Raw genomic sequence first — 72,089 nt, 5'->3', positions numbered from 1 at the left:
AGATTCCAAATGACTGAGGCCTGTTCTCCTAGGACACAATTAGATAGCTATTGCAGATGAAAAGATGCGTACATATCGATATAAAAATATCCGATAGGCATCTAAAATACCAAGCTGCTGTTTCAGAATGGAGACATAGCAACGTGTGGGCATTAGAACCTTAAAACAGCAGCAGGTAACCGTCAACACACAGAGGACTCCTACCACTGGAATTCTTAAGAAGTGGTCCCTATCAGCATGTGGTAATAAGTTTAATTTTTAAAAATTGACCAACCTTACCCTCAACCAATTGAACCGGATGCTCTAAGTGAGTGGCTTGGAGACAAGCATTTTGGAAAAGTTTTCAGTGTGATTTTGAAGTGCACCATTATTAAAAACCATTGGGCTCCTAGAACCGAAACCGATATTCTCTATGAGCCGGTAAGAAGTAGCACACCAACAAAGACCCCCTGACGAAACAATCTCACACTCTCACTTGGGTACCATTATTATAGTTTAAAAAATCTTTACCATGTGAAACAGTTTCAAGTTGCTGAGCTATTCCTGCTGTTGACAGTGGACAGGAAAAGCCAGGAAACTGATAGGAACAGTATTTTCTCACCCTGGACAACTTGCTAATGAGGTTTATCTCGGTCCTTACACTCGGAGAGAGTACTTAGTGTCCAGAAGACTCGTGAATGGGATCCATGCAGCAATCCACATGCAAAATACAACTGCAGGAAACTGGCATTTTTCCACACCTTCAAATGTATTTGCTTTCGAAAGTCATGTGAACTCAACCCAAAGTTTCTGCTTTTCTGTCCCACATGGCTGCATATTTGATTGATGTGGAAATCTGCTTGGAGGTATTGTGTATTCTACCTATTCCCTTGCTTTCACAACTCATAGTCGGATATATTTGGCCACTATCATTTTGGGTAAGGTATGTTAAAGTTCACCTTCTCACACCAATTTAAAATTCTCTGCCATACCTTAGTAAATTGCTACTAGGACTTATTGTTAAGTCTCTCATTGGTTTTTCTGGTCTACTTCAATTCTTTTCAATTTATTGATCTTTTCAGAACATTTTATGGTCTTTTGAAAATCACTTCAAATGTATTCACATCCAGAAAGTTGTCATTTTTTCAAGGGGTTGTTCATAATAAATATTGCCATATTCAAAACAGCCTATCAAATGGAAGAAACATAGATACAATTCAATGGAAACATAATTTTCCAAATCTCATCGGTGCTTAAAAAAATGAGACCCTTGTAATTCTTCTACCAAGTGTTCCTTCTCCTTTCCCCCTCTGCCTACTTTCCCCATAACAAGCCTTTCCCAAGTCTTGTCTTTTGAATCATAAGTGAAACCGTCAATATGCTTTCTATGATTAAACTCATGAATTCCCTAATTTAGCCTAAATACTCAAATTATTCCTCTCTCAATGAGTTAGTAGAGTCACAATATTTATAAGAATATCATAATTATGAATATACATAAATATATATTCAAATTCATGTAATAATTGTATATCTTCTGTCTAATGCCTTATCTCCAAAATTAGATTCTAAGTCATTGGACATCATTACCAAGTTTTCAATTGTACTATTATACAGGAAATGTGAATGGCAAATTCAATAACAGATTAAAGGAATCATGTGAATGTTTAATATAAAGAGTAAAAATAAATAAAAGTAATAGTGAATTTGAAAAAATGCCGAACACTTCAATTTCAGATTTTCCTCAACTTGCTACTAGAAAGCTTTGCAAGTGAGATAATTTTCAATGATCAGACACCTGAAAAATATTTTTCTTAGGTTCTTTTTTTACTAGTCAATTAAGGTTGAATGTCTGCACTGCATACCATGCTTTTGGATCTCAAACCAGTCCAATTCTCTCTATAAATGAGGTAAAATGTAGGAAAGGTAATAATGTTCCTTTGTTCCTTTTTGGTCATAGCCTACTTAGAATAATACAGGAGTGTCCAGTACCCAGGAAATAAGCAGAGATTCTAAATACCATGAAAAGCTTTCTCTATAATTCATTTTGCTTTTTCATGGGGATGAGTACTATGTTATATTCAGATAAGATTGAATTGCTGGACAGGATTGAAGTAATTATTGTAACTGAGGAAATGATCAAAAATTTAAGACAGTTTCTTTGTGTATTAGGTTTTTATTTTGGGGCCACTGCACAACTTCCAAGTTAAGGTGAATGTCAAGATGACATCAAAATAGTCCAAGATTTCACTAACCCATTTATTCCATGTTTGGGATTATCAATTATGTCACCTGAGGGCCTACAGAGGAAGAACTGAAGGAAAAGGCTGGAGGAAGTAGTGGGTGACCCAAGCTAAATGACTGACAGGGAGTTAGTTCATAATTCTACCACAGATGTGCCTTGGTTGTTACAGTCTCTCTTTAATTTTCCCTCTTACTAGCTTTGTGCTTTTATTTATCACTTGAGAAAATTTTAATTACCTATGTGGAATTTGTTGCTACTTGAAATGTATATTACTTTTTGTATAAGAGTAAGTTGATCGCACAAAAGCACTCTTCCTGGTAAGAAGTAAAATTTCACAAAGAAGTATTCCTGTATTTAACTTACTTTTTCAAAAGCCTCTGAAAATAAAAAATATTGTAAAATTTTACAATATAAATGATGTGTAAAGCACAGAAGCCCCAAAATGTTTTGAGTTACATTACACCAAAGAAAATAAATGCAAAGAAGTACTATGTTCATGGATTAAAACAAAAGAGTCAATTATATTAGCTTTGAAAAGATGTAGATTATACCAGCTTTATATGCAGATTCAGTGCAATCTCAATCATCTCCTTCTTTGTAAACTTTTCAAGATAACTCTAAAATTTATATATAAATCAAAGAGCTAATAATAGCCAAGGCACTCCTGATGGTGATAAGAGGGAGGAGACACACAGATATATTCACCATCAGGACTTACTATAAAGCTAGGATAGGTAAGGCAGTTTGGCATTTACTAATTGTCATAGGGACCAGTGGAAAAGTGTTAGGAGGTTCAGAGAAGATCTATATCTTTATGGACACTTGATTTATATAAAAGTGGAATTGTAGAGTAGTGAGGAGTAGACAGTTATTTCAATAAATTGTGTTGGTTCAATTACATCTCTTCAATTATATGAAAATATGAAATGAACTATGACTCCTACTTCACTTCATATATAACAGTTATTTCCAAATGCATGTGGACCTGTACTTGAAAGTCACAACAGGATATTAGGGGAATATTTTTATGGTCTTGAAGAGTAGGGAAATAGTTGTTTGAAATAGTTGTTAAATGGTAGGAACTAACTATAAACAAAAGATTGTTAAACATTAAGTTAGAAACTTTTGTTTATCTGAAGATAGCATCAAGGGAATTAAAGGCAGGCTACAGAATGGGAGCATATATCCATAACAAAAAAAAAAGATAATATATCAGTACAAAAATGACATACAATCCAAAAGAAAAAACAGCAAGTGAGTTGAACGAAACTTCATACAGAGCAAAGGAATAATAAATGTATAAAATGTGCTTATTAGCCATATTAGCAATCAGGAAATTGCAATTTTAAATCACAATAGAATGTCACTCTACACCCATCAGAGTTAACAAATACAAGAATACGCACGATACCTAGTGTCGGAGAGGATGTGAAACACCTGGAACTCATAGACTTCTGGGGGCATTGTACATCGACTTTTAAAAACTCATCTTCTCAAGATGAACAAATGCATATCCAATGCTCCCATATATGCTTAAGTGAAATACATCCATATGTGCCCAAAGGACAAGCACAAGAATATTCATGAGAGATGCGTACAAGGATGTTCAGATTTATTTGCAATAAACAAAAGTTGGAGAAAACCCAAATGTCCATCTGTACTAAAATTGATAAATGGTATATTCACAGAATATTTCTTTGTATTTCAAAGTACACTGCAAGGAAAATAACTAAAATATAGCTATATACAATAATGTCGATCGATCACAGAAACATAATGTGGAGCAGAGACGTCAGACACAAAAAATGAGCAGGATTCCACTTATATAAACTTCAAAAGCAAGTGAAACTAGAGTTTAGAAGTCAAGGAGATGTCTACCTTAGAGAAGAGGAAGGGGGCAGTGAGAGATTATTATCAAAACCAGTTTCTAGAGTCCTGGCAATATCCTATCTTTTGACTAACATGGTAGACACATGAGAATTCACTGTGTGATAATTCATTAAAATATATGTTTATTACCATCTTTTACACTGTGTTATAATCCAATACAAATGTAACAGGTTGGGAAAATATATAAGGTAAATACAAACCAAAGAAAACTAGTATAGTGTTCTTATCATCGGACAAAACCCATCTTGAGTCAAACAGAATAGCAAGAGAGAGAGGAGGTATGTGTTTTTGTACATGTTACATTTGAAATATTTATCATACCTTCAAGTAGAAATGTTGAGGAGGCAGCCAGATGTCAGAGTTTGAAATTTATGGCAGAAACTAGTGCAGGGACTAGTTCTGATCTAGGGTGAGGGGCATTAGCACATGGAAAGTGTTCATGGCCACGGGGCCAGGCGACACCATGAGACGCACAACCTTCCGTGTCCAAAGACCACACCAACATCAGGCAAACCTCCCAAAATCTCTACAGGAGCGAGCTTTGGCACTGAAACGGACACTTTTTAAACAGCAAGGTTGTGATTGTCAGGCTCCCAAAGGCTGTTCTTCTCAGAGTCATAGGTCAATCATCTGAAGAGCGGTTTTAGATGTTGGATGTCAATTGCTTCTGTGAACATTGTATTTGCCAGGAAAATCTGTCAGGCAGATATGATAGTGTGACAGCTCTAAGCATTGTCTTATGTATCAAAGAAAAGGTGGGGTATGGGACAAACGGCAGTGTCCTATCTATTAGAAAATATAGAAAAGAGTAAGAAAACAAGGAATAAAACTTTAATGCCTGTAGGATTTAATTTCCTTTGCACAATAAAAGCACAGTCAATAATATTCAATTATTCAAAGGCGAGTGAGTAGTACAGAGATGGGCTCTAACCAAGCACATACCTCATTCTAGCAGGTAGACAGTGGTAGCTATTGAAAATAATCTTGATTAACGGGGGTTTCCTCTAGCTTCTTACCTGGTAAAAGTGAGTCTGTTCAACAAAAGACCATGATGCTGCTTGATATTTGCATGAACAAAAAAATACGGAGGAATGAAGAGCGTCTGAAAAGTTATTCCTACAATTTTAGATAGGGATGTGTAATCTTACCTAACAGAATATTCAGCTAATATATGTCCTAGTAATAATATAGACGTTAATTACTTCACTTTAAATAAGTCTGAAGGAGGCAATTATGAGGCTGGTAAGACAATCTCCTGCTTTGCTCTCATTGGATTTTCCTCACGGGCTTGTGCCAGAGCCACATAACAGATGTCCCAACTCCAGCCACATCACTGATCTGAGCACAGAGCAGGCCAGAGAGTAGGAATTTCCTTCCATCAGAGATGAAAACTTTCCTTGACAGCCCAAAAATTTCCATTTACCTTCCTTTGGTCCTAAAGCTGTCACTGGGCAGCCTAAATTGGTGGAGAGGCTAGAATGTGGGCATCAACAAAGGGATGGCCAAGGCCCGCTTGTCCCAATTAACACTCCATCCATCATGCCGGGCACACTGCTGTCCCCAAGGAGACAGGGGCCTGCGAGCAAGGATGAAAGAGCGAGTGGTAAGTGGGGAAGCAGCGCCAGTGTCCGTGGCACCCGGCTGTCTCCCCCTTTCCCCTGCGCCTCGCAGGAGCTGGCCCAGCGCTCAGCCTGATCCCCTGGACACGCCGGGGCGCCAAAGAGAAAACTGCGTGCAGAATCTTTCTCTTTCTTAACTGATTCTCACTACTTTTTTTTTCTGGGGGGATACATTTGCATAAAAAGATACTACAGTGGGTTGAATGGTGGCCCCCAAATATGTCCACATTCTAATTCCGAGAAACTGTAAATGCGTCCTTGTTAGTGAAAAAGAGTGTTGGTTGATGTAATTAGGATCTTGAGATGAGGTCATCCTGGATTATGTACGTAGACGCTGTATCTAATGACAATTGCTTTAGAAGAGACAGAGGGGGGATCTGACAGGAGAGGAGGCAATGGGATCCCACAGGCCTAGGGACTCCTGGGGACACTGGAAGCCGGACGGGCTAAGGGAGGGAAAGAGATCTCCCCCGAGCCTTCAGAAAGCACGTGTGGCCGACACTGTGAGCCCGGCCTCCCGGCCTCCAGAACTGGAGGGGACCAGGATGCAGTTTTGTTGTTTAAGCAACCAAGCCAGCCTTTTCCTCCCTCCTTCCTTTCCTCTTGAGCTTTATTGAAGAGCTGGTATTAAACTAAACAATCTGTTCTTAAAAGTCTGGAAGAACTTGTCAGTAAATATTTTGGTCCAGGTGATTTTATATAGGAGGTGGTTTTGCTGTCTCATGCATTTAGTTCATTGTTAAGGTCTTCATGCTTTTTTCTTGATTTGGTTTTGATAAGGTATATATTCTGAGACTTGACTCATTTCATTTAAGCTTTCGTATTGGTTAGCACAAGACTGTTTCTCTTTTTTGTTTTTGCTTTTTCCATATTTTTCTGTAATAGCTTTATTGAGATGTAAGTCACATACCATACAACATACCCGTTTAAAGTATACAATTCAATGGCTGTTAGTGTATTCACAGAATTGTGCAGACATCACCACTATCTAACGTAGATATACTGCAATGTGGACGAACCCTGGAAACATTGTACTAAGTAAAAGAAGCCAGTCACGTATGTATGGTTCCATTTACGTGTGTTGTCCGGAACGGACAGGCAAATCCATAGAGGCAGACGGTGCATTAGAGTCTGCTTAGGGCTGGGAAGACTGGGGGAAAACAGGGAGTGACTGCTATGGGTACGGGTTTCTTTTTAGAGTGATCAAAGTGACTTTTTTATTAATTAAATACGTGTTGTGTAATTGTTTCCTCATCATGTATAAAAGTCATTATGATTTTTTCCATTTGTGTGGCGGAGAGGGCCCATAATGGTTTCCATTACCTCATGCAAACCCAGCCATCCACTAACATATATGTTATCACTTCCATTCCCAGGGAAAATCTGGGCTATTATGTCTGTCATAGTATCGAAGACATCCACACAGCTACTTTTCTACTATTATTTTACTTAACTGAATCAGAAAAATGATTTTGTTTGATATTCTACATTTCCGAACTAGCAATGTAATTTTACCAGTACATTTCTTACACCCACATTTTAATATGTAAAAAAAAAATCTATATACCTAAATTTTAATATTATGACATTATGCACTTTGTGATGATGGATCTATTTTCTTAGAATGAGTTGAGATAGGAAAGTCTTCGGTTTGCTCATAAGTAGGGACTCAAATGCATATGAATGTGGGGACAAAATAGTTAATGTTCCCGCATTAACCTGGTCAGGACGCATCCTTTCTAAAGTAAGGTGGCCAGTACTTCATTCCAACTCATTGGTGCTATGGAAATGTGTTCCCATATTGGTAATTTTCTAATTACTTTTTTAAAGATAGACTGGATTTCTGATTATGTTTGGAAAGTCCCACTATTTGCGCACATTTAAAGCTCATTTCATGATTTGAAAACATTATGTTGAGCAAAGAAAACTGCGATTGTAAGTGAGACTATAGACTTACATGACTTATTTATAATTTCAAATTTTTAAACTTTGGGGATCCTTACAAGTCATCTGTGTAACTATGCATTTCACATACGGCATACCTAAGGTTAAGATAGGTTTTAAAAATTTTAAGTCATGCCACCATTTGAAGAAAAATATTATTTCTAGTACCTTTGAATGCTGACACCTACTCCAGTCGGTCCTATTTCCAAGTTTCAGGATCCGTCTCAGCAGAGCAAGTGCAATTAGACATAACTGCTTAAAAACCCCAATCACCACAATGTTCTTAAAACCTTTGTCTGTACCATATATAATGCTATTTAACTTAAATCTAGTACAATAGCCAAAGTGTGTACAGATCTGCATGCTGCAAGAGTATTGGTTTATAACAAATATAAAAAGTTTAGAACCTAAATTTATAGAGCCAATAATCCTGGGATACCATGTGTTACTAACCTCCAAGTCAGGGGTGAATGACCTTCATTACTAAAGACCCTTGGGGACAACAGATATGTCTAGAGTAGCCACTTAGTTTCACTTCATGAACCTGACCAAGTCTTCAGATAAACAAGATTTCTGTTAAATTTACTTAAATCCTCCATTAGAATCTGACATATACACAATGTCACCCTCTTTGTGTGACAATATGATCTATATAATGACAATTTGGGATTTATAAGATTTATAAGAACTCATACGACTTAATAGCAAAAATACATTTTTCGTATTGGCAGAGGGAGCTGATACCATTTTTCCAAAGAAGACGTACGAATGGCCAGCAGGTGCAGGAAAGGATGCTCATCCCTAATTAGCCGGGAAAAGCAAATCAAAACCGCAGTGAGGTATGACCTCACACCTGTCAGGGTGGCTGCCATCAGAAGGGCAAGAGATGCCAAATTTTGGCAAGAGCGTGGAGGAAAGAGAACCCTTGTGCACTGTTGATGAGAATGGAAATCGGTGCAACCCTGTGGAAGCAGGATGGAAGCCCCTCAACAAATTAAAAATAGAACTTCCACATGCTCCAGCACTCCCGCTTCGGGTAGATATCCAAAGGAAACGAAAACGGGACATCAAAGAGATGTCTGCACCCTCATGGTCACTGCGGTGTTATTCACGAGGCCCAGATACCGAAACAACCGAGTGCCCATCCACGGGTGAGTGGATAAAGAAAGGTGTGACGCGTACGTCAAATGGGTGGATGAATAAGGAAAACGTGATATATAAATAACGGTATAAATATATTTATATAAACATATTTTAGTATAAAGTAATAAAATAAAAAAATAAGGACATAATTATGATATATACACACACTCAAACAGATCAGCCAGGAGAAAGGAGGAAACCCTGCCATTTGCAACAACACGAATGGACCTCGATAGCACTATGGTAAGTGAAAGAAGCCGCATAAAGAAAGACAGACACTGCATGGTATCAATTATACGGAGAATCTTTAAAATAAAAAAGCAAGTCAAACTCATAGAAACAAAGTAGAAAAGAGGTTGCCAGGAGTGAGGTGCGGGGGAAAATACGAAAAGGTTGGTAAAAGGTCACAGACTTTCAGCTATAAGGTGAGTAAGGTGTAAAGATCTAATGTCAAACTAGATGACTAGAGTTATGAACAATGTATTTATTATATAACTGCAATTTTCTGAGAGTAGAACGGAAATGTTATTACGAAAAAAATGTGCGTGTGTGTGTATGTGTGATTAAATATGTAAGGTGATAGATGTGTTAAATTTGGATTTAAATATGTATATCAAATCATCACAATGTATACTTCAAGTGTTAGTTACAGTTGTGAAAAATCCTTGATAAATGGTATACCAGCTCTTTTGTGTAACAGTACCATGGGATGGGTACTACTATTTTCCTATTTTACAGACAAGAAAACTGAGGCTCAGTGAGATTAATTCATCAATTGTCCCAATAATATGTAACAGAGGTGGGGTTGAACCTTGCCCAATTTCAGAACCCATACTTTTTTTTTTTTTTTTTAGTACTGTTACCTCTGGTTACAGAGCACAATGCATATGGCATTTAAGATGGTATTTAAATGCTAAATGACACTGATGATAAATGATAAGCCACATCAAAGAGGGAAAGTGTTAGTCAATGAAGCTTCCATAGAAGAGGGAGTCTTTTTCGTGCAGAGCAAAACTAGATTGATGTATTTGGTTTAATAACGTGGGGGGGAGTCATAAATCAGGGCGTGTGGCGTGCGTCAGGTTGTATTCTGCAGAAGTGGCCTTGGCAACACTGCCAGTTTGGGGTTTGCCATGCTCTCCCAGGGCCCTGACGCTCCCGATCAAGAGGCGAATCCCATTTCCCCTCTCCTCGAAGCGCACTGCACCTCTGTGGCTGCTTTCACAAATAAAGTAAAAAGGGGAGTAAAGCTGTTAGAAGCTTTTCCTTAGCACGTGTGATATACGGCGTGCGAGAGTCCTCCAGAGAAACAGGACCAACAGGATGTATGGATCTATAGAAAGATTGATGGTCAGGAACCAGCCAACGCGATCGCAGGGGCTGGCAGGCTACGCGTGCGGCGAGCCAGCGGGCCGGAGCCAGGAGCGAGTGCGCGCTGCCGACTCGAGTCCAAAGGCGGCGGGGATGCAGAGCCCCTTCCTCCTCGGGGGCTGCATTGTCCTCTGAAGGCCTTCAACTGATTGGGCGAGGCCCAGGCACGTTATGAAGGGTCATCTGCTTTACTCAAAGTCGGCTGAATGAAATGTCCATCACAGCTAAGAGCTCCCTGCACCTCAACATCTACGCTCCTGTTCCACCGAACAACTGGGCACCACCGCCTAGCAAGTCAGCACATAAAATTAACCACACAAATGGTGAGTCCATAGCGTCATGCCAACAAATTTCTACAGCGAAATTCAGGATTTGTGGCAATTAGAGAGTCTGGCTGAATCCAAACTGCCATTTTTACTTTGCTTACTGGAGCTTGAAGTGTTTCATTTGCATCCATTTTCAGAAACTGACGTACGTATGCCCACCTAACAGCGTACGTAAGTGCCCTGTACTTAAAAGATTGTCAAAACCATATATTTTGCAAACGAAAATTTGATTTAACAGAATCCCAAGGAAATAAGGCCATCGACCCTCCTACCCTAAGACTCCCCTGGAAAATGCTCAAATAATATTAGATCATTGCGTTTTAGTTTAATTATGAATATGGTTTGTCTTTAAATGTTAGAAAGAATAAATGATTAAAAAGAGAGCTTTGAAAGAACTACTGAAGCCTTGCAACGGTCCTTGGGGGATGACGCATCTGCGATGAGTGACTCAGTGGACAGACCTGATTTCACCATGTGCTAGCTGTGTAGTCTTGGACAAGTCATTTCACCTCTCTGAGAGTAACAGTTCTCATTTGTAGAAGGAAGTGATTCAAGCCCCTGGTGGCTCCTAGCGTTCCTCAGTTTACGGCAGGATAACTTCAATCCCTGCCTCGGTCTTCACAAGGTGTTTTTTTCTCTGTCTCTCTGTGCCTCAGACCTCTCTCTCCTTTCTCTTATAAGCCCAGCAGTCGCTGGATTTAGCATCCTATAGGTAGGATGATCTCAATCTGAAATTCTTAATTATATCTGCAAAGACCCTATTTCTAAATAAGTACCAAAGGTTAAAACTTGGACATATCATCCTGGGGGCAAGGTTCACTCCAGTACATGGGGATAAGCCAAGGGAATTCTAGAATTAAATGTTGGGTACAGGGACGAGGAGCCTGCAAAGGAGATTGAGGTGTTGCTTTCAGAGAAGAGGAACGCCAGGGAGCGGGGTGCTGTGGAGGCCAAGGCCAGCAGGTACATCGAGAAGGACAATGCAGTCAGGCCGAGTGGAACATCGCTTTGTTATGAGTGGTAATTAAGAAAATTCATGCAAAACACACAGCATAGTGCCTTTTAAGTACTCAAGTATTGTTGTTTTTGCTGTTGGTGAATAGAAACACCCTAATTTTCTAGAAATGCATTTAAACCCAGCATTGAAAATTATTCTAGTGGAACTGTCCTTCTATTTGGTTACGTGATGAATGTTTAAAGAAACTTAAAAAAAATGGTTACACTGAATAATGTATTTTTTATCATCCTTATGGAAAAAATAGAGAACTTAATTGAAAGTCCATTTTAGGATACTCCCAATTAATATTTTAGAGTTCTTAAATTTACTCTGTCTTTTTTCAAATGGATCAAACAATGCCCCATGTGTTCATCGAAAATGACTGGAGCAACAAATAGAATCTGGATTACAAAGAATAATTTAAGGAATTACAAGTTTAAATTGTTTTCAGACTGACTGACGAATCTCAGAGGGAGGGGCGCAGGAAGAGATTAACCAAAGGACTTACATGCATATATGCATAACTCGTGGATACAGACAATAGCGCAGTGGGCCTGGGGGGGGGGGGGGAGTGAGGGGTGGAGGGGGTCAGAGGGGGTAAAAAGGGGACATGTAATATTTTGGACAATAAAGATACATTTAAAATTCTTTTTCAGAAAATATTTCTATTATATATGAAATATATATATTTTAATATACACATATATATTGAAATATATGTATTTCAAGGGTTTTGTCTTCTATTGGGCTGATTTCAAATCTTAATTCTGTCAGTAGAGTTTGGAACTCATCCTATGTTGCTGAAATTCTTAGGAATGTCTTCAGAGCTTATGGAAACATGATATCAGAATATTACACAAAATTTTTACTAAATATCTTAAAATAGACTAGAAATCCCTTGAATTAACTATATTTTCCATACGTTAAGCCTGATATTAGGATGCACTCATATATCAGCTTGCCATTGGAGTGACTTGTGGAATTTAAGCAAAGCCAATGAAAGGGGTTTCCAAATGCGAACCCTAGAATGAGTAGGATCGATTATTACCTGGCAAACCCTTTCAGTAGTAAACTCTACTATTTTAAAATGACTTGAGGATGTATAAGAAGGAACTCTGCTCTTTAAGAGAAAAAAAAAAGAATCTTTTAATAGGACAATGTGGTTGCATGGGAAAGTAGTTCTTATACTTTTACTTATTCAGCAAATCTATATTTATGGTCTACAGGTAGTGGTCTCCATACTTTTTGAGTCATGCATCCTAATAGTATTTTATGTGTGTGCACAAATGCCAATCATTTTATCTATTTATTTAAAATCATATAGAGAAATGTCCAAACTATATTTTTTTAAAAAGAAGAGATAAAAATTTAATAAAATATTAATTCTCCTGAGCCACATTCACCTCACTTATGGAAACATACTTTAGGGCACTAGAGGAGTGGTTAAGACTGAGGGCTCTAGAGCCACGTTGCTTGAGTTGAGGCTCCATCAGTGAGTTGGTGCATCTCAGATTGATTTAGGATCATCAAAGCTTGCTGAGCAATCTGCTTCTGCAAACACACTCAACACCTACATCTCCTTACACCAGGGGCATCAATAGGGGTAGTTATTTCACTAGAAGGTATTTCTAGATTAGAACAGGGTCCCTCCATAACAGGTAGAAATGCATACCCTGTTTGTTTGAGATTTACTCAGTCTCAATGCCCCACATTCACTTTCCAAACCTGTCCCCAGGCAGACCAAGATGCTTGGTCAGAAATCTCGTAATGAAAAGAATGAATAAATTACTAATGTATTGCACCTAGAATATTTACAATTCCTCCAGAGAGGTCTTTTAAACAAATTCAGGTTTTTAACTTCATAGTTATTAAATGTAAAGTCACGTTTAAGAAAATGAGAAATTGAGAAGGTAAATGAAATTCTCACTATGTATGAAATTCTTGCTATGAAATTCTCGACATGTATGCCTTTAGACCAACAGTATCAACATGGAAGGGGAGCTTGACAGAAATGCAGGACCTTAGGCCCCACTCCAGACTTCATGGATCAGCATCTACATTTTAACAACATCCCCTGGGTCTTCCTAAGCCCATCAGATTTTGGAAAGACCTGATCTAGATGAGCAGATGACCATCCCCATTGATTTCTACACTTGTGTCAATTCTGGTGAGGCATCAGAATCACCTGTGGAGCTTTTTTCAGCTTTTATATCTGGTCTCATTTAAGGGTACTCAGGCTTTGGAAGGTCATCTTGGTGTTTCTGATTTATAATAGAAACTGAGGTCTCTAATTTAGAATAAATAGATGATTATTTTCTTTTAACCCAGCCACCTTCTAGACCCCTCCACCACACTCAGCTACTATTCTGGTCTATTTCAATGACTGGAGCCAGTGGTTTTCACACTGCAGTGTGTCTAAGCATTGCCCTGAAGGTGTGCTACAGTACAGAGTACTAAGCTCCACCTCTAGAGCTGCCAGTTCATGGGACTGAATTTGCATTTCTAGTAAGTTCTCAGGTGATACTAATACTTCTGGCCCAGGGGACCACAATCTGAGAAACCCTGATGTGGTGACCTGGCTCTGAAATTCAAGGATCTGGGTTTGAATGGTAGCACTCCCATCAATGAGCTCTGTGGCCTTGGTGAGCAGATTCCCTTCTCCCACTTTTGTTCCTGCATTTGTAACATGGGGTAATTCCAGTATGCACTTTCTATGTGTAAATGAGATAGTTTACGTAAACTATGACTGTCCTTTGATAATGCTTGTAGAGGGTTTTGTTTTTTTTTCCCACTCTTATCGTCTAAAATCAAAGAATACTGAACAGTTAATGTTATATATTTAGTGTTGAATAAGCTTATGTCACTAGACCTATGACCTGTGCTTTTAAAAGATTCGAAGATCAATTAGAGAGGACAGACACTATAACTTCCTTTATTTTTGGCAGTGTCAAAGCTCATTGGCTTATTAGAGGCCCTGAGAAGTCCTGCAGTATAGAAACCTATTTAACTTAATATTTTCCAAAAGTTAAATCCTTGGAAATTAATGTTATTTAGCATGTGCTTAAAAACAAAAAAAAACCAACACAAAATGCTTCCTTAGACAGTTAACTTTCTTTTAAAATAAGATGCTGTATTTTTTGTACATTGATTTATCAACTCTAGAAAATACTCCCACAAACTAATCAGTATTTCACAGTAAAGGCAGTGAACTATCTGCTAAGCAATCTCATGAGAATGGATGAAAGAATGTCACACAATTGAAGGCGGGTTAAGAACAATGGACAGAAGACAATGTTCTATTTGTGTACACAAGACTAAGTGAAAAATGCTCTAAGCAGGTCTCTTGTAAAGTCCAGATAATGGTGCTATAACTCATTGTCTGAAGTTTGATAAACCACAGGAATGGTTCCTGAGACCTTAAGCCTAGAATATATTACAAATGCATCTCAAATTGATTGTAAAGGCTAATTTTTATTAGATTTCAAGGAATCAAAGTGCATACAAGGGCCTTAGAGACAACCTGTAATTTATGAATTTATTAATAACTCCAGTCTACCATCTTGCTTATTTATTAGCTAAACGGACTCAGATCAATAATTTTAAACTCATCTATAGGTTGATGATTCACTGATTTATAAACTAGCCTTAATCTGTTCTTTGTACTCAATTCATATATCTAGCCACTGATTTGATATCTCTATTAGGAATTCCAACAAGATCTTAAATTAAAGTCATCCAAACTGGAAATCTTCATTCACCTGACCCCTGCACCCTCCCATGCTCCCAAAATTCATTTTTTAATATTTCTTTTATTGATTTCAGAGAGAGAAAGGGAGAGGGAGAGAGAGATAGAAACATCAATGATGAGAGAGTCATTGATCGGCTTCCTCCTGTGCACCCTCCACTGGGGATCGAACCCACAACCCAGACATGTGCCCTGACCGGGAATTGAACCTCGATCTCCTGGACCGTAGGTTGATGCTCAACCACTGAGCCACGCAATCGGGCCCCAAATTCATTTTTTACAGTCCTTTCTAACTTAATAAATGGCAAGTGCATTCCACCACCTCCTTGTGCCAAAAACCCTGGCATCCTCTTGACTCCTCCTTCTCATATCGCCCATTCGATGCATCGCCAAGCCTGTCAGATCGCTCTTTTAAACATTCCCAGAATCAAGCTTCATCTATCCCCTCTCATCGTTACCCCCTAGTAGACGCCACCACCACCTACTGTCTGAGTTCATTTATTTCCTTACTAATCTCCCTGCTTTCCACCCTGGGAACAGAACAGAATAGTCTGGCAGAGCAGCCAGAATAATCCTTTTAAAAGGCAAATCCAATCACAAATTTCCATGCTTAAAATTTTTAAGTGGTTTAAAACCCTTCTACCTCACTCTGAGTAAAAGGCAGAACACTTGTTATAACCTAATAGGTATTGCCCATTCTGAGCCCCCTCCGCCTCTCACTTCATACCCTAACGGTCCGCTTTTTCACCACTCACTGTGCCCTCTGCAATCTCTACACTTTCTGAAACATGTCCAAGAATAAGTCTCACCTTAGTGCCTTTGCATATGTTGTTCCAGTGCCTGAAACACTTTTCCCAGATATATCTCCATGCTCGCTCCCTTGCTTTGCTTTAGCCCCTGCTCTTCCTGGGTTGTCAGACAGGGCTTCCATGATTACGCTTCGTGAGCTAAACCCACGTTCTATGGTCCATTCTTCACCCTCATAGCAGTTAACACCGTCTGATATATAAATTTAATTTGTTAATTATCTATTTCCCCAGTAGAATACAATTTCCACACTACTCGATTTACTCACTACTCGATTCCCAGATCTTAGCACACTGCAGGCACCGATAAATATTAGTTGAATGAATGAATGACCCACTCCATCCACGCCTCTGGCGCAAACTCTCACATATACCTGTTTTCACCAAATCATCATCTGCCCACATGAGAGATATCACCGTGATTTAATCATAACTCTAAGCTTAGTGCCCCCACCGAATCACCACTGGAGATGTCATGCGTTTGAAACTCTTCCGATTCTTATTACCTATTACCCAAAATGTTCCTTTTTGGAGCTAAAAGTTGATAATGCCTTCTTTTCTCATATTTTATGTGGTCATGTGATGAGCACAATGAGGCTAAAATATTTCTTGAAATGAAGCTTCCATTTCAGGGCACTTTTTACATCTCATGTTTTTCTTTGTTATTTTTTCGTCATTTTAATTCCTTGTGGAACCCTCGGCCTTGTGCTCCCTTTTGGGACTGAGTCACACACACTGGTTAGAACAGCCCAAAACAACAAAACCTCAAAGGGTGACAATATTGCATGTTTCTAAAATAAAATTTTTTTAAAAAGATACTTTATATGTATTGCAAAAACGTGAACGAAAGTACTGACTTTAGCTCTCTCTCCCTAACTAGAGGCCTCTGGAAAGGTGGTTGGTTTAAAATCTTGCTCTGTGATTCAAGAGGAGGGGACTATGGGAGCTGAGGCTAAAAATATCCACGTCCTGTTTTATTCTGACATTTCCACCGGCAGCCCCAGGCCCCTTCTGGGAAAACCCGCAGCAAACAGGAGGACAGCGGCCCCGTCCCTTGGTCTTCACCTGCAGGGACCCGCTGATGGTCGCCAGCACTGGAAAGATGTGAAGAGCGCGACCCCTCTGCTCTGTAAGCACGTCAATGAACAGGGAAAAGCCTCCATGAGGACTCCGTGGTTTGGAAACCTAACTGTCAAATTCTGGTGGAGGCCCAGTATTGATCACCTCTTTACAGCTCTGGCATTGACATTTCTGCCATTAAGCAGTTTGCCCATGAAGTTAATATTGGGAGAACTGAATGCCAGAGGTCAAGGCCTTATAAGAGAGGGCCCTTTTGTCTTCTTCACATCCCAGCTTCAGCAAAATGCAGCCTCTCCAGTATTCACGTCTGTGACTATTAAAAGGGCACATATGGTTCAGGTCCTACCCCTGAGGCCTTGGAAAGAACCCTGAAAACTAAGACACAAGACCAAATATCTTTTTTTCCCCCTCTTCTGTTAATTGATGCTTCCTAAATCACTAGAGTGCTCAGTGATTTCCTTCTTATTTGTATAATGTGAGAGATTAAGTCTGCATCCTACCTCTCAAAGATATTCCTAGGATTGAGCAAAGTGAGTGTTGCCAAAGTGAGAGGTTAAAATAAGCATTTCAGCTGTGACCTTGGCATGAAGACACATTCATGCCCACGTCTTATATTCACCAGCTCAAAATAGATAGCAGAAGAAGTCACCATCTACCACCCCTACTTAGGGAAAGATCAAAAAAGCCTGGCTGGTGTGGCTCAGTGGTTGAGCATCAACCTCTGATCCAGGAGACTGAGGTTCGATTCCCTGTCAGAACACATGCCCAGGGTGCGGGCTCGATCCCCAGTTGGGGGCATGCAGGAGGCAGCCAATCAATGACTCTCTCTCACCATTGATGTTTCTCTCTCTCTCTCCCTCTCCCTTCCTCTCTCTGAAATCAATAAAGACATATTTAAATAATAATAATAATAGAGATAAAAAGAGCACAATCCTCCAACTTTGTAGCAGTTTTGGTGGTAAGAAAGCACAAAGTGAAAAACAAAATGTTCTTTAGACTATCTTCCTAGAGCCTCAGATCTTAGTAAGAAGTGACTTTAGCAAGTCATTAGAATATCCCCATTTATATTTGAAGCAACCAAAACCCAGAAGAGTTAAGTATCCCCCCAAAATGATGATGGGATTTCCTAAGTGGTAGAAATGGAACACGTCCTACTCCTGATGCGAGATAACTGCCTTCCCCTTTATCATCCAGTTTCTGTGTAACGTATCCCGTAAGGCCTGAGGCTTTAAACTTAATGCCCCCTCCCTTTTGCTACCTTCATCTGCAGGCAAATATGAGATGAAACCATTGGAAATAAAAGGGTCAACTATGATAAGCTTTGGCCAGGAGTCACCCAAGTCTCAAGGTTATAAATCTCATGTTTAAATGTGCATCTCTTATATCTTTATTTTGCTAGTTATAATCAAATGAGTTTTTAAGCCCTAAACTCAGACAAAAATTCATCGAGAATCAAGTTATATTAGTGAAACCCCCAAAACCCAAAGTCAAAAAACAAGAAGCAAGGGTGCTCTCTGGAGAAGGTAGGAACCAAGAGGAAAGAGGCTCAAGGAGAGCCCTCTGACGTGCTGACCACTGTCTATTTGTTAATGAAGTCACTTTTTACATGGTGTGTTAACTTTGGGAAAAATACTGTGAGTTATGGACTTGACTTTGTACATGTTACACATAAATGAAAAATAAAAATTTATGTCACATTCTCTGCTTAAAATGTATGGTTTGAGAAGTGAAAGTACAGAGAATGTATTTTCCTTCAAACTAGTGTGTTCTTTCATGTAAGAAAGACTCATAGAAGTGAATCTATTTAAATTTCGCAGACTGCATTTTTAGGGTCTTTTAACTTTGGGGAGGAAGCTATTTTAAATATACTTAAAAGAGTAGAATATTCATCTCCAAATGATCTACCTTGGATAAGGCAAAGATAAAGCATCAGAGGCGTTTTCTCCGTAGACAACACCTGAAGCAGCATTTTCTCTCCCACTTTAGCAGAGTTAGGAAACTTTCAGGTTGCCCTAAGCAGGGGTGGGGAACATCGGGCCCTCGAAATCATTTGGTCTGGCCCTGCCAAGGCAACCACAGGCAGGACTCAAAATTCAATAAATCTAGGAGCTTTTCTCATTGCTGATTTTTAAGCTGATCATTTTGTATGGCCCAAGAATGATGTTATAAATATCCAAATGGCCCTTGGCAGAAAAAAGGTTCCCCATCCCTTCGGCCTAAAGGGATAAATTCGCTGGCTGCTAGCAAGGGTGGGTTTTGTGTGCTATTGGGTGAAGAGTGCCATGTCTTGGACAAGTAGGAGACAACTGAACGTCCTTTAGATAGTAATGATGTCTGTCATAGTCGGCCTACCCCAAACAGATGGCAAGAAATGTCACAGAGTTGAAAGGTTCCATCGCCCGCCCTTCATCCCTAAGCCATCCGGCCCTCACCCCTTCTTCTTTGACAAATATGATGTTTCATGCTTTACTGGTGCAACACAGTACCTGCGGTCCCTTTATTTAAATCTGAAGCGACCCAGTTGAGCAAGTGCCGAGAAGTTCCTTTAGATACATTATGCTATGGGATTAACTTTAGAAACTTTTTTCTTCCTTTTTATCCCATATCAATAGGCAGCTCATGGAAGGAAATGGGAGTGCCGTGGGAAAAAAAAAAATACTGCTAAAACCAGAGGACGTTTATGAGTAATTCTCAAGTCTAGAGATCATTTAGTTTTCTTGAATATATGAATATTTTATAAACTGGTAATATCAGGGTTTTCTGCCCTTAAATATCTGTCCAAAATGTTTTATGTCATCTGTTGGCAAATGATTTTAACATTCACTTTTCACCTGATATATCTTCCTGCTCGTACAATTCATTTCAGGGGCATAACTTGTTTTCTTTGCAAAGATTTCATTTCCTCCCATCTCGGAATTTGATGAAATCTATTTCTTAGCTCCCCGTCTCCCAGTGAAAGCTGACAAGCATCGGACCAAATGTAGCTGTCCCATATGAAGTAATTCATTCCTGTCAAAGATCAGACATTATTTTTTTCTTGACATAAGATGACTGATATTCTGTGATATCCCAGAGGTGCAACTTAACCACTTAAGGACTGAGACTCATTTTAAGAAATGCATTTCATTCGGAGGACTCGCTTTAGATTTGGTGGGTTAGAAGACGGGCGGAATCAGGGAGAGGGAAAGCAATAGGAGTTAAAAAGTAATAATTTAAAATTATACCCTCTTAGGCCAAAAGCAGTTATAGGGCAATTCTGCTCTCCAAAGGGGTTTCAATTATTTGTCCATTCCATAATGCGTCTGCGACACGGCTGTTCTCAGTGCGCACCCGGCATCTCCAGTGACAAGAGAGCAGACCTCATTCGAGCCCGATGTTCTAGTGACGTCAGCAATTAGTCCTCTTGAACAATATTCTGGAGTCGACGGAAGGCATGCTTTATTATCACAGCTGAATTTCCAAGGGAGGGAACCCAGACAAGGCCAGGAACCCTACAAGTCGGACCATGAGCTCCCCCAAAACCCCCATTTTATAGCTTTGTAGCAACCTTTATTATTTTAAAGGAAATGGGATTCCTTAAAGCTACAAGCTGCTTCTTCTCACCTACAGGGCCCACGTTAGGAGATGACAGGGAAGTCTGTCCATCCACATTCCTACATTGACAGCTCGATTAGATTCTGTTTTATAGGATGGATTTTACTTAAAAAAAAAAAAAAAAAAGTCCTAGTGTCAAAAGAAAATAAATAAGTAGGTATCTGGGAAAAATATTAAACATTTAAAATCTAGTTGTAGAAACCACTCCACTACACTATGATCTCGGGTAGAGCGGTAGAGCCAGCCGTCCAATAACACTGACTCTTCTCTCCATCGCTGTGAACAAGCTGTGTTGCATCGCTTATTGCTCTAGGGTCAGGTTCTTCATGTTCCAAATATGAACGGTAAGTACAGTATCTTCTTTAATTTCTGGGAGGATGATTTTTCAAATCAAAGTGGACTATCGGTGTAGGAGATTGCTTTGGAAAATTAACAGGTGCTAGACAGTAGTAAATGCTCTAGAAGTGAGATCTCAGGCAGTTTCTTACTGTCTGTGTAGCCATAAAATCCAGCATAAATGGTGGAGAAAAAATGGGATTATTTTAGAATTAGAATGGTATTATTATTATTATTATTTTGCTACTAGGTAGAGCATGGTTTGAAGGCACAAAGTGATTTCCTAATGACTTTTTAAAATTATGAGTAGGTCATGTAAGGGAACTAAGGAGAGAGAATCAAATTGAGGGCTTACTATAGTCAGACACTTCATTAGGCACTCGCAAATATTATCTCATTTAATACTAAAAAAAAAAATAAATCTAAGTACAGACAAGAAAAGCAAGGTATGATAACTGAGGTCCTTTTGGGACATAGCAGAAAGGAATTAAATGCTGGTACCTCAGTTTCAGCCCCAGGCTGATTTCGAATCCCCTAAATAGACAGTGTCTACAGCACATTCCCTTCCACGCTCTGTAACTGCACAGTGCGCTGCTAACGGGAGTTCATCACAAGGGAAAGCCAGACCCGACCGGCAGGCTCCAGCTTGGTTTCTAGGGACTGCTTGGTCACGGCTTCCCCGTTAGTTCAACAGCACCCCCTGCAGGCAGCCTCCCAGAGCACTTCTCCCGCTCCCCAGCTACCTTCTGCCATGGGCTGTGCACCAGCTCTGACCTGGGGCAACTCTGCAAACTTCTCCATCAACCAGTGGGCTGCAATCGCCCTCTCTCCAGTGACTGAATCCTCAGCTTGGAGAAGATCCACTCCCCCAAAATTCTGTTCCTTGACTACTCTCCCTCAGCCCTAGGGTTTTCTTTAGGGTACTCCTTGACCCTAAATAATGTTTATCTTAAAACCACCCTTGTCAAGTTTTTAAAAAAAAATCTAGACCATTTGTCAACAGCTGGAAAATGCAGAAGCAGGACCCCATTCATTTATTCAATAATTCCCTCATTCATTCAACAAAGAGCTTTTGGCCAGGTCCTCCACAACTGCTCTAGGAGAGAGCAGTGAGCAGGGTAAAAAGATTCTGTGATTTCGTAGCTTATATCATATCAAACAAGAAAGAATGTCAGGGTATCACGTTAATTAGCTTAGCACATATGAGAGGTGATACACTTCAAATAAATTATTACTATTACAGGCACATTCTAAGAGGCCGTTTCTACTTTTATTTGGCTGAAAGTTATGCAGGCAATATTCCAAAACAGCTTGTATGACACTGAAATTAAACACAGCTCAACTATTATCACCAGGATAGAGAGCTTCATGTTTTTCAAAATCTCTTTTCTAATAAAAACTGATTTACAGTATTTCTTTGTCCTGGATCAATTTTATTATTATTATTTTTTCCAATTAGTTTACATTCAATGTTATTTTGTCTTAGTTTCAGGTGTACAGCGTAGTGGCTAGACAGCATACACTTTCCTAGGTGTTCCCAGGCCCCGTATTTCGAGTAGCCATCTGGCACCATCCAGAGCTATTACAATATTATTGAGTATATTTCCTGTGCTGCACTTGACATACCCGTGACGATCCTGTAACCACCGATCTGTACTTCTCAGTCCCTTCACCTTTTCCACCCAGTCCCTGATTCATCCTAGCTCAATTTTAAATACTAGTTAAGTACTTATCAAATTAATTATCTCCATGTCTTTGAGAAATAATGATTTCACTAGATATAAAACTCAATTAGCAAATGTGTCTACACAAAACTTTTTAACTCCACTACATATTTCTGAAAAAAATGAAGCGGCAACACTTCCCTGTGCATCCCAGGTTTGGCCTAACTCACATGAAACAAGAGAACACAAGATCCTTGGAATAATATATCGGTCTTGGTAAAAGTCAGCCTCTTCTTAGCTTTCTGGGTTCCTGCATAATGCGATGAGAATCCAAACGTCAAATCTAGTTAGTTATCCTTACCTCTTCACCCCGTTAACTAATTCCCTGCCATTTAAATTGAACTCAGCTCGGTGCTTTCCCTGCGCATGCATGACTTGACATTTATACTCATTAAATTTCAAATTCCACCCCTGAACCCTTCAGAAAAAGACTTTCTGCAAAACTAGATTTTTTTTTTTTTTTTGGTATTGTTGTAGTCACTCTATTAGATTTTATTTCCAACTGTAAACTTGACAACACCTATTTAAATAATATATTAATCCTAGATACTACAAATATTAATCATCTTAACCTCAGAGTTAAGGGTTTTACTGCGGGGGACTATTTTTTTGTTCGTTTGTTTTATACCCAGAGAAAAATACAATACAAATAAAATTGCAACAAATTGCTCATATTTTAGAAGTTTATAATATTACATAGAATTCAAATTTATAAATGACAAGGAAGCAAAAATGAGAAAGTCCTTGCTCTCTAGATTCAGTTAATTTTCATAGTAATGGCCAACATGATTTATGTCCTACGAATCTGTGATGTGCTTCAGCTAATGAACTCTACTGTACAATGATTTTGAAAACGTATCACTGAAGCTTTTGTGTATTAGTCACTAAATGCTGCGGTTACAATACATTTTTCTCTACGTGACATTTAGCAATGTTTAATTTTCAAATTTTAATAAAAAAATCATTGAAATGCGATTTATACTTTCTTTTTTCAGAGCAGCTATTGGCCAGGAAAAAGATTCACAATCCAAGAAAATGTAAGTTGATACTTTTTGGTGATTTATGAGACGGGAGATTATGTTATCCGGGAGTTTTAAAGCTGTTTCCCAATAAATTTAAAATTAATCTTAACCCTGTCCAGGTAATTGAGATCTTACCCTTAATATCCTCCCCCCCACACACACTCTCACATTCACACTCACACACACAGACACACTCACACACACTCACACACACACACACACACACACACACACACACTTACATTGAATCAGCTGGCTAGTTGAAGAAAAGTTTCATTTCTTTCCCCTAATAAAGAAGGCCATTGTACAAATTTTATTTTCGGTTGAACATTTTTTATGCAAGTTTCTGGTCCTATCACACACATTTAAAATACTTTCGTGCCAGACGAAATATTGCATGCTGCTGGTGCTATACTTCCCATCAATTCCCTTTGAATACATTATATACACCAGCTGAATTTTATTTTACAATGCTCTTAATACTGGAGCAGGTTATTGGCCCTTGGAGGTTTTCTGTGGAGCCATGGTTTACTAACAATTAGCTTTAAAAATCTGCCACATGTAGAAACATTCACGCTTAGTTTACACACCCTGCCCTGGAGACAGAGGTGGTGCCCCCGAGATAACTCCACGGGCTCACATCTCCCGCCCTGAGGCTGGAAGCAGTTCTGGGGCCCTCCCGGGAGAGGAAGGCCCCCGCCCTTCCTGAGGACAGCTGTGCACACGCCGAGGACGCGGCTCTGCTCTGCTCCTTCCCACAGGCCCACCAGGGGCTGACAAAGGCCTTCAAAGGGCTGTATTCGCAGCAGGACGGAGCAGCTCGGGTCATTTAAAGTTTTTCCTTGAACTGTCTTTGGGAGCCGTATTTTGGCCCAAGCAGATGGAATTCCTTTCCAACAGTATTATCTGAAAATACTGATGAAGCACAGAAACAATGACAAGTCAAAAACCAAGACAGGCTTCAAGCACCCCCTCGGCCATTAAAAGCGCCTGTGACGCTGTGTGGCTCTTTCACTAGAGATAAACTCCTTCACCAGGACCACTCTCCACAGCTTTTAAAGTTTACAGTAAATACGGCCACTATTCAATCTGCTTATTTTCTCCAAATATGAAGGAGAAAGAGTTTGCCTCTTTAAAACACAATTAAAGAGCTTGTTCTTATTAAAATATATGCTAAATTAATAAGTTCCGTACGTTAGATGTTAAATTGATAGTCAAGTGCAGAGCCTTTATAATTTCAAACATCACTGTTTAATTTAGCCGTAATCCAACACTTGGCATCTTACTTTCTTTATAGAAACAAATAGCATAGTTACGATGTTTTATGTTTGCACCTTGACTGGGAAAGCGGAGCACCTGTCCAGACCCCAGCAAGACGCGGGTGACGACACAAGAGAGGCAGAGCTGCGCGGTGGGGAAGGTGTGAGACGTGAACACTTCGTTTGCCACGTGCTTCTGGGCTTCCACTCACTGGTTGTACGACGTGAGGCCAGTCTCTTGATGTTTCTGTTTAAAATTAGTCAAAGGCAGCGACAGCAGGGAATGCACTTTGCTAAATGCTCAGTTGTAACGTTAAGGAGAGTGCTTTGTATGAGAAAGGCTGTGGGGGGCTCCGGGAGGACGTGGGGCCTGTGTCAAGCAGCGCCTGCTTTTGAAGATCTGACTTGTTGGGCTCTGTGAAGCAGCCGCCGTGTCCAGGGAAGTCATGTCTACGTATCTGAAGTAGGCCCTCTTGCCAAGATTTGAGGAACCATCTTGTAAAATTTCAACTGAAGAATGCCAGGGTGTTTACACCTATACAATTCCAGTGGTCCGAGTTGAACACGGGGATATGAAAAGCAATTTTATGAGCCGGCATCGATTCCCGAGCTAATTCTTGCTCCCCAGGACCCGGAGCTGGAGAGGAAGGCGGGGGATAGATTTTCACGCATCTTGAATTCTGTCCTAGGGCTTTACAATTATTTCATTCCGAAGATAATAGAAACCTCTTCTTTCCCCAATGCGGACTCAATCAGACGTAACTTGAAAAATGGAAATATTTTACCCATGAAGAGGGTGGCTTGAAGAGGGTTTGGAGAGCGGTCCTAAGGAGTGGTGAGGTTCATATGACATTGAGAGCCCGAAATAAGGCAGTCGGCAAACATCAAGAGGAAACTTCAGAGAAGACACGCTCTCCATGATGGCTCCCAACGGTCGCTGTCTTCGGATATTCGTGCTCTTGTGTGATCTTGTCCCCTCCAGTAGGCTGATCTTATTGACTCCCTTCTACAAATAGAATGGGTGCATGCCATCGGATGATACTTCCAAGGTTAGATTATGAAAAGAGTAAGAATCCTGTCTCAAGGGCCCTCTCTTGGACTCTTGCTCTGAGGAAAGGAGTTACCATGCTGTGAGGAAGCCCTGTGGAGAGCCCCCATGGGAAAGGAACAATATCCCCCAGTAGTCACCTAGGAGAGCTTTAAAGTAGATTGTCCTACCCCTAGCTGAACCTCAAGATGAGACCACAATCCCAGCTGACACGGCAGATTAACTGCAATCTTATAAGAGACCCTGAGCAAAAGCATCGAGCTGTGACATGCAGTGTCCTTTACCCACAGAAACTGAGAGATAATACATGGTTGTTTTAAGCCACAGTGTTTGGCGGTAATTTGTTATGCAGCTATTGGTAACAAATACGGAGAGAGATTTAAGAATAAAAACATAAAGATGATAGGAGCTAATATTTCTTAATTTCTACTCTGTTGCATTCATCATACTAAAGGAAATACAAAGAACAGATGAAAATTCTTGGCATTATATGAACAAAATTGCTATAAATAAAGTATAAACCAATGATGAAACAAGACTCAAGGGAAGGAGAGATAAGATCATCTGATTTTGACACCAATTCCTGTGTGTGTGTGTGTGTGTGTGTGTGTGTGTGTGTGTGTGTGTGTATTTCCCCACACCAAGAAATGTTGTGACACTGGCTGGGTGTCCTACAATCTGGCTCAAGGCTGACACTACATGAAGATAGCATCGGACCCTACAGAGTAAGGGTTTATTCCTGCAAGAACCCTTTCCCCTCGACTTCAGATGTTAATCACAAGTCCAGCTTGTCACCCGTGGTTCTGACTCACCAGTTATAGAGCAGAGGTTCCAATGAACCATTGGTGGGTTTGATCAACTGGCTGGAATGGATCACGGAACTCAGAGAAATATTTTACTTATGAAATGACTGATTTATTATAAATGGATTTAACTCAAGAAATACATAGAATAAGGGATGGGGAAGGGTGTGGCGCTCCCATGCTCTCTGAACATGCCACTCTGATTCTCCATCGACCTGGAAGCTCTCCAAACACTGTCCTTTAGGTTCTTATATAGGCTTCATTACGTAGGCGTGATTGCTTAAATCATGAGCCATTGGCAACTGGTTCAACCTCCTGCCCATCTGCCCTCCTTGGAGGTCAGGAAGAGGGGACTATAAGTTCTAACCCTCCAGTCACTGATCTGGTTCCCCTAACAACTAGCATCTATCCTCGGGTGCATCCCAAAGGTGACCTCATTAGCATAAACTCAGGTGTGGTTGAAAGGAGTTCATTGTGAGTATTAAGACACCTTTATGGCTTGTATCATTTAGGACATTCCAAGGATTCTAGAGCTCTGTGCTAGAAATGGAGACAAAAACCAAATATATATTTCAGTTTTCTAATTTTCACCCAAGGATATGTCTACTGGTTTGGTTTTTTTTTTTAGAGAGAGGTGAAGGCAGGGAGAGAGAGAAAGAAACATCAACGTGAGAAAGAAAAATTGATCCACTGCCTCCTGCACAAGCCCCAGCTGGGAATCAGACCTGCGGCCTAGGCATGTGCCGTGACTTAGGGATCAAACCTACAGCCTTGTGGTATACAGGACAATGTTCCAGCCAACTGAGCCACACTGGCCAGGGCCAAACATATATTTATTATAAATATACTATCACAGAAGGATTGAATATATTATTTAAAAAGAAGCAAATAGAGTACATAAACACAAAAAGAAAAAAATGAATTGAGTCTAATGGTTTATAATAAATTAATTTAAAAGCTAATTGAACAATGTGACCTTATTTTATCATTGGAAAAAAATTTGAAGTGCATAATGCGTAATACATGTACTTGTAAAAATACTTTTATAACCTAAAAAAACTGAAAATCTCATGGAAATTATTTGAAGGCATTAAAAAATTAAATGCTGTTTAATAAATAGGTAGACTTGTTACTAGTAGGGAGAGGTCCTTATTCCAACCTGTTGCTAGTGGGCGTGGAATTCTTACAATATCCTGAGAAAAAGAATATTCTGAGACTAAAGCAGGAGAATTAGTGATTTTTATTTCTGTGGAATTACATCCCTGAGTTTCCAGGTCCCATTTCCCTTTGGCCCGCCAAGGAAGAAGTGTAGTTGGGGCTTCAGTAGGGATAAAATTGCAGCCAGTGTCCAGAGTTTCTGTTCCATGTCTGCTCAGTCCAATATAGCATCATGCCAGCTAAATTTGTGTTCCCCGCTTCAGTCCATCAGTCCACTGCATGTGGGGTCCACAGGGCCACATGACGATGGAGGAAACACAGGCAAACACAAGGAAGCAGGAATGAGGGAGCCCCAAGAGCCGAGAGCCAAAAGAGAGCCAAGAGAGTGAATTCCTTTGTTTAGGGGATTATGTATTCCCAAATTTTCTTGGGCTTGCAGTGGCCACACCCATTCTGGCCAATGACCTCTGTCCCCAGGTTTGATTGGTAAGTACCATCCCTAGGTCACTACAACTTCACTGCACCTGCATCTACCTCCCCTTTGTCCAGCCCCTGCCCCAATGACCTGCAGGGAATGGGCCGGTGGTTCCCTGGGGAGGGTGAAATTGCAGCTTCCTGGTGAAGCTCCCCAGATGGCCATGCTCATAATGTCTGGGCTCCCTTTTGCTCCTTTCCTATTATAAATAACTAGCTAATTAAAACGGTATCAGAATGTTATAAATTATTTGCTTTATGCCTTTACAACATTTTCCTATTTCTTGTAGCTTGAACTTTATTACCTTGTGTTGAAAAAATAGATGTGTTAGCAGCGGATATTTTATTATTTTATGAGCCAAGAGAGCAAAGAGGAGTCAACATTTATTGATGACTGACTATACACCAAGCACAGCCTTAGCTGGTGTAGGTATCAACTCATTTATTTTTCACTTCAGTGAGCCATGAGTCTGGTGTATTATCCCCATTACAAAGATTAGAAAACCAAAATCGCAGATTTTAAATAACAGTCCTGAAGTGTTATAATTACTAAGTGTCTTATCCAATGAAAATCTCTGCCTGTAATTTCAAAGGCTCCTTTGGCAACAGAGATGGTTTAAGTTCTGTTTAAGCAGCAAAGTGCTGTAAAAAGTGAGGTATTGCTGGTGTCACCTATCTTCCTAACCCATAGCTTCTCATATAGTTTTAACCATTTTTTAAGAAAGCATTAATCTTACTGAGTCACTACCTCACCCAGGTAATGTCCCATCCTCTGGACTTGCTTCCTGAGTTATTTTGCTGTATATGGAGTGACCATAGCCCTCGAAGCCTGTTCTATATGTTTTCCAAGAAGGTAGCCGTCATCTCAGAAGTCACAGCCTGTTTCTTTGGTACATATTACTTAACCCCCTGACTCAAACATGGCAAAACACACGAGCTACAAGGGTCTCCACTATTTAAACTGGGCCCTCGTTCTCCCGCATAACAAGATCTAAAAGTGATCACTTAATACGTGGGGCTCATGAACGTCTTCTGCTTTCTAAGTTGTCAGTTTTGTCCTCTGAATTCCAGTGCACTGAGCAGAGCCCAGGGACGGTCACCTTCCTACCTGTCAAACTCGGGCGCACTCTGGGCCGCGGTGGCCTGACCGCTGTTAGCTGGTGGCGCTCCACTGCGGCAGCGCTGTGCCAACCAGCACAATGTACCTTATTTTCTTACATAATCGCTCTCTGCCCACCAGCACCAGGAACGTAACGGGCTAAATTACTATGATTGTTGGAATATCATTTGGGAAAGACAGGCTCAGAAAATGCTGGGTTTGGAGGACTTCTGCTGCCCAAATTGCATTTTTTCTGCCTTTCCTCTTTTTGTGTTAGTACATAACTATGCGAGCGAGCGGAGGGAACAGCAATTCTGGCTCATTGCTAGTTGGAGAAATCATGCAAACGCCAAGAATCTGGGGCAGATGACAACCTCTCATTTGCTTCTCTCGCTAAAATATGTTAGGTGCAGAGTCAGAATGTTTTTCTGGAAGTGGCCTAGCATTGCACGGGGGTGGCTTGCTTAGGAGGCACTCTAGCAGAAGGGAAACGTGTTCAACTTCAATCAAAGTCTTTCCCTTTTTTTTATTGGTTGCCTTGCTCCCTTTGTTCCAACCTAGATACCGTAATTTTGATATCTGTTAAACTACCCAATGCTTTCCAATGCAGTCTTCCTGCTCAGGTAGGCACTTGACCCTTTGGTTATTCCTGGGCCTTCTAGTCCAAATCAATGCTTTTCAGCGATTCCTCAATAGAGTTCAGGTGCATAGCCATCTATTGTTGCATCATTTGGAGAAGGTCTGCATCAATAACTGGAAAGCAAGAGTGCAGGGAAGATGAAATGAGACAGGCCTGCCTGCGTCTGTAGGAAATGGTGGCAGCCCAGCCAGTGTGGCTCAGTCAGGTGAGCATCTTCCCGTGTACCTAGAGGTTACTGGTTCGATTCCAGGTCCGGGTACATGCCCAGGTGGCAAGCTCCACCCCCAGGAGGGGGCACACAGGAGGTGACCAGGAGAACTATGAGCTGGAGCAGAGGAAGCGAGAGGGCACAGCTGGAAGGATGGTCAGTAACCTTACTACTGACCCTTGTGAGTAAATGGTGGGAATTTGCCTCTCACTCTGAGTTGAATGGACAGTTCTGGGAGATCTTTCAGCAGAGGAGTGAATTATCTGACATTCCACCCACAGTGACAGGCCCGTTCTACAAATAGATATGCTACAAATGTGCACATAGACCTGCCCACTGGGGCAATAGATGAGAAGCAAAGACATATTGATTCAAATCCCCAAAGAGAGGTAGAAACAGAGCCAAATGTAAAATGCGGTTCCAAGCAGAGCAAAAGGAGATCCCAAACAAGCAACCCAGGAGACAAGACAGGACCTAAAGTAAGCCAGTCGGGTTAATCGTCATAAATGTCACACTCTGGGCCTGACTTTCAAAGATCTCCAGTCGCTGAGTACAGGAAAGACCGTTTAGGACGTCAGCAAGCTGATGTTTGCCTAATGACAGAAGCTGCTCCTATTCTGCGCCAGGCGGTTTCTTTCACACACACACAGAATAAAAATAAATGAAAAGCCAGTGTTCCCAGAGCTTCAGGTTGATTACCAAAATCCTGGGGATCTGGATTTTTAATGACAATTTCAAAACTTATCAATGATGACCGAGAACAATATCACTCTGTGGTTACAACAAAACCCATCTTTACGCAGCATCTGGGCCGTGAGTTGCTCATAGTTGCAAGTGTTGTAACTGCTGCTGTAGAAACAGGTAGAGGGGCAGGTGTGGGGGGCGGTGCAGCCATTCTGGACCCTGACTCCTTTCTCGGTCGGTGCTGCTCAATAAAGGGCTTTTTTTTTTAGTAGATGTGACCAGGAGGCAATGCTGACTTGCCTTTTTTACACCGCCCCTCCTCTGTTCCTATGCTATTCGTCTAAGGATAGACTCTCAAAAAAAAAAAAAAAATATATATATATATAATCATAGGATGATCGGCTGATGTGTTGTTTTTTCAGATAGGTTGTCAACCATTTGGAAACTCTTTTGTCCTGGGTAGAGGGATAAACAACGCTGCGTGTGTGCATGTGCGTGTGCGTGCGTGTGCGTGCGTGTGTGTGTGTGTGTGTGTGTGTGTGTGTTAAGAGGTGACTCCAGCTTTTCCCTGCCACCCTCCCTTCTTTTCACATTTCACAGCCTTTGATATTGGCTCTCATTTCCTGCCTCACCCTGCCCCTCCCTTGCTCTCTTTCCCTCCCTGTCTTTTTGTTTCTCCGCCTTGGTCATTTCCTTTAGGCTATTTTCTCTGCCAGCACCTTTCCAGCCACCTTTCTCCATTTGGTGAATTTCTAGTCACTCTTCAGTCCCAGCCCTCCAGGCTGCAGTGACTGGCCCACCTCGTGGCTCTCTGTGGCTACTGAGTTACGCCTTCAGGTCCCTTGTCACCCTGTACTGTAATTACCTGTTTTCTCGTATCTCTTCCACCGCCGTATAAGCTCTGAAAGAGCTAAAACGATGACTATGTTTCTTACTTGTTTGCTATTATAATCTGATCTCATGACACAATGTTTGGACACAGTATGTGCTCAATGAATATTTATTTACTAATTAAATATAGCCAGGTTGACATTGTCTAGTGAAAACTTGAAATGACTATTTGAAATTTACTAGTATAGTGTATCCGATTAAAGAAAATTAATTTAGAGCTAAATAACTACCAAATTGAGCAACTTATCTACTGCATTTGCCTGTATAGCTAACTAGATACCACCTTGCGTTATTATTTCAGTGTCTTAGTGTGTGAAGAATTCATTCTCACTACCTAATTACAAATCCCTTAATTATAAGATGCACCCCTCTCCCCCTCAGTACGAAAGATATGGTAGGACCTTACGAAGCAATTCAGAATTGATAAAATAATTGGGTTTAAAACTCTGGATCTTTCAAAACTCAAAGTTGAATTTGTTGTTTGTAACTATGTGCTTTAAACTGCAGAGTGGCCTTTCTTTATGGTATACTCCTTTGCTTGGGCAAACCTACTAACTAGATCGCAAAGAAACCGGAGAGATCACAGGTTGGGTGGATATTTACACCTGGACCAGAGCATATACATCAAAAGAAAGACTGAATAGCTACCGTGCAGGCCGACTGGAACATAAGCAACGCGTCTGTGCATTTCAGGGTGCATTTTTACGGGTAAATTTTTTTTAACAGATGGAAGACATAGTTTTAGACATGATTTATTCTACTGCTAGGGGCTCATTCGGAAGTAAATATTACAATGCATTGTATGAAAGCTACGTAAGCCCTAAAAGCAAAAGAATGGTCACTTTACTCCTCCAGAGCCAACAACTGCTTACAAGAATCATGTCAATGACTCTTCTGGAAGCAAGATTTCCCCCTTAATTAAGTCTATTCTTGCAGTTAGAGGTGTGAAACAAGTTGGTTCTATTTTACCACAGCAGGCAAGAAGCAAACTGAGAACTGGAAATCTATCTAGCTTGAGCTTCGGTTGACACCTCTAAAAATCATTAAAGCAACTATAATAAATTGCATCCTTTGAAATGGAAATTAGATAACTTCCAAATTCACTTTTCAGGAACACTTTTTTCCTTGTGAAGGATATGTTCTCAATATGATTTCCTCCAGACCACACTTTTCCTTTTCTGTTACCTCCAGGTTTAATCCCAATCAAAGCCAGCAAGTTCCATCCCTGTGGGGCACTAAAGAGAATTGTTTCATATTGTTACTGGGAGGATTTGTGACTTTAATTATTTTTGCAATTATTTGCTACAATTCAACTGTGATTTTATTCTATAATCACAGTTTTACTTCCTGATCAATTATCTGATGCCTCTTCAAAAACAATTCGGCTAATCTAACTCTGGGCCTTGCATATTATGTTTTTTCATAAGTGCTCATAGTATGGTTTCTTGCTGGAATATTTAGAAAAAGCAATAAGCCTTCCTCCCATGGAGCAGGCATAGCTTTGCAACTTTTCTGTAACAATTTAATTAGCAAAATTATCAAAAAGATACTTGATACTGTTGTGATGTTTCAGCTAATTTTACGTTTTCAACCAATAACCCCTAATTTAGCTACTCAAATATGAAAATCTAGATTATATTAAGTTACTGAGTAAAATGGTTCATTTCTTTAGAGAGACTCCTAAAAGAAGATGTAATTTCCTTTGAATCTTTATTTAGAAAAGTAAAGAAAACTATTACATGAACTTTAGGCAAATAAGAGATTTTGGGGGGAAATCAAGCAGGAAAGACTTAGTAGTAAGCATGGAATATTTTTACCTGCAGAATTAAAAATAAAATAGATGTATGAATTATAGTGACAGATCGGAATTTAAATTATGTGCCTGACAATGGAGAAATTACATGACTAACAAAAAAAATGAGAGTAAATGAGGGTTAGAAAATAGAAATTTTGAGTAAAGTGAAAGATTGGGGCACGGGGAACTGGTGTGTTTATTGCTATAAGTAATAAGTCTGTCTTGATTCATAAATATTGTGGGTAGTTTCAGGAGAATATGAATAAATATAAAAAAACCTCAGAAACTAAGTTACCAGTTATAAGAAAATATTTTCATATTAGATCACAAAGCAAAACACAACTTTATGCTGTGTACAAGGACATACCTAAACAAGGTTCTTCAGAGAATTTGAAAATAAATGGATGTGCAAAATTATATCAAGAAAAGGAAATTAGAAAACATAGATCACAGTCCCAATATCAGCACAATGTATAAAAATAAATAGACTAATGTTATATAAAACAAAGAAGGGTATTTTATAATGCTAAAGTACACCAGCCCTAACATTCACAAATTATAAATATAGAAAAATGTGAGGAGAAATAGAAATACACTACTAGTGGGGGGAAAAAATGATAACACAGGGTCTACAGAAGTGCTGACAGAACACGCACCAAAAAATGACTGTATATCACATAAGAATTCATTTAGTGCCGAAACACGGAAAAAGGGTAGAACAACTGATCATATTTCAATGCAGTAATCCAGAATTTTAAAAACACACAAACAGTAACAAAAAACATTCTCTTGTAAATAAAAAAAGACTTTTAAAATAAACATTCATGTATCAAATAGGAAGAACAGCAATATTTCAGTATTTCTAGAAAAACAGTCATAACGTAAATACTATTCACCTAGAGGAGTGCTATGAAGAAAAGTCACTGCTTTATATAATTATAGAAATTTAAAGAGAATGGGAAAAAAAAAATCAATTCAATATCAGACTCAAACTTTAAGAGAGAACGGGATAAAAATAGAAATCAAAGGAAAAAACGAGTTAAAAACAAGAGGAACGCAAACAACTTCAAGAGCTTATTCAACAGAAGACAATATAAAACGGCTAAGTTTATGTTAGAAGGAATAATCTAGTGTTATTAATAATAACGCAGCATAAAAATAAAATAGCTCGGTAAGGAATGAAGAGCAGTGCTGAAAGGAGCAGGACAGTGCGCGGGCTCCCGGGAGGAAGGGCGGCCGCGGGGCGTGTGCCGCGGGGTCGCAGGGACCGGCTCTGCGCAGCTTCAAGAATAACGCGTATAATTTCCTACAAAATGTAACTTCCCAGAACAGGTCTCAGAGGAGAAAGACAAAAACCGAGAGCGGAACACCTCCCGCTGACGCAGAAAGGCACCTGTGAAGGGCCTCACGCCCCGAGAGCCCAGGCCCAGGGTTTTGCGAAGCCCGCCCCGGGCGGAGCAGGTGGCTGCAGCCCCCGGGCGCCGGGGAACCAGGGGCTCAGCTCTAGGCCCCCGGGGTCAGCTGGTGAATAAGCCTCCCGGCAGCGCGTCCAAAGGAGCAGAAGCATTCCTTTATGGCTACCCATTCTCAGTAAAACATCTGCCATCGAAATAATTCTTAAAAATACTTAATAAAACGAAAGTGATCTATACTTTCAACTTCAGACCAAAGACAGACATTTTTTAAAAAGATGTTTTATTGAGTTTTAGAGAGAGAGGAGTGGAGAGGGAGGGAGGGAGAGAGAGAGAGAAAGAGGGACATGGCTGTGAGCTCGGCTGCCTCCTGCACCCCCGCCCCTGGGGACCCAGCCCGCGCCCAGGCCTGTGCCCTGACCCGGGATCGAACCCGCAGCCAGCAGGCAGCAGCCCCGGTGCACAGGGCGACGCCCAGCCGACGGAGGCGCACGGTGGGCAGGACAGCCCTTTGAAACGACGGACTCAGAGCAATAGAGACAAAACTTCAAAACACGAAAACCAGCACTTTATAAGATTATCCCAGGGATGTTAGATGATTTTACAAGATTTAAAAAGGAGGCCTAACGAGTGAAAGAACAGGCTAAATAAAACTCATTATTGACAGGTGACATGATCATATACCTAAAAATTCCCCAAAGCAGCTAAAAACATCCTAAAATGAGGGAAAACTGTATCTATCATAAAAAACAGAGATTTTATATAAATAAGCAAGTTAGAAAATGTAATATAAACAACCACAGGTAAAATATACAGATGAAAGAAAAATATTTACAATAATAACCAAAGACAAGAGCATGGGAATAAATGGAAATAAATACACAAGGACTATTCGCAGTGCGTTGTTAAGCTCTGCTGAAGGCTACCAAGGACATGTGGACAGATAAAGGACATACTGACCAGGACACACAGCACAACACATGAACTTGCGAGTTCTCCATACGCAGCTTTATTAATTTAACCAGATTCCATGAAGTCATGAAAAACATTTTACCTAAGTAAGAGGACCTGAATTATGCATGGACAAGTGAATTAATAACTAAAGCCAGAAAACTTTTAAATCATCAAAGTAAGAAAAAAGTACAATGAGAGGAAACACTATATTATAAAGCATCAATAATTAAATTAGTATATTACTGGATCATTAATAGACAGATAAATTAAGCATCAGAGAAAATCCTGAAATAAAAAAAAAATATTTTAGAAAGCAGTGCAGGATAAAGGGATAACTCAATGGTGAAAAGACAGGTCATCACTTAATAGGGTTGGCACAGTATGGTAAAGAAACAGCATAAGCTAATTGAAAGAAAAGAGACAATCTGAGGAAAACATTTTGCAATGTATAGCTCAAAGGGATACTATCACTAAATGTCTAAGTATATATCTAGAAAATTGGTGGCCTCATCATCAATAACCCAATACAAAAAATGAATGAGAAATGTGAACATTTCATTCACAGAAAAGAATGTTAAAATGTTTGAAAATAAGCAAAGATACGCAACCTTACTAATATTAATAAAACAAAAATTACTAGGGCATAGAATTATTATTTTCACCTATTACATTAGCCAAAAGCTTAAATTCAATATCAAATTCTGTTGGGAAGTCTATGAGGGAAACAGGGACCTTCGAAGATAGCTGGTAGAAAAGTAATTTAATTCAATCTCTGTGTAAGGCAATTTAGCAATAGTTATCTATATTATAAAGATATGTAACCTTTGACCTGGCAATTCCACTATTATTTACCAATGTATCCCACAGATAAACTCGCACCTGTGTCAAAAGCCCTGAGCAAAATAGCAAAAGCCCTATTTAAAGTAAGAAACAAATGTCTACCAATGAAAGGTTGTTTTAACGTATCTGTCTGTAAAGAGTAATGCATATGGTCTCCTATTTTTGACTAGAAAAGAAACCTAAAAGAAAAACCTAAGTTCATATTTGCTTCTGTAGCATACAAGTGCTCAGGAAAGCTAAAAATATATATATTTAAAAAATAGTGGCTCTCAGTGGGCTGAAGAAATTGGATAATTGTTTTGTTTTCTGAATAATATTAATGTGATTTTATCTAAGCATCGAATGAAAATGAAATAAAGAAAACCCTCAAACGCTATTTCCTCCCGCCATAGTGCTAGAGTCCGCTTTCTCTAACCAAAGAATTTGATGCTGCTTTTAACACCTGGAGTAACGGGAAAACAATATTACTATTTGGCTCCCTAGAACCAAATACTAATGTAAAGAGTTACAAGTCAATTGAGATGTGGCTATTCCAGGAGTGGATAAATATGAATTAGTAATTTATAGAGCATGCAATTACTGCACATTTTTTTTCTCTTTGGGGGAATGAATGTGTTTTTACTTTCTTCCACTCAGAAGGAAAGCCTCTCTCTCTACCATGGAAGGACAAAAGAATTGAAATCGCAGTCCAACTTTTTTTAAGTCACGTTAGTTTGTTCAGCTTGACAATAAAGAGAAGCGTTCCCTGCTTTGTCATCCCCAGCCTTGCCTGATACATTGTATTTTAAGCACAGGGAGGCAGGGAGGGAGCTCTAATGCAAGTCCCCCCGCCATCAGCCATCGGATGTGCTAACCCTCCAACGTCTCAGCTGCCAGACGCCGGCTCCCTGAGCGCTCCTGGGCCGCAGAGAAGAACATCGCAGGACAGAAACTACAAGTTCAAAGGAAAACTCCATGCACGTGTCTTGATACAGTTTTCCATCCCAAATGTGGAAATGAATGACAGTGCTATCTTGACTGTACGAGGTCTAAGCATATAATACAAGTATTACATCCCAGTTACTCTGCTGAACACTTTGTATCAGTTACACTTCACAGGAACTAGGGGAGGTGGACATATTATTACACCCATTTTGCAATTGAGAAAACAGAGGCTCGAGATGAAAAAAAAGTATCCAAGCCCTGGCCGGTGTGGCGCAGTTGGTTGGAGGGTCGTCCCGGGCACCAAGAGGTGGCAGGTTCGATTCCAAGTCAGGGCACATGCCCAGGTTGCAGGTTCAGTCCCCGGTCAGGGCAGTGCGGAGGCAAAGGATCAGGGATTCTCACACTGATGTTTCTCTCTCCCCTCCTCCGTTTCTCAAATCAGTTAAAAAAAAGAAAGAAAGAAACATATCCAAGGTCAAAGGGATTCAGACAGAGATTGAAATTCAGGCTGTTTGAGTTCAAAATAGTATGATTCCCACTAAATTACCAGTTTATATAGATCTACACTGGAATAGCCAGATCTGACTTGACTGGAGATTCCTTTCTGGTTCTCTGCTCCCCCTTGTCTTCTCTCACCCAAAGTGTTAGAAGCAGTGCTCATGACTTTGCTCTCTTGCCCATGGCCCCCCGTAAGCACTGCTTTCACACTGGTCCCCTAATTCACAATAAACCAGCTCAGCCAGCGCAGCAGGTCGATGAATTGGAAGGGGTTCAATGGCAAGAGCAATGCTTTGTAAGTGTGATACAAAATCTCAATTAAAGTCAGTTAAGTGTCATATGTTACACTTATAGGTCACCTGAATTAAATTAAAATTTGGAAAGACAAAAAGTAAGATAGCATTACATGACTGCTGCTCGTCTCTCAAACCAAACTATTTAAAAGAACATAGGTAAGGGGTAAGCCAAATGGCTCCACGGGAAATTTCATTCTTGGTGCCAATGTAATGCAGATCATAATTTTGGATAATCATTCATCCTAACTGTCTGTTTTTAAAAGTTTGTACTCTGAAGATACTCTTTCTCTATGTGAAAATGATATATATTTTGAAAATTAAAATTATTGCAGATAAAGTCAAATGGAAAACTGGTGTTTTGCGCTCTGTTAGAATGCACAAAGATATATTTCTGTGCCTTCACAGAAATATGTTATTATTATTTCAAATTCAAATTTCACAGGACACACATACAGTACACCGGCTCTTCAACATGGATTGTTGCTAAATAGTAAACATCCTTTCAGTGTTTTCTTTAGAGCAAAAAAGATGCCTCTACATCTTTTCTTCCCTAGCACAAATTATCTCTTGGTTCTGGATGACATTACCCCGAAGGGTGGGCAATTAACATGGAATTCCATTGTCTACATAAACAATGAAAATTAAGGCAATGGCTCTTAAAATTGTGCGTAAAGTCCAGGCCCACGTTCCTGGCCTGCAGGGCCCTCCGCTGTCCCAGAGCCCTGCCTTTCACCTCGGAGCCTCTTTATATCTCCGTTCTAGCTACACTGGACCATGTGGAACCACACGCACTTCTACCTGGCCAGTCATTCTCATCTCTAAGCCTCAGCGTGCATTTGCTACATTTCCTTCCCGAAACACTGGTCCTAAAATTCTTCCTGGGTTGGTTCTGAATATTTTAACTTTCCACTGAAAATTGTATTGTTTTATCTTGGACTTCACTGTAGCCCCAGCACTTGGGCATAGATTCTGGTACATAATAGACGCCCAATAGCTACTGACTGCATCAACATACGGTTACAATTTTACTGGTTAAAATATGAACCACTCGAAAGAAGTCTGGGGCAGAAGGAAAAAAAAAAAGGTGTTCTGGTATATTACATAGATGTCATTATTACACACATAAATATATAGAATTAAAGAAAAGAAAGGCTTTTAATATGTCCATGCCATCATTTTTTCCTGTCCCCCCTATTATCGGCGTCTCCTCAATCATGGAGCAAAAGAGGACCCTCTATGGAACCTATGGGTTTAGCTCGCTCTGTAACCATGGGCCATACCACTCACAGCAGTCTCCGTTTTTCTTATTTATAAATGAGCCTGAACGTCCTCTATACCTCTAAATGCCATTTTATAAAAATGGTATTTTATTAAAAAAAAAAAAAGTACAGATCATCTTATAGTATTTAAACATCTTGGTGACTGCTTACATTTACATACGCCTTTCAGGAGAGAAAATAGGCTGGCATAAAAAGCGAAGGCTGCAGCGACATTGAAGCTGAGTTTCTATTTAAAAACCTTGCGACATCAAAGCTGGCGCGGTCTCCTTTTTGCGCACGCACTCGAAACCCCTGGAGCAGTCGACATGTTTTTAATGACTCAAAGAGTAGAAACAGCCAATTTATTTTTCCTCAAATAATTAAATCTTTAATTAATTTCACATATAGTTAGTAAGAAGCATCATCATAGTTGTGAACTTTCAAGGATTCCTCAGCTTGCGGCGAGCAGGCTTCTGAGCTTGCCCGAGCCACTTAAGGCTCGCGATCGGCTGAGAACAGCTCTCAAACTCTCACTTCTTAACAAAAAAAAATAGTAAAATGCATCCCCAATGATACGCGGAGCTGTTGAGTCAAGAGATACAAATTATACGAAACCATAAAGTGGCATCATTGAGCAAGCCATTTGGGGGAGAAGCTCAAAAGGAGGGGGGACCATGTAGATGTGATGGTTCCTCATTAGAGACAATGAGCGACCGAGTCAAACTGCGCGGTGAGGGCGGGACTGGGCCCTGGAGGGAAGCAACAGGCGCCCTCGCCCTCATCTCCAGCTTTCCTTGGCTCGTGCTCGGCCAGGCCTGCTCAGGCCCTGAGCTGTGAGTCAGATCATGCTCAGTGCAGGTGCCAGAGCGGCTGGGCTTCCATAGGGTGAGTTACGCTCTTTCGACGTATCTGCCGAAATCTTCCTGGGTGCAAGGGAAGGTGAGTGACCCGGTGACAGAAAGAGACATAAAGAGGCATAAAGAAGCCACACACTCTCCCCAAGCTCAGTGTGCCTCGCTCTGAGATAAACGACAAAAACCGAGGTTGGCTACAGACCTGAGTGTTGCTCCTAGCTTTGTGATAACTGGCTGTGTACACGTGAATAAAGTATTTAACCCTTAACTTCCTCAAATCCCTCTCTATAAAATTAAGGTGTGTGCTGGGGACGGTGGTGGGGGTATACATGAGACAAAATATAAGCAAATTATATTGAGAAATTCCTTCTACTGGGTGTTCAGAGGAGAGCTCAGTTACCTACTGAGGGCCCCAGCAAAATATGGGTACAATAGAAAGGATGGGATGGGATGGGATGGGATGGGATGGGATGGGATGAGTTGGGATAGAAATAGGATAGGATGGGGTGGGGTGGGGTAGGGCAGGGTGGGGTGGGATGGGATGGGATAGAAATAGGATAAGATGGGATGGGATGGGGTGGGGTGGGGTGGGGTGGGGTGGGGTGGGATGGGATAGAAATAGGATGGGATGGGGTGGGATGGGATGGGATGGGATGGGATGGGATGGGGTGGGGTGGGGTGGGATGGGATAGAAATAGGATGGGATGGGGTGGGATGGGGTGGGGTGGGATGGGGTGGGATGGGGTGGGGTGGGGTGGGGTGGGGTGGGGATGGGATGGGATAGAAATAGGATGGGATGGGATGGGGTGGGATGGGGTGGGGTGGGATGGGATGGGATGGGATGGGGTGGGATGGGATGGGATGGGATAGAAATAGGATGGGATGGGGTGGGGTGGGATGGGGTGGGGTGGGATGGGATGGGATGGGATGGGGTGGGGTGGGGTGGGATGGGATGGGATGGGATGGGATGGGATAGAAATAGGATGGGATGGGGTGGGATGGGATGGGATGGGATGGGGTGGGGTGGGGTGGGGTGGGGTGGGATGGGATGGGGTGGGATAGAAATAGGAATAGACCTCAATAAGACTGTCTAGAATTTTACAATTAAAGAAACACTAAGGAGGAATCCTTTCACAGTGTGTACACATATCAGTTCATCACCTGTACACTTTAAAGATCTTATGCGTGAATTACATCTCATTGAACTTGAAAGAACATTGAGACAGAAAGCAGATGGTGGCTTCTAGAAACCGGGGAGTGGGCAGGGAGTGGGCGCGTTTGGGTAGCAGCTGCTTCGTGACTGCAGGACCTCCTTCGGGACGGTGAAAGTGTCTTGGAACTAAGCAGAGGGGACAGTCGTACAACTCTGCGAATGCCACTGAGCTGTTCACTCGTAACGGTTAACTTTATATTGTGTGAGTTTCACCTCAACAAAGAGGGGAAAAAAAACGTTGTTGCCATTTCACCTGGTTGCCAATCTCTACAACACTCTACACAGATGTTAGAAGAAATTACCTCCAACCACCTACTCTACTGGACAACAAGTGCGTTAAAACGTCAAGCCACGAGGAAAACCAAAATGCACTAAGGAGGCGATTTTAATTTATCATGCAGGTATATGAGGTGCAACTCAAATTTCAAATTTCACTGAACAAATGACCGCTACAGTTCTTTCCTGACTTCTCCGGGCACTCCCCTCCTCCAGCCCCTGTTTTTAGACTTAATGCTTTGCTGCTCTTTGAGCAAAGCAGACGTCTCCGGGCCTCTGTGCTCGCGGTTTCCTTGAAGGGCATGTTCCTAGGCCAGAGAAGGCTTCTAAACCACTCTAAGCATTCTTCATCTCTCCCGATTTCCCTTTCTCTCTAAGCTTATCTCCTGCCCTTACGCTGCACTGCGTTTTTTACTAGTTTGCTCAGTGTCTATCCCCCATGTGACGTAAGCTCCGTGGCGCAGGTGACGCGTTGTCTGTTTCATTCATCGCTTTAGCCCCAGGGCCCAGAGCTGCGCCTTGCTCTTAAGAGGAGCCAGTCTGTGTCTGTTGTTTGAATGTACAGGGGGGATGGAACTTCACATTTTCAGTTCCTAGAGCCTCTTAAGAAATTCAGCATTGCATACCAAGAAAAGAGGCACAGCCCTTGCTTTCACAGTAACAGACCTGCAGTCATATGTGTGCCTCTAATCTCAGGAGACTGATGAATGTCATAGCACCTCTTACATCACAGCTTCAGATCAAATAACCACCCCCCGGAGCAGTAGCCCTACATGGATTGGAGGCAAGTGGAAAACAGCCCTTTTAATTGGCTCACTACTAGAGTGCGTCAAGGAGAGGCAAACCTTGGGAGAAGGGCACAGGGTTAAGTGATCTCCAAGTAACCTTCAAGTATCAACATTATAATTCTAAAGTTTCATTACGTTACCTTGTCCATTGGCTAAAGGGTTGTTGGCATGATTCTAAAGTTGTAATTTATTGGGTATATGCTAGCATAGTATGCGACTAGAATTTCTTAGTGACAAATAATATTCTAAAGCTCTTAATTGAATAAATTTTTTATTAATTAAGCTGAGAATAATTTATACTAAAGCAATCCTTTTGGAAAGTCAAAATGTTCTGTAGCTTATAAATCTTCTGCAAAATCTTAGAGCATAAAAATATTGCTAAGACTTCAACAATCCAGTTTGCCTCCTCAGCACACTTCCCCAAATTTTCACCTTCCCCAGAATGATTCCTTTGACTTCAATTTAGAAGGCACTGCTCTAGATAGTATTTGTCTTGAAGGCAGGGGACTATGTCTTCTTTAATGCTTTATAACTCACATGTAGCTCAGGTAACAGGTGCACACAAAAAGGTGAATGTTAAAAGAGTTAATTACATTATTTTTTGCTAGAACAAAAGACACCTATACAACAGTTTAGGGGCTAGTAAAAATGATGCATGAATTTATATGAATACTATGGATATTCATAATATTAACAATTTACATATATTATGAATACTCTTAGCTGTAGACTTGTATCAGCAGACCTTGTCAGGACATTTTTCTAAGCCTTGAAGAGAAATCATTCCCATCTCTAATAGGAGACAAAGTCTTCAATCAGAGAGAAAACAGATTTTTAATAGAGGCAATCTCTTTCATGAAAGTATTTAATGATAGCATAGTGGTTGGGATTTGGTTGATAAGACGGATGCCCTGAAGCATCTACGATTTACAAAGTCAGTGGTGAAAATAAGATGTAGCATCTATGACTCATGTAGAATATTCAGGTCCCCATGTGAAACAAGAGTGTCCCAACTGGGCTAGATTTCACCCATAAGGCCAGGAAAATTATATTGTGAATACCTATTTCTTCTAGTTTTCTACCCATTTAAAAAACAAATAAGTTGATGAATTTACCACCAGCTACAGATTAATGACATAAACTCAGCGGACTGTGTTATTCTAATATTCCTTAAAAGGGCTGGATAGGTAAAAGCAATAGGTAGAATCTTTCATTTCAACCAAATGACCAGGTTTATAACAGTTATAATAATAATAGTGAGAGGAGTTTTCATTATTAAGTATCTACTGTGTGCTAGGAAACAATTTACTTATGTATGTTATTAATTACTTAATTTAATGCATTGAAATAGTACATCTTTCTAGAGACCAGAAAACTAACCCGAACAAAGAGTAGCAGAGATCTGACATACACACAGGGTTTTCAGACTCCATCCCTTCCGCTTCAGCTTCCTGAAAATGGGAAGCTTGCAAACAGGTTGTTGAGAAAACTGGGTTAGTGTGTCAGGTAAAGTGGCTTCAAGAAGAGAGTCATAGTACAGGTGTTTCACGGCCAAGTCTATGCTCTTCGGGTCGCAGGTAAACACATCATGGCACAAGTATCTAGTATCTGAAAAGCAATTAGTAGATGCCCCCCCCCCTTTATCATGTTTTCCTCTTTTGCAGTTGAACTGTAGGTATCAATTTTATTTTCTCATTTACTCAAGTCAAAAACCTGAGTCATGTATGATTTCTCTTTTCCTTTCATCCATCACACGAGGTTCATCACCAAATTCTGTTGCTGATACAGCTTCAGAACATACACACAACCGGGTCGCTTACGGAAATGTGCACTGTTTCCACCCTGGTCCAGCCCGCCAGGCCCTGGTTATTATGACACCCCTCCCAGTGCTCCCCCTTTTCCTACCCGTTTCCACTTGGGCCCATCCTCCGCCTGCGAGCCTGAACAGAGCTCAGACCTTGCAGGGCTTTACAAGCTGTTGCAAACACTTGAGCTTTTCTTTTGTGTGAGATGGGATGCCCTTGGCTGCTTTGAACAGCCCCTCCTTGTGTGCTTTGCAGTTCACCTCACAGGCCTCCAGGGCCTCCGGCATAAACGAAAACGCCTCTTTCCCAGGGCGGCGCCCTCAACAACGCCTTTTCAAACTCTCCCCCTGTCCCTCCAGGCGACTGCCAGCGTCTCTCCTTCTCTGGGACATTTATTGCTGCCAGTCACACAATTATTTTTATGTATTCATTTTCTTTACCTTTTGCCTCTCCGCACCAGAAGGTAAATGATACAGAAGCAGAAGTGCTCGTCTGCGGTCTTCACACCCGCATCGCTTAGAAGAGGGCCCCTGGATAAATATTTGCTCGAATAAAAATGGATCAACTGACCTCACATGAGATACCAGTCACTAAACTTACTTAGATCAGAAATTACCCAGAGCTGAAATCTTATTATTATTTTTTTCTTTCTTAAAAAAAATGAATACAATATATAGCCTTAGGAGGGCATCATTTATCTTTTACAGGTAGGGGATTATCATGTACTTGCCAGATGCCAAATTCCAGGGGCTGCCCTATTAATCACATGGCAACTCCAAGTCCCGTGGCTCCCAGGCGATGCCGTCATCCACCCGGGAGTTGAAGGAGAGAAAATATTCATAAACCTCACAAAGTTCAACTGTGTGGCATTAATTGAATAGCTTTAATTTAGAGTAATAAATTATTAGAAACAACTGTCAAAATTAGCAAGCTACAAAGTGCACGGGAATGACGAAACTTTGAACTAGAAAATGTTTAAATCTCTCTTAGAAGAGATTAAATAGAGCTTAAGCTGGCGCTGTAGGAATTAATTTGTGAGAGAAAGCACACACGAGAAAACCCTCCCACACGTACGCAAGCAGCTGGGTCCCATGTATATACATAGTTACGGTTTAAATCTATGTACACCCGTTGTCCAGTTACATACATTGATACATGCATATGCACATAATATACAGATGTGTGTGTAATACATCACAGAAATAAAGTAGATTAATTTGTAAGAATTCCATGGGGTTAATTTTTAATAAAAAACACTAATTGAAACAAACCATCTTCAATCTGCCTAATTTGTAATAACCACTGACAAGGGCCCATTTGTGTAGGTAAACCCAAGACCTGGACTACAGGAAAGAATTATATTTCAGGTAAAATTCTACTTAACTGCGGTGAGGACAAGGTCAGTCAGTGGAGACCATGTTAGGAAGGATTTAGGTGGGGCCCAAAGCATCCCTTGCTGAGTCGGGGCCATGGGCGGTAAAGCAGCGCTGAAAGGGTAGGGAAGCTTTTCTTTTGATTGCAATAAAATGGTAAAACTTGTAAGCTCTATGTTTTCACTGCGGGCATCTTTGTGGGTTTCAGAAGAGTTTCAAAAGGGTCCAGACCATGAAGATGACACAATTTATTTCTAAACTCAAAACAGGGTGGTCTAATTATTAAAAATTGAGATTTTTTTTCATCATGGTGCCTTGTCAAGTTGCTTCCCAACCTTTCCAAAGTCATAGAATCACAATCACAGTGAAGAGACTTTGGAACTTTCCTTGGGTATAGATACATGAAGGTGGTGGGGATGGCACACACAACGTGCACATCTTATCCAAAATAACAAACAAAATGATAGATAAAATACTTAAAAAAATAAAGTATGTTGCTAAGCTCGAAAGTAATAATTAGGACAATCTGATCTAGGAACAAATCAGAACGTGGCAGACTAGAGCCGTAATAACTATTTGAAATTGAGCAGCTCTGTTTCCAAAGAGGAAACTTCTACTCCTAAACTTATCATATTGGATGTTAGAGTGATATGATAATTATCTTTATACTGAGTTAAAACTTTTTTGTATTAGCATCTATCATTTGGCTTCTGTCTTCTATAGTCACCCTGAGACTTTTTCTTTGCATTCAAAGAAGTACTTTAAAAATAGAAAAACAGTTGTCTTGCTCAACCCAATTTCTACACTTTAAAAAAAGTTCTCCAGCTTTAGCCATGCTGTATTTTGTTCACCATTCCTCATGAGAGGACCTGGAGTCTGTCTTTTGGTTTCTGCCATTTGTCACTGGTGCTTTTCAAGTTGGCCGTCCCGGCTGGAAACCAGGCTTCCAGGTGTGGTATGAACACTACAGACAAAAGGAGGCTCAGAGGAGCCCCTTTCCTGCATTGGAAACCATATTTTAATTAACACAAGGAAAAAACTGCATTTGTTTTTTAGCTATGTCAATTTGTTAACTCTTGCTAAGTGAGTTTTAAACTAAAACCTCTTTTTTCATGATATTATTTACAATGTAACTAATCCAAAGCAATGTTTCAAACACACACTCACACACATTGACTTCAGTGACAGAAAGGTCTGTCCTTGAACCCTCTCTCTGCTTACTAGCCCTGTGACCTTAATGAGTTATTCAACTTTTTAAAACCTCACCTGTTTAAAAAAAAACGGATAACAATTGGCTGCAAATCTTTAATTCCTTAATTTAGGCCAAGGATCTACCACAGTGTGAGCACACTCAAAAAAATATTTCTTGTTTTATTTGGAACAGCTAATTATTACTATAATTTTTTTCTTGACTTAAATTAAACATTTATTTTAATTAAAAAACAGTCTACTAGAACATGTTCACAGTTTTAAATGGCGTCATGAGTCATCCTTGGTGTTTGTTACCTCCTCATAGTCGTCTATTCACACTCACACACACACACTCACACACACACTTTTTTGGTTTTGTTTTGTTTTGTTTTTGTAAACAGCCGTGGGAACATTTACCTACAGAGTTAAAGAGGCTGTCAAGTGGCTCTGAGATCTGTGGCATCCCAAAAGGACTGTTCTGTGTTTATGATGATTGAACTATCCTTAACCTGTGTAATCTCACTGCCACACGGCTGCGCAGACTGGGTGCCTGTCTGGACTATAAAGAACATCTTCACTTTTCTTGCTTCTGAAAGGAACAGGACAAGTTAGGTGAAACTATGATCAAAATATTCTGTCTGAAGAAAACGCCTAGATTTATATTCCTGATCTGCCTTGTATTTTTGTCCCCATAACATCAAGTAAATGCTTAAGATTTAATTGTCTGTCCTGTAAAATGGAAATAATATCTCTACCTCATAGTTTTCATAAGGATTTAAACTGAGAACACCTGCAAAGTACTTAACAGCGCCTGGCACATCTGAAGCACCCAAAATTACCTATTATAATTCTGTCCGTTCTTTTTAACTCCATCAGTTTCTCCAATATCATTTAATTCACCATGATTTTTTGATCTTATCAAAATACAAGCATGCCAACCCTCATAAATACAGCATGCAAAACAATAGTTGAGGATTGGGGGGAGGCAGTTAGCAAGCAAATAACTTTGATGCGTCGGTGTTCTCAGTTTATGTCTTATTTTCTTTCTTGATTACATATGTGATTTTCAAGCGCTCGTAGAACAAGTAGAACCATAGTTTTTTTAAAAAAATCTGGATTTGTGTTCATCTCATTTCCTATTTTGAATACTATTGAGAAAAGAAGTGCCATTTCTGGTGAATTTATCCACAGTCCTCTTTATAGATAGATAAAGGTATCTATAAACGGAGAGCACTTTATTTTTTGGGCAATCATGGTACTTCCGAAAGAGGTTTGATTCCTCCAGTTTTAGCGAGTGTCAGAGGCACGAGGGCTTCGAAGATTCCATGGTGCGCAGGGAAGACACAATCCGCGTCACCTCCCTGGCAATTTGTTGTGGAGTCAATAGGCATTAAAGGAGCTGGCTCTTCCTCGCTCGTTTTAGAAAAACATTTGCAAGAAGATGACATGCGGTGCCAAGCTCGGGGTTAACTTTAATTGGGAAAGGCCCCCATGGAATTGCACTGAGAGCTTTAGCAATCTCCACAACTCGGGTGTGCATTTTGGAGCCTTCTTTCTCAGTAGCTCATGCTGGAAACAACTAATAAAATGAGCCCACAAGAAGAAGGCACATCACCTACTTCCAGAAGACATGAAAACTGCTTCAGCTGTCATAAAATCTTGTCAGACAGGTAGACTCTAATTAGCGTGATATATGTATGGATGCGAGAATTGTTATAAAAGGTGTGATTACACTGTGGGTGAGTTATGTTGTTTAGCTGGTTGGGAAAACATCAAAATTAAATTTATAGCATCACACACATTATCCCGTGCTCCATAATTTAGATCTCTATACTTACAAAAGGTATACCCAAGAGTCAACCAAAAAAATGATATTTTCCTATTTGATAAAAACTCATCTCTTTAGCTTATAAAAACTGTTTGGCACCTGAAGAGAGAATGGGAATGAAAACAAGAGTGCAAACAAGGGATTTCTTTCAGGGTGGAGGGTTTCAGAAGCTACATTTTATAGCAAGGAACACACGGAGGCTCCTGACGGATCCTTCATCATTCATCCCCTTGCTGATATATATATTCTGTATAAACAGAGGCAGGTTTGGGGGGGTTTGTGGCAAATATTAGGTTGAATTTCTCAAAGAAATAACTTTTTGGTTGATGTGTAGGTTTTAATCCTTATAACAGATTATTTTTTATTAATTCTTATAACTGTTTTATGACCTTTGGTGGAAAAATAATTAATGGAAAGAAAATTTTATTTGATACCTGTAAATGAGATGCTCAGCACGAGAAATCCCCAGTAAAAGAGAAAAAAAGGGGAACCCTAGTGCACTGCTGGTGGGGATGCAGACGGGTGCAGCCACTGTGGAAAACAGTATGGAGCTTCCTCAAAAAATTAAAAATGGAGCTGCCTTGTGACCCAGTGATCCCACTTCTAGGAATATATCCTAAGAATCCCAAAACACCAATCAGAAAGAATATATGCACCTCTATGTTCATAGCAGTGCAATTTACAATAGCTAAGATCTGGAAAGAGCCCAAGTGCGTAAAAAGCTGTGGGACATTCACACCATGGAACACTACGCAGCTGTAAAGAGGGAGGAACTCTTACCCTTTGGGACAGCATGGAGGGACCTGGACAATATTATGCTAAGCAAAATAAGCCAGGCAGAGAAAGACAAACATCACACGATCTCACTTGTATGTGGAATCTAAAGAACTTAAGAAACTGATGAACAGAATAGATTCGGTGACAGGGAAGCATAGATGTGACTGATGAATGTCAGAGGGATGGAGGAGGGCGGGGGGGTGGAGGGGGAGAGAGGAACCAAAGAATTTATGTGCATATATGCAGAACCCAAGGACATGGACAATGGTGGGGAGAGGGACTGGGGAGGGGGAGGGGACGGGGTGGAACGGGTCATTGGGGAGAAAAAGGGACATCTGTAATATTTTAAACAAAAATAAACACACACACACACACACAAAAGAAAGCCTTTCAACTGGGTTTGCTTAACATAGACAAATTCTCCAACTCGTTCTCGGCTCAGAAGGTAGCTTGGTTCTTTTTATAACATAAGTGAGATAATATCCTGCCGGAATTTAAAAACTTTTCACTAATGCTTCATTGAATGATATTCAAACATATGCAGAGCTTGCAAGGCTCTGCTTGAACTTTCTCCTGATTTCTTCCTTAAGGGCATCTTACTCTACAAATCCTTCATCTTCTTCAGTGCTTGGAACACACCAACAGCTCAGTTTGATAACATTTTGTTTTGTTTTGTCTTCTCAAATGCTGTTTTCTCTGTCTGATCCTGATTCATTCTCTATTTTCATATTTCAGATTAAATGTAATTTTCTCAGGAAGACTTCCCTGATGTAGCAAATATTATGAGTGCTCCACAATCTTGGGTCTTCTATCCCTTCTTAGGCTACAGGAGGTACCTCTCAGCCCCTCTGTCGTGAGGCAAACTCATATGACTAGTTCTGGCCAATGACATGTGAGCAGAAATGACAAGGGTCACTTCCCGGCCGGGGGAGTGAAAACCTCCTGCTTAATTCTCCAGACTCTCTTTTACCAGTGAACTTGTTGAGATGGTGGAGCTGGAGGACCCAAGTCGACTACTGAGACACCACAAGGACGACTGATGTCCTAAGGGGTTGAATGGGTGACAGCTGGTTTTGTGTGGACAAAAAATAAACTTCGGTTGTGTTAGGCCACAGCGATTTGAAGTTATTATTTATGTTGATATAATAGTAGCCTGACCATGCCGTTCAAATTAGGTCTACTATTTTATTTTCTCTAATAGCACCGGGCACACTTTTGCTAAAATTAAATATATATGCATTTTCTTATTCAATGTCTACTTTCTCCTCTAGACCAGAGGTTGGCAAATATTTTTAACAAAGAGACTGATAGTAAATATTTTCGGTTTTGTGGGCTACTTAACTTTGAATAGATTTGCAAACTCTGCTGATTCCTAAGGGAAAACTTGCTAGCCATTCTAGCTTCTCCATCATTTAGGGGAATGAAAGGTCATGAACATTTTTTTAAATATTATTCATTCTGAATAAATCTGCTTATAATTAGTAATAGACAATAGTTTCTTTCAAATTTATATGTCATTTATAATCCTTTCCAGTTTTAAAAGGTTTGAAAGTTCATGGTATTGGGATTGTACAGAACAAAGACACTAAGAGCATTCAAATATCTCAAGTTTTAGTTTATAGAAATTTTGCTAAATTTGGTGTTTACTTCCTTGAAACAAAAATTTCTTCAAAGGAGGAAAGATTCTAAATCCTACAGTGAAGTGAGTTTTAGTGTTTTATTTCTGCTTTTAGGGCAAATCAAAAAGCTGTAGATTCTGTATTCTTAAAATTTGCATTTTGCCTATCAAAAAAATCTTAACTAAGTACCCAGCACTGATTTCACTACACATACACATTTTACACATGTATCCATCAAAGAGGAGAGAGCTAATCTGCAGTAAATATTCAAAGAAAAATGCTATGTGGTTCAGTGGAAATAGAGAAGAATTTATCAATCCATTATAGTTCTCAATCCAGGACTTCATGATCACCTGTTGAGATCCCATCATTTGATGGGGAACACTCAGAGATGAAGAGGAGAGAGTCAGCAGGGTCGCCATTAGCTATCACACAGCGAATTACTAACATAGAAGCAACCAGAAGGCTGGTTACCTGATTCCTAATTTAGTATTCTTTCTGATCTGTCTTATAAAAGTTTGAGATTTGGGACTGAAGTGGCAGAAATGCAGTTTATGGGAGGAGATAAAGTCAGTGCATTAAGAAGAGATGGGACTGAAAAAGAAAGCTGAAGGCCCTCAAGCAGGTGACAAGGGATGGGGTGGGGAAAGGTAAATGGATTAAATGCTCAGAGATAAAAGAAGTAGGGTGGATGCTGATGACAAATTTCCCTTACTGACTAGAAAGTTGTTGACTGCAGACAAGAAGAAAGAAAAGTTTGATGGGTTGGCACTGGCAATCCAGGCATGTTTGGATATAATGCAGAACAGAAAACAAAGAAACACTGTCACAGGCTTTGAATTAAATGAGCAACCTGATAAAATCACTCTACAATTAGTCCATCCATGTGCAATAGTACAGTTAGAATGTGGTATGAGGAGACAGTGGAAACTATTCTCACACCCTTGTGACCAAGGGGTTGTAAAGACATCCAAAATTAATATGCTTCAGTTTTGCATATAGCTAGCACATTGATGATTAAGGAGAGAAATAAGAAAATTGCTTTTTATGGAGACATCTTATTTTTTCAGAAGCACATTAGTCCATGACCAAAAAAAGCAAATGACCATAAGCCATACTTTTTTCTCAGTTGCATGAATGAAATTCAAGTTTTAGGAAGGGTGCAAATATAGCTCCAAATCAGGTTCAAAGATAAGCTGGGCTTCATGCCCTGTGAGAGCAATCCACCCATGGAAGATTACTGGACATCTTGGTCGGGACTGAATTTGAACCAGGTTCCAAGGATGAAAGCCCACAGACTAATCTGCTGAGCTACCAAGCCCACCATTCGGCTGGTTTTTTAAGAAATCCTATTAACTGAGAGATTGAAGGGAAGGGAGATAAGATAGCACAGTGTTGGGGATCAAGCTTCAGTAGTTTTCACAGAAAAGATACTTCTGAACCATGCTATTGTATACAGATAGGAATTGAACACCACACACACACTAGATATACATGTACATGTATGTAACTATGTACAATAAAATTGTACACTGTCACAGATCCTATTTTTCATGGTACATAAATATGTTCAACATAGTTAACAGGAAAACTCTGATCATAGGATTGGTGTTCATGTTGAAATTCCTTTTCTTATTTCAGCTCTTCCAAGATAATTGCTATATATGGTAACTATAAGCAAACCACACTTCCGCCTTGTGCTATCAGCCAGAGTCAACAGTTTCAGGGTATATTACAATAATGAACCTTAATTATATCATTCATGAACATCTATTTATCTTCTGGTTCTGAGAATACCTACCACAAACAGGACTTACTGGTGAGTATCCCAGTACTACTGGAATGTAGCAGGAGAGCTGCTTTAATTGCCAACCATAAAACCCAAGTTTAAATTTGCAAATAAATTGGTCAACTAAGCTCATCGCAAAGAGAATTCACCATGAATCTTAGGATATGGCTGGGCCGTGCTGGGGAAACTACATAACCACACTGGGTTTTGTTCTCTTATCCAGAAAAATGAAGAGGTGTGATTAGATTTGGTGGACAGTATGTATCATTCTTTACTGTCTTAAATAATTTGAGATTCAATGATATTAAAATTACTTGTCAATAATAAGAAAAAGAAATAAAACTGCAAAATTAAGTAGGTAAATCCTCCTAAAAGAATGGAAAGAGCCCAGAAGCCAGGTGTAAGAAATTTGGAAGTAGAGTGTTTATTCTGTCTCTCAGGAGTTAAGATGGTGAGTGGGGGACCAGGGGTGGGTGGTGCTGAATAAATGACTGGACATCACTGAGCTTTTATCACCATTTTTACATCTGATCAGACTAGACGATATCTGGACTCCCTTCTAGCATTAACATACACTGATTATTTCTCTAAATGATTAGGCTCTACATACAGCTTCTTCATGAAATTTGGTTAGAATTCTGGTTGCTAGATGACACTGAACAGGGCAGCTTTTCAGAGCTTTGATTTATTTTCCTGTAAAAGGACTATGGTGGGGCTACTTCTTCCAAGGAGACTCCAAGAGGAAGGGCCTGTACAGATATCCACCACATTGGTTTTCATGGGGCGAGTTCATCATTTGTCTTAGTTAATAGATCCAGCTAGACTCAGAGTTTGCCCTTGAATCCAGACCCAGGGCTGTGGCTGTGGACCCATCCGGACAGAGGGAGCTCTCTGCCAGTCCATCACAGCCCCTCGCACTCGCACTGTTTTTGATCTCAGTGCTGCCGACCTGTCACTCATGCTTGTTCCCCAGTTAGCATCTGCAGCTTCTTGTTCTACAGCAGTGGTTCCTTCACAGAGCCCTACCTCCTTTTAACATCTTACTTTCAAGGGCAGAGTTTCAAATATGAAGAAATACGTAACTACCTTTGAAGAGTTTTTGGAATACAGGCCCCAGGGTAGAAACCTCTGGGTTAACAGATAATTTGATTAAAGTTATGACAATAATCAACATTTTAGCTTAACCTGCTCAGTGCAGGAAACTGCATAACAGAGGTAAACACTCTGATAGGTTGTTTTTAATGTTTCTACCTTATAATATTTCCCAAACTGTGTACTATGGAGCTATATCTGTACCACAAGATGTTCTAAATTTTACCAAGAAAAGGGTTTTTTTCAGCCAAGTATAAATGTAAAAGAAAACATAATATATCTCCTCCTCCCAATATTTGTAATGTGCACATTAAGACACTTATGTTATTCATGAAAGACACCTGGCATGTTAAACCCTGTACTTCTCAAGTCATTTAAACACATGAAACTCTTCTATAAATTCCCTAACAACTCTCATTACATACTGTGCAATGAAAGTGTTAAAGCAGACCTGGGAAAATATTAATCAAAAAGAGGCAGCAGAGTTGCCAGTCGGGCATTATTATTCTGATCATTAGTTTCTTATTCATGGGAAACATTGCCTCTGGGCTGGGTCAGTTACCCTTACAGGGCTCCTTTCCATATCTCTTCCCCATCTAAAAATTAGACCATCCCTGGCCTCCTGTTGCTCATGACATAAGATTTAAACTACTAACATGTTACAAAAAGTTTTGAATCTGATGAAAACTTACCCTCCATGTCTGTCTTACCAATGGCTACCTACTAAACACATGCTCACTGTATATGTAATTTTTATGCATGGAAGCTCTCTGTCTTTGCTTTTTCATTTACTTCTACTAATTATTCTAGATATAATTAAAATGTCACCACTTCTCTAAAGATTTACTTTCTTACACTTATGTACTCTTATGCTCCATTATGATCTAACATATCATTGGACCCATCTTTGTATAGTTCTTTAATACAGTACCAAATAATCAGTTTAAATGTCTCTTTGCAAATAAATCTAACCCAAGGTGCTAGAAGTCGGAGAAATTCCTCTCTCTTGACAAAGACTCATTGACTGCAAAGGGACATGAAGGAATCTTTTGGAATACTAATTTTTAAAATATAGAAGGTGATTAAATGCCATATGCATAAGCAAAAATTCAAATTGTACATTTAAGATTCTATCAGCAAATCTGCTTTTATTTATCATATACCACAAGAACAATATTTTTAAAAAAATGCCCCCTACTAGTTTTTCAGTTAAGATGAGAAATTTTTATTCAATTTTAATTCCTAAAGTATATAATGATGGCCAGAACAATAGGGACATACATATTCCTCGAAAAATAAGTGAATGAAGGAAGGAACAGGCCGGCAACCCCCTTTCCTTGGTGTAGCCTTAACTTCAGGTAGAGGGAGGCTATTTAATTTACTATAAGTAGAGCAATCAGAAGACAAGGATGATGGTAGGTAGCGAGTAATTTTGCAGATGAGAAGAGAAGATACAGACTGATTAAGAATTCTGAAAAGAACTAGAGTTTGGCAATATTTCAGCAACGTAGTTTACCAAGCGGCTCAGCAAATACTTGCACCCCATATGTCTTCTATTTTCCCTCACACTTAAGAAATTTCCCTAAAGGCTAATAAACAGCAGGTCCATCTCTGAAGAACAATATACATATCTATAAAATTGACTCCAATATTATTACTTAACATTAAATACCAGCTGTAGGAAGCTTACAACTAGCATTAGCTTCTTGCCCTTGAGAATCCCATGTTTAAGAGAAAATTACACTGTTAGACAATACAAAAAGCCAGAGGAAATTTCAGGGGACGTACTAGTCAATGCTTCCTGTTCATTGAAACCTATGAAATGTCTATTATGAGTCAGGAACTATATGCAAAGATCTCGGGGGGGGGGGGGGGTGAGCAGACAAGATCCATGACTTCATGGAGCTGACCATACAAGAAAAGGAATACGAGTAGAATCAGCTTCCATTTTTGTGGCTATTGTCTGTGCTGACCATCTTCCATGCATTTCATTGTCCTATCAGTCATATAAGACAGATATAACTACCATCCCCACATCATAAATGGAGAGGAGACTCAAGGGCATTCGGATAATAAGAGTTTAATTATATGTATTTTCCATCTAGTTTGGTCAACTTCTGGAGAGGAAACACCTGTGTTTCTTCCTCAGCATCCAGTGCAGTGCTGGGAACACAGTAGGGTGCCAACTATCGATTGATTTACCATGATGGGATTTGACCTACAACTCTTTTCATGTCCTTTGGCAGAAGGAAAGGGAGAAATATTTCTTTCATGTCTAAGAGATATACAACCGTATTAAAGTCTAGGTTTAATCTATCATTGCATGATTTGCCGCTGTGCATTAAAGTAGTTGGCACATGGCAAAGCTTAGGCAAAATCAACCAAATGGATTAACCATCTAGGCAACGTGAGTGCCCATGTTTCACTCTCGTTCCTGCAGATCCAGCTTGTTATTTCATGGCGTCTGTGTGCGGTGCTTCTAACAGCTTGTAGCAGCAGCACAGGAACACAGCAGTGCCCACCCAAGGGCTGGCTGCAGCGGAACCTGAAAGTTAAGCTCCGTTTCTCCAAGGTAAGGCCAGCTCTCAGCTGTAATCACTCCCCATAAAACCGGGCTGAGATTAGACCCTTGTTCGAATTGCACTTTTCCTCCCTTCACCCTACTGTTCCTGCTATTCCTTTACTGGTTTCTTACTGGAAGTCCCTCCTTGCTAAATTATTTACACATGAAGCTTCATCTCAGTTTTTTTGCTTCTAGGACAGCTAATTGCAGGTAATCTATTTCGCCTATTTTATAGAAGTTTAGCAATATATCAGATAGGGTTCTTCAGAGAAGCAGAACCAATAGAAGATACATACACATGAGAGAGAGATTTATTCTAAAAAAATTAGCTCACACAATTCAGGAGCCTCGAACTTTCAATATCTATAGGGTAGCCTGGCAGGCCAGCAATTCAAATAAGAGTTCATGTTGCAGTCTTAAGTCTGAAATCCATAGGGCAGGACAGAAGGCTTGAAACGGGCAAGTATTCCCATGTTAAAGTCTTAAGAGAGAACTCCTTTTTCTTTAGGAAACCTTAGTTTGTACTCTTAAGACCTTCAGCTGTTTGTATGAGGCCCACCCTCGTTATGGAGTATAATCTGCTTTGCATCAAGTCCAATGACTATAAATGTTCAATCACATCTAAAAGATACCACTGCTGCTGCATCTAGATTAGTGTTCAACCAAACACGTGGGCACCAGAGCCGAGCCTAGCCAAGTTGACACATGAAATTAACTGTCAGAGGAGGGAGCCTGGGTCTTAAGAGCACCTGAACATAGGTGAAGTGAAAAGAAGTATTGTTCCTGTGCTTCAGCCCCTCTGACACTAGGTTGATTCACTAATAGACGAAGTCCAAGCATAAGTTTAAAGGCCCAACTGATGAGTTTTATTATGCAAGCCCAAGAACCAGCCAGTCGACACTCCCTTGCCACATACTTCCACCATAACATGTACCTCTCCTTCACAGCACTATTATTAATTACGTTTCAATTTGTGTCACTGTTTAACCACCTTCTCAGAACCCAATTAGGCTGTAAGTTCCATGAGGAGAAGAGCTGAGCCTGTGTTATCACGGTCTCCTCAACTCTAGGAGAATGGGTGGCATGATGGATGTTTGTTGAATAAATGCCAATGAGGTTAAGTTATTAATGTAAATGTTACTTCATTTATAGATATCAGTATATGCAAATATATATTATTTGTATATGGTAAATATAATTATATAAATGTAAACAATGTATAAATACTTGTATTTTATATAAAGATATCCATATCCTTTATTATTTCTGAATGAAAAATATTTTTGAGGGGTATCCTGAAGAAATGTACTTACACTTTATGCATGTTCTGTGTTTATGTATAAGATACCCCTCTCATTGGAAAATGTTTTTCAATTTGTCACACTTTGAGATTCTCCTTGTAGTCTTCATGAAAAAGGTGAGGTAACACTCAACCTCTGAAATTATTTTTGCTGGAAAGTATCTCAACATCAGTTTACTGTTACTAACTTCAAAGAGGGGGAAAAAGACAGACAATCCAACAGGGGGACCGGAGCAGCAGAAAATAATTGGGCTCTCTAAACTGTGCCATTCTACAGAGGAATTTCTGGAGACACCGCACATTCCCTGAACCGTGCTGTTCATCCCTTGGAATCACTACAGAGTCATTTTATTGCTCATTAAACATTGTTTAATGTGCATCCACTCTTGGCATTTCTGTTTTATAGTTGTTTTTCTCACAAATCTTCCCATGTTGCATACCTCCTTCCCCACTACATGGTAATTTAAAAGAAATTATGTAAGCTTATTTCTCTGATTAAGAAAGCCTAATGCACAAACACACAAAGGATATGGCCAGTGTCACTGAGGTAGCTAATGAATCTGGCAGTTTTAAGCTCATTCCCAATGAAAATGGGCCCCACAAATTACAATAAAAAATGTGCTTTGTACCTCAAGGGCCATAATTGTGATGCATTTACAATTCACAAGCAGTGACTGCAGGGTGCTTACTCCAGTGAATCCTCGATAGACTAGTGGATACTGATGCCGCAGAGAAGGGCCCGACAAAATCATCCGTCACGCGGAACACTCCTCTGGGGAGCCTCGCGCACTAATAAAATGTAGCAACGGGAAGCCCAGGTGCATTCTCCCCCTCACCGTGGGTGGGGACAGAGGTAAAAGTCTGAGGTGCCCAAGCATAGCCTGGCATAGCTTGCCTCTGGTTTGCTGACTCAAAAATAGGAAAGATAATGCCTGCAGTTGAAATGTCAAGGAGCTTATGTCTCAAGCCTCTGCTGTGCCTACCTGAACCCAAAGACCTAGGACCTAGAGACCTGTTCTGAGAAGACTCCATGTCTTGACTGATTTGGTTAAAGCACAACCAGTTTATGATAAATAGCCAGATGATTTAGACTCAATAATGACTCTTAATAAACATATTTAATATACTTAGAGCTCTTTTAGCAATCCAGAATAGTTTGTATGACTGTTACATTAAAATGATTTCCAGATCTTAAAAGTAATATTTCAATTCAGCTCAAACAAGTACATTACCCCTGAGGTCTATTAAAATTGACGATAACACACACAACCAAATCTTTGGGGCATGAAGTTTCCCCTCTGGTAAGTCATGTGCATTTGAGATGGATTCTTGGTTTGATTTCAAATATTAGCTTTTTTAAAAAAAAAAAAAATTGAAATCGGAGAAAGCATATTGTTTATCCAATCTAACTCTTCTGCAATATGAGGAGTTACTCAGGATGATCCGATGACTAGCGAAATGGATTAGGTGAATCTTGGATGAGCATCTGTATCTATTTTTCTGCCCCTAAGAGCCAAGTTTCCAAAAATCACTCAGTCATTTAAACAGAAGACACCTGTATGTTAAAAGAGAGAGAGAGAGAGAGAGAGAGAGGGAGGGAGAGAGAGAGAGAGAGGGAGGGAGAGGGAGAGAGAGGGAGAGAGAGGGAGAGAGAGGAAGCCCAAGAAAACCCAGCTAACTAAAATCAGCAGTCCTGCTCTGGCCGTCCTCAGCACACTGCCTCAACACCCTCCTTTTGTTCTCTCCAGCCCTTCTCCACACCTTATATTTCCTTATATAAAACCATCTCTGTTTGTGATTCAAAGTAATGATCCCTCGCTGCCTGGGTTTGCAATTTTAACCATAAAAGCTTTTTAAGTTCAAGATGCAGAATCAAAATGCATCTATAGTCTATATTACAATAAAAGTGAATATCAAAAGATTTTCCTAGTGTTGTGTGCCTGCTGGCATTTGTAAAAAGCCAGAGAATCTTGGAATTAGAAGCAGCAGAAATATATTTAGTATTTCAATTGACTCTTGATAGAGAGGGAAAGAGGGGAAAAAACAAACGAGACTTTCTACTGCAAAGTTTTATATTTCTTTTAAAAATATATTTCTTTTGCTAGGATTTACATTAATTGCAATGCTTGTTTCATGAAACAAATGGTTATTTCCTATTTAATTATTTGCTGTGTTTTTGTTTTTAATAACACAGTAAACCTGCATTGCTAAGGAACCAAGAGCCTCGGTGGTGACTTACATGCACCCATTGTCTTCTGTCCTGTCTCCCTGCTCCCCACCCCACCACGAGGTAACAATTATCCTGAAGGATCATTCTCTTGGGGGGTGTGGACAAAGTTTCTTAATACAGAGTAGCCTTAAAAAGTTTAATTTTTGTTGTTTTTAACTTTATAAAGAGGTACACACCCCATATCATCTTTCAAAAGTAATTTTCATCACTCAATGAAATAATGCTAAGATTTACATATATTATTGAAAGTAACGGTTTATGTATTTTACTACTATACAGTATTGTATTGTTGTATATTTCATGTTTATACTTTTGTAAACAAAAATTTAATTCATGAACCCAATCAATTGCTTATAGTACACCAAGAAAATAACAATAAAAAGTAGTGTAGTATATTTTTTAAAGTTTTGTGTTTCTTTATGAAAAATTATATAACACTAATTTAGTTGTAAGTGTGTGGTTTCCAACTTCCGTTGGGTCAGTGAAAAATATCAGAATTAGAAAATAAATTCTGAGATTAATAAATGAGAAATTTTGAGGACCTTCTGAAAGACAGCAGCATTGGTCATATCTAAACACAGAATAACCAGAGATAGCTAAGACCCAAAACACAGAGAGGAAAATACTCTTGTAGTAGAAGCAAAGCAAACACAGAGGAGAAGCAGGCTCGGCGAGGGCCTACTGGGCGTGACGGCAACCATTAAGCAAGCATCGGATGCCCAGTTAGGGAGCTACCCCCAGCTTTCCAACGCCAGCCTTGTCTCCAAAGCTAAGGTCTTAGCCACGGTCAAGTGCACCTGAAACGAGGAGCAGTGAGGAGCACAGGGCAGGAGAGGCAAGTCACTGCCGCACACAGTGATGAACCCCAAGGGACAGGGGTCCCACGTGGAGCTGGAAACGCTGAATGTCTCTTCTAGCAGCTCTCATCTGAGCATGGCTTTGAGAAGAGCCGGGGTCCTAAAATACAGGAATGAATGGAGAGCCAACGATCCCCAAGTATTTGAAGAAAATGAATACCATAAAATAGAGTCATGACAATCTACAAATGGAAAGCTTAATAGCAAAAGTTATGTTAATTGGAGTAATTATAATTGATATAACTACAGAGACTGAAGCACACACAGAACCTCAGAAATGTACGATGCATTAAACCACAAAGGATAATTTTAAGAAATCTCAGAGTTGAGATCATAAAGACCATCTTATTTGAAAACAACACAATGAAATTAAAAGTTAACAATGAATGACCTTGAACATACGAGTGAAAAATAAATATATCCACTTGAAAATAAGTCTTAATTACCACGGAGAAGAAAAATCCCTGAAATTTTGGAAAACATACAAATAAAAGCATACCATGAGCTGCCAAAGCAGCTTACAGAAATAAACCTGGAGCCTCTAAGGGTACATGCCAGAGAAAACTCGAAATCTGGAAACTAAAGCTCATGACTCTAGAAACTCAAAACTAAAAGCAAGAAAGAAAACAACAAAGTAGGGAAATGAACCAATAAAGATGAAAGCACAGTGCATTGAAACATGAATGAAAGAAAATAGTGTTGGTCAACAACACCCAAACTTTCCTGAAACGCTAATCACATTATCACAACATCTGAGCAAGAAAAAGAGAACTGGGAAGAACAAACAACATGAAAAATAAGAAAAGAAATGAGACTATAAATAGAAAAACATTCCAGTTGCATTTGAGTGTCGTTATTTTAACGGGTGTATCTGTGATGGACATGGGAGAGAGAAAATAAAAGCAAAGCCGGACGTAGGAAGTTATTTCCATGTCTAGGAGAGAAGTGATTTTCGATGTCTACACAAGAACAGTGTCTCCAAAGAGGGCCTCAGGGGTGAACCAGAAGAACTGAGGGTGAGAGCGGGTGACGCCTGGGTGAAGAGGTTAGAGAGAGATACGCTCTCTACTTGCCCCCGTGACTGCACAGCCTCGTACTAAAGGTGACTGAGGGGGTGGAGGCAAAGGCTGGTAATTTATTTTCATTTTTAAAAATTTGCTCAACACCCACCTTGAACGTGAATGTTTCAACTACCCCAGTTCATTTGGCTTTGAAATGAGAGGTCTGATGATACGTTTGGCCTTTTTTAAACTTCTGAAGTGGTATTTTTCTTTTGCATGTGTGATTTGGGTTTTTGCCTGAATTTCTGTGTCTGGAATAACTTCCCAATAAAGTTTAAGAAGTCACTGATAACTCTGTTGGGTACATGGGGAGTTCATTGACTTAATTAATGAAATTACTACTGAAGTCTAGGTTTGAAGGAAAGGTTACCAAATACTTGACAGGTTATTTGAATTACTATATTTGCAAGTCCTAATACGAACAGAAATTTTTCATAAAAGCATGAAGAGAATGACTTGGGAGTTTGGGCTAAAAATGTTTAAGATAATGTGAAAGAAATTGTATTAGAAATTCCCACAACAACAATACCTTCCAGGACAGTAATTACTCCTGGATTGATTCCAAAACTGGCTTCTGCCCAGTCCATTCTCTCATTCCTTCCCCGCCCCTAAAATGTCAAGACCCTCAGCGTTCAGACCTTGAACCCCACTTCTCTATAAGCGTGCTCCCTTGGCATACTCATGCAGCCTTGTGTGGATTTAAGTGGTCTGGGAAATAATATCTTCCACCATTATAATCCTGCCCTGAAACTCTCCCCTGAATTTCAGAATCACATACCTCATTGCCCGCTTGATATCATGTCTATGGAATTTAATTGGCATTTCCAACGTGTCATATCCAAAACTCAGCTTTTGGTCTTTTTCCCCTAAACCTGTTGTTCCCACAATGTTACGACAACTCCCAACTTTCGAGCTATTCTTGCTGCTCCATAATTCCTACAGCTGTGGATCATTCTTGATTTCTCCCTTTCCCATGCTTCACATTCAATCCTTAGCAAAACTTACTGTTTTCTACCTTCGAAATATATGCCTGCTCAGCCTGCCCACTGCTACTGCTCTGTTCCAAGCTACCACCGTCTTTTAGATCATTTAATAGTCTTTCTGCTGATCTTTGTGCTTCTACACTTGCCTCCTATGTCTAAGCTCTTCTAGTTGAGTTTTAGGACAATAGCCATAGCCATCCTTGTAAGATGGAAGACATTCCATTCAATTATTTTATTCAGGACCCTCCAATATCTTTCAATTCACTTAGAAGAAAAGTGAAATCTTTTAATCATTTGCAAAGTCCAGTATGATCACCCTCCACTTTATTTCCTACTAACCCCCAGCCCCCCCGCATCTCGCTGCTTCTCAATTCAGGGCATTTCCAGGACACCTCCCCTTTCCTGAACCCTTCCCGTGGCTCACTCACTCGGCTCCGCTGGTTCACTGCTCAAGTATAATTTCTAGGCATTACTCTCCCTTTCTGTCCTTTGAGAAATTGTACCTCCTAAACCCTGCCAGTCTCTCTCTCTTCCCTTCATCATTACCCACAACAATTATACCACCCAACATTGTTTTTCTGTATGAATGGATAAATGTAACGAATCGAGCTCATTCTTAGAGCAAGGAGTAGAAGCTACAAGGCTTCCCGAGTCTCTTCATATGTAACTGAGCTCATAAATATAAAATAATCGGTATACCGTTGAGTGCCGCCATATCGACCACATCAAAAGTGCCTTCTGCCCCCTTGTTGTAGTAGAGAAAATGTGTACAATAATCTTTCCCTATAATATTAATTTTCCTAATGACATTAATGGTATTTCAGTACAAGAACTACCTAATTCCCAGTGTGGAAAAGTTAGCGCCCAGCTCATTCCTAAATGGGTAATCCAGTGTGAGTTTCTCGAGGACAGCAATCTTTTTGATGACTTTAATCTATATGCTAACTTAATTACAGAATGAAATAGAATAAATGAAAGAAAAGTACCGACATGAGACTCTGGGTACAACAGGTACCTTCCTTCTCTGGTTCTGCTTTATTCATTGAAGGGTCCTGAACAGAAGAGTCCTGTCATCATGGAGAGACATACCCAGAGTGGTCACACTGTGCCCTGCTTCATTAGGCTGCGTGGACTTGGCTGGGAGGCAGGGTCAGTGAGTATCTCGTTCTGATGGTTGCAAAGCATCTATCACCCCGCGGACAGGACTCGCAGGAGCAGCTGCAGTCTGACCTCCTCGCCTGAGCCAACGTAGGATAAGCAGCAAAGGCGGAGTGGGTCCAGTCTAGACAACCCGTTTTAAAATGGGAAGACGCCCTTTAAAAACTGGGTTATCCCAAGAGTGTTCAAATGGTTTTTACTTTTTTAAAAATCAGAGGAGTTGCAATAACAAGTTAATGTTTGTGCAGGACTTACTAAATAATTTCAAATTTTAAAATGTGATGTCCCAACTTTATTGAACTAACCTCTCTCAGAGTCAGTTTGCTAATCTCAGGAACGAGAGGGGTTGACCTGATAGCCATATGGTTCTAGAATGAGGACTCTGCTGGTCCTAAGGCTCCCTAATACTAAACGTCGACGAATTCCCTTTATCACCCCCATGCAATGTTTCCACCCTTCAGACATTACTCATAGGTAGCCCAACCATTTTCAAATTCAGCAGTGTTATCTCACGGTATCCTTCCTACTCTCTACTTAATAAAACTTGGGCCAGGAGGTTGCTATGAAGTTGCTCCCAAGACTTTGCTCTTCTTCTGGTAATTTAATCTTCTTTGCTTGTCTTCATAATTCAATTTTGTCAACATTTTCTTCAGGGGAATTTAAAATTTACTACCATAACTACTTAATGGGCTGCTTCTTGTGATAAGGGGATAAGAAATTTACTTTTGGGGACATGTGCTGACTTCCTCATGGGTACCATTTAGACTGTTTACTGCTGACCTCAGGATTCTGTAACTTGGAAATGTTAATGGTTCCTAAAATGTGAAGAATTTTAGCCTCTCACTGAAGATTCACCTGCAAAATCTGTCACAATTGCTGCTTGTGCAACAGATGTTACTTCTGTTTTTTTTGTTTTGTTTTGTTTTTTCTTCTTTTAACAAATGTGAAAATTCAATCTGAAAATTCAATTTTTAAAATGATCAACTTTTCCCACTAATTATTTTCATTGAAATGGTACTAAAAATATTTTGCAGCTAGATATACAACTATGGTTATTTAGCACATGGTTAGAGGTTACAAAAATATGAATGGATTTATGAATGGGTATCAGCAGCAGCACCCATGGGATGACATACCTATGTTGTTCCACACATCTCTGTGTGCCAGGTATTGTACTAATTGATAAACGATACACAAAAAAGCATTGGGTATTGTATAAAACTAAATTCATCATGACATAAATAGTGATATAAGACAACTAAAATGTTCTAAAGCGATAAGAAGTACTAGTACTATAGTTATGAGAGAGAAAGGGAAATGTCAATTGAGACTTGTATAAACAAAGAGAGGTGGTAGGCAGAGGTGCCTGTTACAGGGGGAGAGTATTTTAGAATTAGGAATATAGCGTCGACAAAGTACAAAAGTAAATTAACGCGGCTAAAGTTTAGGCTAGTTATATTATTAATGGTAAGTAATTCTAGTTGCTGTAAAAAACAAAATCTGAATGGTTTAGCACAGTAATGTTTATTTCTGTTCCATGCCACAGTCCAAGTTGGATCACCTGGGATCCCTGCTTCAGCTGGTCGTTTAGAGACCTAGGCACATGCCATGTGGTCGCCCCCCGTCACTGCCTTGGAATCTTTCACTGGGTTCTGTGCATCCAACCAGATTAATTTATAAGCAGAAGCATAATATTCCATGGGTGACCGTGCGAGAACGCACAGGTCCCGCCTGGGAGTTTACCCCGCCCGCCTCTCTGCTCACGCAGCAGCAGAGAGCGGGGCTGATGCCGGCGGGCAGCGTGCGGAGGCGGGAGGGGAGGCCCAGGTACCCGCGGGCACAGCGCTCCCTGCCACGGCGCGCACACGGAGGGGAGGCGTCCAGCAGGCGAGGCCCCAAAGGTAGGCCCTCGTCAGGTCATGCAAGGGGTTTAGAATTTAATCGGAGGGGTGCAGAAAAAATGACCACTGCCTGACAGAGTCAATAAACTGTGTGACCTGCTTTTCTAGACTTTGCTTCGTTTTGGCAACAAAGATTTAAAAAGAGAGCGAAGAGAATTAAGGTGATTTTAGGCCATCATTGGGTGTACATGCGCTGTCATAAATGTGCATGTCTAAGGCATTCGTGTCCTTAGCAGACCCTGAAATGTAAGGAGCGTTGGGGTGAGAACTTGCCACCTGGAATCTACGGTGGTTTATTGTCCTGGGGGCTGCATGACATCGTCCTGTGGATGGGTGACAGGATGTGCAGCGTGGAGGACGGCGATTCTGCTCAAAGTGGACTCCGTAATCGCGCCATGTCACATGCTCTGTTTTATCACCAGATTCAGATACAAAGGGGGAAACATCACTCACTTGGGAACCGCCGCACCCCTGTCAGTGATTTTACAGCAGCTGAGATACTTGTCTGATAGGAAAGGGATTTCTGAATAATGCCAGGGCGCAGATTCGGCAACAGGAAGACATCAATTCAGCCTTTTTTCAGGACAGAGCCCACCGCCAGGCTCCCCGAAGGCCGGGAGGAGAGCGGGCGGCCTAAGCCAGGGGAGAGCCGGGAAGCGGGGCACCCCCTGTTCCCTGGGAGCCCACCTTCGCCAGATCCTCAGGGCACGAGCAGAAGACAGCTCTGCACTTTCCTCCGCCACTGCTTCAAACATGCTCTCTCCCCCTGTACTGGTCAGAGTTCTCCAAAAGCGCAGAGCCGGGAGGAGGTTAGTTTAAGGAACCGGCCCTGTGACCGCAGAGGCTGGAAAGCTCCCAGCTGAGCGGCAGCCCGCAGGCCCGAGGCCCAGACACAAGCCCTCCTTGCGGCCCAAGGCCCAAGGCCCTTCGCTTCTCTGCTGCCACCGCGGGAGTCACTGCTGGGCCAGGGGGCCGGGGGTCAGTCTTTTTGTTCTGTGCTGGCCTTGGGCTAACTGGATGAGACCCACCCACCTTACCGAGGGCATCTGACTTACTAAAGTCCACTTAGTAAAAAGTTAATCGCATCCAAAACCACCTTTACACAAACACCCACAAAAATGTATGACTACGTATTGAGGCTCCACGGTCCCTTCAGGTTCACAACATTAGCCACCCCGTCTCCCTTTCCTTCTCCTTTCAACAACTGATAGCTTACAGTCACGTTCATTTCTAAGACATCCTAATTTCTAGGCTGGGAAAAACCCAGCCCAGTTTCACATCCTTCCTCCCTAACTTCAGCCCGATGAGTGTCCCGAGGAAGCACAGCAAGGAAGCGAGGCAGGCGGGGCGTGAGCTGTCCTCCTAGTCACCTCCTTTCCCTCGCGGCCGCGCTCTGGAGGAATCCCCCTCTTGGGAAGCCCTGCCAAGTTCTCCAGCACCTGCATTTAGAGGTAGGCTCTGTGGGCCTTGCCGCTTATCTCCCTCTGCTTTCCAACTGCAGCCTACAATTTGTGACACATGTCTAGTTATCCTTTCAAACACTGTCACATATGTTGCCACACGGTTACGCACGCAGCTGCGGGTTTGTGGCACGCACTCTGGACTCTAGAAGGGATGCACAGGAGATCCCACCTCGGTTTTCTTTGCAACAGCAAGTGATGCATAACTAACTTAAAGAAGAAAGCACCTGGGTCCCCGGGAGTGAACCCACACCGCTGATCCTGTCCCTGCTTGGATAAGTCCCAATTACAGCATTATTTCACACCAGCCAGAAACGATTAAACACGATGTAACTCATAAAATTTATTTTAACGCAAAGACCCCGCCGTTCCATCATGTCGTATTTCTATCACACATCTCACATAATTCTATAACGTTATTACATCACCACTTCTATAGGAAAGGAATGATAAATTAAAACTAGCAACAATGTTATGAATCACGCCACATGAATAATAATTCTGTTCGATAGCCAGATACTGTAGTTTGGATTGATTTAGAATACTTTGCATATCTCGATGCTTTGTCCTGTGTGGCTAAGAGTGCCCATCAATCCACAGGTAGGTTGACGTATATTCAGTTCAGCAGGTCATGGTGACGGCTAGTGTCAGAAAGATTGTCTCATGCTCCTGACTACCCTTCGGTGCCAGGTTCCTCTCCTCACCACTTTTATCACCAGTGGTGTTCCTGCACAGGGAAGATGTATTTTCCCCATGATAATGATCCTCATGCAGCATGTACATCACTCTCTTACTGTTAAATCTATTAATATAGCATTTATTAGGTTTTGCATGAATTCAAAAATTATTTCTAAAAAAATGAAAAAATCCACATCCATTGCATAAAACTTGATAACATAATTTTAGGCATTTTAAAAGAAGTGTTATAGTCACAAGATAAATATTAGAATAAAACTTACAAAAGCAAAATAACATGGTCCTTACCCCATTTCTTAGGCCTTCCCCCCAAAGATGACCAATTCTGAAAGTAAGTACATGCATTAGTTCAGAATATTGATTGTGAAGCTGATCCTGAATGTTTGAAATATACTGAATGCTTAGAAAATCTTATTTTTACATATGCTTCTAATGAAATATTTTTGTATGTCCGTCTATAAAAACAATTATGGATACTGTAGTGTAATTATCATTTATAATTTATACAAAATGTATACAGATGTCAACCTACTATACACACTGTTCTGCGCTTTATATTTTTTCATTTAATGATATAGCTTAAAAACTTTAACATATCAGTTCAAGGAAACCTACCTTAATCTTTTTCACAAATGCAAGCATTCTATTACATGGAACTATGGACCATATTCCATTTTGACAGCTCCTCACTGATATACATTTAAATTGCTTCCAATTTTTTAATATTATGAACAATGCTTTAGTCAACATACTTGTACAAATAACTTCATGCACTTTGGGAAATATTTCTACAAGGTAAATTCTTAGCTGTGTAATTGCAAGGTCAAAAAGATATTCTCATAAATTTTTATAGATTAAAAAAATAAGTCCCAATAGATTATCACATGTATTACATTTCCAAAAATCTATATGAAAAATACATGACTCACATGAAAGAAATGTTAAAATTCTACTAAAGGACACAAGAGAAGACAGATGCCTTATTTCTTGATAGAATGGTTTAACATTTCTTATAAAGTTTTTATATTCAATGAATTTCCCAATTAAAACATCAACCAACATTTTGTGCTAACATGATAAAATGATGTTATATTTTAATTTAAAAAAAAACGAAACTGCCTAGAAATAATATTTTTAAAAATAAAAAAGTAGAAATAAATAAACATAAGTGGCAGGTAGGGAAGGTAACCCTGCTGGGAATTAATTAAGAGGCTGTAATACTTGCTATAATAAGACAGCAAGTTGGTACTAGAGGGGGAGAAACATAGAAGGCGATTAAGGACACAGTATAGGAGTAAACATGTTGGAACAAAATATACAAGTATTTAGCAAAAAAAAATGAGCATAGCACTGCAAATTAATGGGGATGTTGGATTAAAAAATAATTTTACTGCTTCAAAAGCTAAATATTTGGATGTAATGAACCTGGATCATTCATTTATTGCATGAAAATCATCTTTGCTGTACCAATCTAAACACAAAAGCAGGAAATCTTAGAACAACATAAGAAAATATGTCCATACTCATTTATACAACTGAAGCAGGTAAGGCTACCAAGGGATAAGGTAAGAATTTTACTAAACAACAATTAGAAAATTATGTAGCATCAAAAACAATACTAATAACCCTGAAAAACCAGGTATGTGTAAATCCATGGGGAAGCCATAAACTAGTATTTTATTTTAAATTAGAGGAAGGCATAACTTGATCAAAAACTATGCAATTCTAATTCTGAAAGTCTAATTGGATAGAAGAAACATTTATGTGCCGTGAAGACAACCTGAGGCTGGGGGCAGGGGGAATGTCTGGCCCACCGATCGTATAAGACCCTCGAAATCAATTGGTCTGGCCCTGCCAAGGCAACTGCAGGCAGGACTCAAAATTCAATAAATCTAGGATTTTGTTTTTCATAACTAATTTTTAAGTTGATAATTTTTTGTGGCCCGCGAACGATGTTATAAATACCCAAATGGCCCTTGGCAGAAAAAAACGTTTCCTACCCCTGACCTAAGGCCACCATACGTTTTGGCTCCCTGCTCACGTCCTGTAACTGCTATAATTTTGTGAGCCACTGAATTCTTACGCCTCCCCTTTCAGGAACTGGGAAGATCCAGCATTCTTGCTTGACCCATTCAAATTTAAGAATTACTAAACCTAACTTAATGCATTCTAGGTTGGTTATTACCATTTTCGTAAGTTTCCCCTTACCTGGCTTCATAGATATATGACACAAATACCATTTGCATTTTTTACGAAAAAAGACAGGTTCATGATTACAGAGCACTCCTACTTTTATGCGACCAGGGTCAACATGCGTCTGAGAATAAAGGCATCTGCGGGTCCATTCAAATGAAAATGCCTGACCCTCTGTCTGAGAGTTCAGTTCCAAATGACACAGATCATTATAAATAGCAAACTAAGGACAAGGCCTTTCTTCTTTGGGTCCTACCAGAAGAAAATTTACCCAAGTAAATAAAACAGTTTTGAAAAAGAAAATCATCCTATTTTTTCTAAAATGAGAGGTGAGATCAGAAGTAAATGCTTTAGATGAAATCTTTAAGCGTTAGCCTTATCTTTATAGTGATGATTTTATACCCACTTTGTGGGGACCCTGTAGGAGCCTAAAGGCTGAATCAGCTTTTATGGAACGGATACATCAAACAGCGCAGCTCTCAGTGGGCAGATCATTTGAAGCCAGCGCTGCCAGAGGAGACACTGGTCTTTTTAGAAACGTTTGCATTTTAGAAAACTGTTTTCCCACATGACCACCCATAAATTGTAAAGTCTTCCAAACTTACGCCTGACAGAGGGAAAGAAAAAGCCGTTGTGTATTTTTGAGGTCTTTCTTTTCTATGTTGGGAGGGCAGGGACGGGAGTGAATATGTATTAAAAAAAAGGGCACAGGCACACACAATTTGTATAGAAAGATTCCTGTTTTCAACCTAAATATATAACAAAATCTAAAGAAGAAGGATATTTTATTGTGGACAAATGCAGGAATTTCACATTCTGGATTCATTTTGCAAAGTATGTTGGTTTAAACGGTATATGTTCTGCCCGGGGCCAATAGTTTTAATAATTATTTAAAGATAGAAAATGACATAGAATCAACAGGCAAGGGCGACAGACAATCCCTGATACGTGTTGTGTCACTTTTGCTGCTCACCAGGCTGTAGGCTGAAGCCACCAACAGCCATCACACTTGCGTTTAC

The sequence above is a fragment of the Miniopterus schreibersii genome, assembly GCF_964146895.1.
Source record: "Miniopterus schreibersii genome assembly, chromosome: 4".
In the NCBI taxonomy this organism is placed as follows: Eukaryota; Metazoa; Chordata; class Mammalia; order Chiroptera; family Miniopteridae; genus Miniopterus; species Miniopterus schreibersii.
This window is presented reverse-complemented; position numbering follows the sequence as displayed.